The sequence below is a fragment of the Symphalangus syndactylus genome, chromosome 21 (genome assembly GCF_028878055.3).
Source record: "Symphalangus syndactylus isolate Jambi chromosome 21, NHGRI_mSymSyn1-v2.1_pri, whole genome shotgun sequence".
NCBI lineage: Eukaryota > Metazoa > Chordata > Mammalia > Primates > Hylobatidae > Symphalangus > Symphalangus syndactylus.
Window position 1 is genome coordinate 55,712,872 of NC_072443.2, and position 71,040 is coordinate 55,783,911.

At 48.0% G+C, this 71,040-nt stretch overlaps 1 protein-coding gene across 4 annotated transcripts; it reads left to right on the plus strand.

Moving 5' to 3' along the window:
• Nucleotides 1-15,251: 15,251 nt before the first annotated feature.
• TMEM40 (transmembrane protein 40) lies at nt 15,252-44,871 on the plus strand. 4 transcript variants are annotated; one of them, XM_063630345.1, is made up of 14 exons: nt 15,252-15,302; nt 16,595-16,686; nt 25,547-25,675; nt 27,107-27,187; nt 28,161-28,295; nt 34,519-34,608; nt 35,993-36,046; nt 40,926-40,961; nt 41,346-41,378; nt 41,760-41,807; nt 42,673-42,744; nt 42,858-42,932; nt 43,587-43,649; nt 44,715-44,871. In XM_063630345.1, the coding sequence occupies exons 4-14, from the start codon at nt 27,115-27,117 to the stop codon at nt 44,732-44,734; spliced, it is 699 nt and encodes a 232-aa protein (XP_063486415.1). In that variant the 5' UTR covers nt 15,252-15,302; nt 16,595-16,686; nt 25,547-25,675; nt 27,107-27,114; the 3' UTR covers nt 44,735-44,871. The 4 variants fall into 4 exon arrangements, with proteins under 4 accessions (XP_063486415.1, XP_063486416.1, XP_055115407.1 ...); XM_055259432.2 differs by lacking the exons at nt 15,252-15,302; nt 25,547-25,675 and adding an exon at nt 16,007-16,254; XM_063630346.1 differs by lacking the exons at nt 25,547-25,675; nt 34,519-34,608.
• Nucleotides 44,872-71,040: the final 26,169 nt, after the last annotated feature.

Genomic DNA, 71,040 nt, shown 5'->3' on the forward strand with positions numbered 1-71,040 from the left:
AAAGGGCAACTTTGCTGCCTGTGCTTGAGCTGGGACACCCACCTTCCCTTGCCCTCTGATATCAGAGCTCCTGGTACTGGAACTTATACTACTGACTTTCCTGGACCCCCAGCTTGCAGATGGAGGATTATTGAACTTCTCAGCCTTCATAATTGTGGAGATAATCCCTCACAATAAATCTCTTCCTGTACATCTACATAAAGTCTATTGGTTCTGTTTCTCTTGGAACCTTGACTAATACAGGTACACAGAAGAGGGAAGGGGGAGAGGGGACTCATGAGCCAAGCCTTGAGGAGCAGCTGCCTTCTCCAAGTGTAGAAGTGGAAAGGAGTCCCGCCACACATGCTTGCATCTGCACATCCTCAGGCTCCTGTCATTGGGTGGGTGGGACAAATAGTTCTGTGACATCTGCCTGGGCTTGAGTTCAGTTCAGACCACTCAGAGGAGTTACTGCCCAGAGTTCTTGGGAGAATTCCAAGGCTGAAGGCGCTGTCTCCTTCCAACAGAGATGAGCCCATTCCAAACACTTAGGGCTTGGGTCTCAAGATGATCTCAAGAGCCTTCTCTTTATCTTCTTTCCTTCCTCCTGCTCCTTTTCTTCCTTCTGAAAGGGGCCCAAGGATCCCATAGACGGTTGTTTTTGGATAAACATAGAAATTGACCATTCTGCTGTTAAAGATTGAAACTTACATTTGTTTTATCTGAGTTCCTTCCTCAGGAAAGGACCTTCAGCCTTTTCACAAAAAGTATCAAAGAACTGAAACCAGGTGACTGCACTAGGTGCCTGACCCCTCATTCACCATGATTGCTTCCTTGCCTCTCCCAAGTTCCTGTTTTCTTACACATTGTTACATTTCTTGCCTGCTACACCAACCCCTGGTTTTAGTCAGTCAGGAAAATAGATTTGAGACTGAGCTTCCATCTCTTCAGCTGTAGCAGCTGATTAAAGGCTTCTTCCTTGGCAATACTTGTCTCAGTAATTGGCTTTCTGTGCAGCAAGCAGCAGGACCTAGACCAAACCCCTGGTGTTTTGGTAACACTTCCTTCTTTGCTCTCCCCTCCTCTTTTCTTCCTTCCTCCCCTCTTCCCTCTCTCCCTTTCTCCTTCCTCTCTCCCTCTCTCTCTCCTTCCCTGCCTCCCTTTATTTCTTCCCTCCCTTCCTGTATTTGTCATAAAGGTCAACAGCCCCCAGTTATTTATTGCCAGAGACTGTGGAACCCTCCTAAAGAAGAGAACTATATTGGTAGATCAGACAACTCTAGAAAGGAATCACCAGGCCCAAAGGAAATCACAACCGGAGATTCCATAACATTTATAGCAAGGAGTGTCCTGGTGTCCAGTCACTAAATGCTTTCATTCTGGGTTTAAACAAAGATATGGAATTCACAGTCCAGACATTTCTGAAAACAGTACTGCCTCTCTGATGCCATGGAACACGGATCCAGTGATGTACTGCATCCTTGGAAACTTTTATTATGGAAATTTTGATATATACCCAGTTAGACAATAATACAGCAAATCACCCAGCTTCCACTGTTACCAATATTAGCCAATCTTGCTTCGTCTCTCCCTCTTCCACATTTTTCTGCTGCTCAAGTGCTTCAAAACAAATTCCAGACACAAGTAATCACTTCAGCCCACATTGCCAATGGATGACTTTGTTTGTTTTGAGACGAAGTCTCACTCTATCGCCCAGGCTGGAGTGCAGTGGCACAATCTCGGCTCACTGCAACCTCTGCTTGCCAGGTTCAAGTGATTCTCGTGCCTCAGCCTCCCCAGTAACTGGAACCACAGGCGTGCTCCACCACGCCTGGCTAATTTTTGTATTTTTAGTAGAAACGGGGTTTCACCATGTTGGCCAGGCTGGTCTTGAACTCTTGACCTAAGGTGATCTGCCCACCTTGGCCTCTCAAAGTGCTGGGATTATAGGCATGAGCCACCACACCCAGCCTGTTTTTTACATACCACCATGCCATTTTCATACCTAACAAAAATAATTCCTTAAATAACTCAATGCCCCGTATTCAAAGTGTTCAGACTGTGTCAAAGATGTCTATTTGCAATTTGTTTGTAAGATGAGTATTCACAAATTTCCCGAACTTCCCCCTCATTTCTGTCCCTGGCCCCTCTCAGCCCCAGGCAGGACAGAGGACTGTCTGCCTCCTGTCTGTTTTAGAGTATCCTTGGCCCCACTTGAGTCAGGCCTCCTATAGTGCAGCTCTTGTCTGAGTGTTCCTGCTCAAATCTCTCCAGGGATTCTCCAGGATTTCTCTCAACAATGAAGCTTCCAAATTTCATTCATTCACATACCACTTCCAGAACTTTTGCCACATCTATAACCACCTGTATTATTTATTACATATTTTAATATTTAAGGTTTTTGTTTGTTTTGAGACAGAGTCTCACTCTATCACCCAGGCTGGAGTGCAGTGGTATGATCTCGGCTCGCTGCAACCTCCACTTCCCAGGTTCAAGTGATTCTCCTGCCTCAGCCTCCCGAGTAGCTGGGATTACAAGCATGCACCACCATGCCCAGCTAATTTTTGTATTTTTACTAGAGACAGGGTTTCACCATGTTGGCCAGGCTGGTCTCGAACTCCTGACCTCAGGTAATCCATCTGCCTTGGCTTCCCAAAGTGCTGGGATTACAGGCGTGAGCCACTGCACCCAGGAATATTAAAAGTTTTAATATTACATTATAACTTTTTAACTCACATCTTAAAAAAAATTATTTTCTTTCTTAATAATAATTACTATTTTATCTTCAACTTTTATTTTAAGTTCAGGAGTACATGTGCAGGATGCGCAGGTTTGTTACATAAGTAAACGTGTGCCATGGTGGTTTGCTGCACAGATCATCCCATCACCTAGGTATTAAGCCCAGCATCCATTAGCTATTCTTCCTGATGCTCTCCCTCCCCCTGCCAACAAGCAAAATAATTTATTTTTAAAGGAAACTTTGTTACTACCCAAGACAGAAACCCAGTATTATCTGCCGTAAATTGAAAATAACTATTAAAAAAGACAAAAATAACAGGAAAGTGGAACAAGGTTATTATTACATTCTAATCAGATACCACTGTCTGCTGAAAATTAGAGTGTGTCTCCACAGATACATTCTAATACTTTATTAAAAGTGAGCATGGGCTCAAAATGGGCAAGGCGTGTTAAAAACACATTAACAGTACACAGAGACTTTCTCCTAGATGTAATAGTCACCAATATGCAGTTTAAGTGAGCTAAGTTAATATAACAACCCAATAAGGTAGGTATGATTGCTATCCCCGTTCTATGGATGAGGAAACCAGAGCTCAGAGAGGTTAAGTAACTTTCTTGAGGTCAAACAGCTGGTAAGTCACAGTCAGGATTCAAATCCATGCTGTCTGGTTCCAGAGTCATAAATACCATGTTATTCTTAATCAGAAGGGCCCAGAGACGTTGAAAATGGAAATTCTTTCTGATTATGTGATTCAGTATTATTGGTACTAACTATGATTATCTCCTGAACCACCAGGAATTAGAGGGGCTGACTTGGGGACACCCACTCCTATGGAGTAACCTCTAAGTCCCTTTTTTTTTTTTTTGAGACGAAGTCTGGCTCTGTCGCCCAGGCTGGAGTGCAGTGGCACAATCTTGGCTCACTGCAGACTCCACCCCCCGGGGTTCACGCCATTCTCCTGCCTCAGCCTCACGAGTAGCTGGGACTACAGGCACCCACCACCTCGCCCAGCTAATTTTTTGTATTTTTAGTAGAGACGGGGTTTCACCGTGTTAGCCAGGATGCTCTCGATCTCCTGACCTCATGATCCACCCACCTCAGCCTCCCAAAGTGCTGGGATTACAGGCGTGAGCCACCACGCCCGGCTGAGTCCCTTTCATAACCAACTCCTCTTGCCTCAGCTTCCCATCTCAGCTGGGACTACAGGTACATGCCACAATTCCAGGCTAATGTTTTTTGAATTTTTTGTAGAGGCAGGGTCTTGCTATGTTGCCCAGGATGGTCTTGAACTCTTGGCCAGAATCAATCCTTTTGCCTTGGCCCCCAAAGTGTTGGGATTACAGGTGTGAGCCCCTGTACCCTGCCCCAGCCTCAGCCTGTTACTACCCCTCCACACTCACCTCCTGCTCCAGAAGGTGGAGCCTTTTTAACTTGTTTAACTACGGGTGGCTCCTGTTCAGAGGTGACAGCATGCTGGCAGCCCTGGAAGCCCTCACTCGCTCTTGGCGCCTCCTCGGCCTCCGCGTCCACTCTGGCCCCGCTTGAGGAGCCCTTCAGCCCGCCGCTGCACTGTGGGAGCCCGTTCCTGGGATGGCCGAGGCGGGAGCCGGCTCCTTCAGCCTGCGGGGAGGTGTGGCGGGAGAGGAATGGGCGGGAACCGGGGCTGCACGCGGTGCTTGCGGGCCAGCTAGAGTTTCGGATGGGCATGGGCTTGGCGGGCCCCTCACTTGGAGCGGCCCCGCCGGCCCGGGCAGTGAGGGGCTTAGCACCTGGGCCAGCAGCTGTGGAGGGTGCGCCAGGTCCCACAGCAGTGCCGGCCCACCGGCGCTGCGCTCGATATCTCGCTGGGCCTTAGCTGCCTCCCCGCGGGGCAGGGCTCGGGACCTGCAGCGCGCCATGCCTGAGCCTCCCGGCCCCGCCCTGGGCTCCTGTGCCGCCCCAGCCTCCTGGACGAGCGCCACCCCCTGCTCCACGGCGCCTGGTCCCATCGACCGCCCAAGGGCTGAGGAGTGCGGGTGCACAGCGCGGGACTGGCAGGCAGCTCCACCTGTGGCCCCGGTGCGGGAGCCACTGGGTGAAGCTAGCTGGGCTCCCGAGTCTAGTGGGGACTTGGAGAAACTTTATGTCTAGCTAAGGGATTGTAAATACACCAATCAGCACTCTGTATCTAGCTCAAGGTTTGTAAACACACCAATCAACACCCTCTGTCTAGCTCAGGGTTTGTGGATGCACTAATCGGCACTCTGTATCTAGCTAATCTGGTAGGGACTTGGAGACTATGTCTAGCTAAGGGATTGTGAATACACCAATTGGCACTCTGTGTCTAGCTCAGGGTTTGTAAATGCACCAATCTGTGCTCTGTGTCTAGCTGATCTGGTGGGGACTTGGAGAACCTTTATGTCTAGCTAAGGGAGTATGACTACACCAATCAGTACTCTGTATCTAGCTAATCTAGTGGGGACGTGGAGAACTTCTGTGTCTAGCTCAGGGATTATAAAGGCACCAATCAGCACCCTGTCAAAACAGACCAATCGGCTCTCTGTAAAATGGACCAATCAGCAGGATGTGGGTGGGGCCAGGTAAGAGAATAAAAGCAGGCTGCCCAAGCCAGCAGTGGTAAGCTGCTTGGGACGGTTTCATGCTGTGGAAGTGTTGTTGTTTTGCTGTTTGGGTCAAGGCTGTTTATGTAGCTGCAACACTCACCACGAAGGTCTGCAGCCTGGTTCCTGAGGGCAGTATAGACCACGAACCCACCCGGAGAAACGAACAACTCCAGATGCGCCACCTTAAGAGCTATAACACTCACCGCGAAGGTCTGCAGCTTCACTCCTCAGCCAGTGAGACCATAAACCCACCGGAAGGAGCAAACTCCAGATATGCTGCCTTTAAGAACTGTAACACTCACTGCGAGGGTTTGTGGCCTTATTCTTGAAGTCAGTGAGACCAAGAACCCACCAATTCCAGACACACTGTGGTCTCTGGCTGAGGGGCAACGATGGTCTTTAGTGTTCCCTTCTGCTCTTGAGTCCGTAACTCTATTTCCACAAGTTTTGCTTCCGGGACAAGATACAAGGGGTGTGGAGACAGGAGCTGCACCATATTCCTCTCTAAAACCTCCAGCTGTATGCTGGACATAAACTAGCCCCAGTAGGTCCTCAAGGTGAGACCAATCCTTTGACCTTCCTTCCCTCTTTAAGCCCAATAGTGCCGGGTGGTGAATTAGCCCTAGTCGTCCTGTTTTCGCGTCTCCTTGGAGACCACCTTCTGGGGTCCCTAGCTCAGCAGTGGAGTTCAGAGGAGTCTTGCCCCAGGCCTTTGACCCTCCTTGCCTCTTTGTTAAGTCCAATAGTGCTGGGTGGTGAATCAGCCCTAGTCGTCCTGTTTTCCCGTCCCCTTGGAGACCATCTTCTGGGGCCCCTGCTCAGCAGTGGAGTTCAGAGGAGTTTTGTCCATGCTGCTTTTGCCCTGTGAATGGAGAGCATTTCTATCTAGCCAGGCCTGTAGGGAACCAGGGCTCAGATAAACTCCCATCTGATGGGTACGTTACTTCATTTCTCTCTTCACCCAATTCTCTAATCTGCAGGTAAAACAGACCCTAAGGACCTCAGAGCTCATACTTGACGGTAGAGAAGTGGGCCAAAGCTCCTGATCTGCTACTTGCTCTCATCTCTTCTATGGATGCCACAGTCCCCTGGGAAAGAGGACATCTCCCGCCCTCACCGTGATTGTCTCCACTTGCTCTTCTCCAAGGAGAGCCTTTTCCCCACTGCTGTCCTGGAAGCCAAGGTTTTATTCCTGTTACCCATTGAATACATCTGCTGACTCTATTCCTTCCCCTATGAAAGCTAGTATCAGGGCTGACAGGAAGGCGCTGAAAAAATTTGGTAACTGACTCCCCAACTTTTACCACTTAATCACTGTGACCTCAAGCAAGTTACTTAACCTCCCCGGCTTCAAGGTGTCCCACAAAACTCATTCTCTAGTAGCTGCTCCAGGGTAAGATCTTCCCTCACCTGGAGGAAAGTGCATATTTTCTGGACATAGGGTTCTTTCTGGAGACTGGCCCCTCCCCAGGAGCAGACATTTCTCTCCTTTGTCTGGCTTCAGGAAGCTCAACTAGAGCTGTGGCTGTGTGGTGAGCATCCACCCAGGATGAGAGGGGAGGAAAAGGGAGGACTTCTCGTTCCACAAGGTGGTCTGATCACTAGGCCGAGGGTCAGGAGATCGGGGTCCTGGTCCCACCTCTGCCCCCTAAACTCCTTGTGCATTTGTGGGAAAAGTCCTTTTACCCTTTAGATCTGTATTTCTGCATCTGTGAACTGTCCTCAAGAATGCCTGTTCAGCTGGCCTGTCAGAGTCCTGTGAACTAGACAAGAGAATGACTGTTCAGCATTGTCAAAGGGTGGCCCATGGACTGGAGAAAATATTTGCAAACCACATAGCTGACAAAAGGTTACTATCTGCTATATATAAACAACCCTTTTCTTTTTTTTGAGATGGAGTCTCGCTGTGTGGCCCAGGCTGGAGTGCAGTGGCACAATCTCGGCTCACTGCAAGCTCCGCCTCCTGGGTTCACACCATTCTCCTGCCTCAGCCCCCCGAGTAGCTGGGACTACAGGCGCCCGCCACCGCGCCCGGCTAATTTTTTGTATTTTTCGTAGAGACGGGGTTTCACCGTGTTAGCCAGGATGGTCTTGATTTCCTGACCTCGTGATCCGCCCGCCTCAGCCTCTCAAAGTGCTGGGATTACAGGCGTGAGCCACCGCGCCCGGCCCTGTATATGAATATTTATAGCAGTTTTATTAATAATAGACCCAAACTGGAAATAATCAGATGCCCCTCACTGGGTAAGTGGCCAACGAACAGTTGCCTATCCACACCATAGAATCTGAACATCCACACTACTCTGCAATAACAAGGAACAAGCTGGCCGGGCACAGTGGCTCATGCCTGTAATCCCAGCACTTTGGGAGACTGAAGTGGGAGGATTGTTTGAGCCCAGGAGCTTAAGACCAGCCTGAACAACATGGCAAAACCCTCTTTCTACTAAAAATACCAAAAGATTAGGCACAGGTGGTGCACATCTGCAATCCCAGCTACTCAGTAATCTAAGGTGGGAGAATCGCTTGAACCCGGGAGTTGGAGGTTGCAGTGAGCAGAGATGGTGCCCACTGCACTTCCGCCTGGGCAACAGTGCAAGACCATGTCTCAAAAAGAGCGAGGCTGGGCACAGTGGTTCATGCCTATAATCCCAGCACTTTGGGAGGCCGACGTGGGCAGATGACGAGGTCAGGAGTTTGAGACCGTTCTGATTAACATGGTAAACCCAGTCTCTACTAAAAACACAAAAAATTAGCTGGGCGTGGTGGCGGGTGCCTGTAGTCCCAGCTCCTCGGGAGGCCGAGGCAGGAGAATGGCGTGAACCCAGGAGGTGGGGAGCTTGGAGTGAGCCGAGATCGCGCCATTGCACTCCAGCCTGGGCAATAGAGGGAGACTCCGTCTCAAAAAAAAAAAAAACAAAACCAGCCATTTTTCTTTAGAACCCAAAGCGACCATTTAGTGGACCTTCTTGTCTGTCTTCAAACAGATCTCCAGCGATGGTTTGTTTGTATTGCTGCCCTCCAGTGATTGTCAAACTGGGTTCTCTGGCACCCCTGGGCTCTTCGTTGGCACCCCAAGGGCTGCCTGCAAGGCCAAAGTGATGCTGGGCTGGTGTTCCCATCGACAGCCCATGGCTTCTACTTCAACCAGAAAAAAAAAAATCCACTTTGATCAGATAAGATTTCTTAAATTTTATTTGTCAAAAGGATTTTTCTGCTTAAAACAGTAAGATTGTTGAGTACAAATCACTAGTTTTGCACAAATCAGAATGAGCTAGGATTGACTTTTCCTCTACTCCCTCTTTATTTTTTTTAAAAATTTAACTTCAATAATAAAATTAAAAAAAAAAAATTAACTTTAGGCCAGGCATAGTGGCTCATGCCTGTAATCCCAGCACTTTAGGAGGCCAAGGGAGGTGGATTACTTGAGGTCAGGAGTTCAAGACCAGACTGGCCAACATGGCAATACCCTGTCTCTACTAAAAATACAAAAATTAGCCAGGCATGGTGGCAGGTGCCTATAATCCCAGCTACTCAGGAGGCTGAGGCAGGAGAATTGCTTGAACCTGGGAGGCGGAGGTTGCAGTGAGCCGAGATCGTGCCACTGCACTCCACCCTGGGCAATAGAGTGAGACTGTTGCAAAAAAAAAAAAAAAAAAACTTAAAATATGTAAACCTGCCTCCTGGGTTTAACTTTAAATTAATTTTAACTCTAAATTTAACTTTAGTCCTTGCCTTTTAAAGTAGGCGCAGGGACACACGCATCTGAGGGTTAGGAGAGCCCTCAGGATAACCAGATCCAACTTTCTGCCTTCAGCCAAGGCAAGCTTTCATTATGCCCATTTTACAGGTGAAACAACTGAAGCCCGGAGGCCCAGGGTGAGTAAGGCTTAATCTAGTTTAGGAATATTTTAAGCTCCATCTCAAATGGCATCAGCTACAGCCACTGTTTCTCTAAGACCATAGATTGCAAGGATTCCAGCGTGGACCAGAAGCTAACACTTCAAACATGGATTTAAGTGGCACATGCAGGAGCTTCCAAATCTGTGAGTTAACTTGGAGTTTCTCCATGAAGGGATAGAAAGAGTCCCAGGTTTCAAGTCAGGGAGAATCCAGTGAAAATCCTGACTCAGCCACTTCCCAGCCATATGACCTTGAGCACATCATTTAACCTTTCTGAACCTCATTTTTCTCATCCATGAAATGAGCACAATACTCTCCAATTTAGAGTTGATTTAATAGGTGCTTTAAGATGACTAAGACAGGTGCTGCCCTCACAGACATCTTTCTGGTGACTAAATAAAAATTCATGTAGCCGGGCACGGCAGCTCATACCTGTAATACCAACATTTTGGGAGGCTGAGGCGGGTGGATTATTTGAGGTCAGGAGTTCAAGACCAGCCTGGCCAACATAGTGAGACCCCCGTCTCTACTAAAAATACAAAAATTAGCCGGGTATGGTGGGTGCCTGTAATCCCAGCTGCTTGGGAGGCTGAGGCAGGATAATTACTTGAACCCGGGAGACGGAGGCTGCAGTGAGCCGAAGTCACACCACTGTACTTCAGCCTGGGCGACAGAGTGAGACTGTCTCAAAAAAATAAAAATTAAAAAAATAAACCTCATGTAAAGAACCAGGCTCCTGGGTGCTCATAGTAGGTAAACATTCTTTTCTCCATACACCTACAGGGCATCATTCTCAGTCCTAGGAAGTCACTGGGGAGTTCCAATCAGCCTAAAGGATCCCACAGCCTCATCACAAGAACACCAAGGTATAGCAGGGGCTGACGTGTGCCAGGTGCTGCCTTGACCACTTTATACAAATATTCTCACCATGGATAGGGGCTGTGTCTCCCCATTTTTATGGATGGGGAGACTGAGGCTGAGCTGTCTAACTTGTCTCCAGAACACTGATGCCTGCTGAGTCAGGCAGGCCTCCGCTTGCAGTTCTGGAAGCTGGATGCCATGCTCAGCTGCTGAGCTGGCTCCCCTGGGGCTGTCAGCTGTGCTCACAGGACTGTAGGAGGTTGTCCTATGAATTACCCCCTACACACAGGACAATGAGGTCACCTCAGGATGGAGCTGAGCTGGGGCCTGCCTTACACTTCTGGCAGCTCTATCATGTCCCCTGAGATCTGCCCACGGCAAAGAGGTAGGAAACGCCCTGAGGTTCATCCATCCTGTACCAGGTACACACACAACCAGATACTGTAGGAGGTGTAGAGAGGGAAACTAAGGCTCAGGGAGGGAAGTACCTGAACTTGGGAGTAGGAGGCAAACAGAAGGTAGTGAATAGTTTTTTTGGAGCACCTACTATGTGCCAGGCATTTAAACCTTTTTTTTTTTTTTTTTTTTTTTTTTTTTTTTTTTTCTGAGACAGAGTCTCACTGTGTCGCCCAGGCTAGAGTGCAGTGGCGCAATCTCGGCTCCCTGCAAGCTCTGCCTCTCAGGTTCACGCCATTCTCCTACCTCAGCCTCCTGAGTAGCTGGGACTACAGGTGCCCGCCACCACGCCCCGCTAATTTTTTGTATTTTTAATAGAGACAGGGGTTTCACTGTGTTAGCCAAGATGGTCTCTTATCTCCTGACCTCGTGATCCACCTGCCTCAGCCTCCCAAAGTGCTGGGATTACAGGCGCGAGCCACCGCGCCCAGCCACATTTAAACTTTTAAGTGGCAGGAAACATCACCTAGTCCAGTGGGGCTTGTTTAAATACAGATTCTAGGTCCCACTCCTGGAGTTTCTGATTCAGGCCCAGGATGGGGTCTGATAATTTGCATTTCTAAAAGGTTTCCAGGGGATGCTGTAGCAGCTGGTCCAGGGACTATATTTTGAAAATATCTAGTTCAACCTCCTTTCCTCTGCTTAATGGTGGTCCTTAATTTTCTTCTTACATACCTCCAGAGACAGAGAATTCACTGTCTATTCAGTCAGCCTATTTCATGTCTAGATAGATCTTACTTTGAAGATATGAGTGTGTGTGCTTATGCTGAACTGAACACTCACTCTGTAGGCTCTCCCCTGTGGCCTCTGGACCACACTGGTCTCATTAGAAAGGAGCAATTGGAGAAGACAGACTTACAATTAGACCCGGGGTCCCCCTCACCCTCACAGTACTCCAGCTTCTGCCAGTTCTACCTCTAAATCAGCACCATCCAATATAGAAGTTCTGTAGCTACTGAAAACTTAAAATTTAAAAAAATTTTCAGTAACTATGTTAAAAATAGTAAAATGGCCGGGCGCGGTGGCTCACGCTTGTAATCCCAGCACTCTGGGAGGCCGAGGCGGGCGGATCACAAGGTCAGGAGATCGAGAACAACGGTGAAACCCCGTCTCTACTAAAAATACAAAAAAATTAGCCGGGCGTGGTGGTGGGCGCCTTTAGTCCCAGCTACTCAGAGAGGCTGAGGCAGGAGAATGGCGTGAACCCGGGAGGCGGAGCTTGCAGTGAGCCGAGATTGCGCCACTGCACTCCAGCCTGGGCAACAGAGCAAGACTCCATCTCAAAAAAAAAAAAAAAAAAAAAAAGTAAAATGAAGCAGGTGAAACTAATTTTAATAATATATCCAGACCAGGTGCGGTGGCTCATGCCTATAATCCCAGCACTTTGGGAGCCCGGGGCTGGAGAATCACTTGAGCCCAGGAGTTCAAGACCAGCCTGGGCAACACAGCAGACCCTTTCTCTACCAAACATTTTAAAAAATAAAAGTTAGCCGGGCATGGTGGTGCACAGCTGTAGTCCCAGCCACTGGGGAGGCTGAGGTAGGAGGATCACTCGAGCCCATTTCAAGGTTACCATGAGCTATGATTGTACCACTGTACTCCAGCCTGGGCAAGAGAACAAGAACCTGTCTCTACAAAATAATAATAATATATCCAAATATCATTTTAATAGATAATCAATACAAAAATTATTAATGAGCTATTATACATATATGTGTTGTATATATACATATATTTTTCATACCAAGTCTTTAACTCTAGTGTTATTTTACACTCACAGCACATCTCAATCCTGATCAGCCATGTGTCAAGGGCTCCATAACCACATGTGGCTGGTGGCTACTGTTTTGGACAGCAGAGCTGTAAACTTCCCACGACCCTGTCCCTAGTCCCCATCTCCCCTGCATGGCTCATGCTCACCCAGATGCTGGATCCTCACAGCTTCTCCACCAGTCCACAATGCAGCAGCCAAATCCTTATCTTTTTTCTTTTTTTTTGAGATGAGATCTCACTCTGTTGCCATGGTTGGAGTGTAGTGGTGTGATCTCTGCTCACTGAAACCTCCACCTCCCAGGCTCAAGTGATCCTCCCACCTCAGCCTCCCAAGTAGCTGGGACCACAGGCATGCACCACCACACCCAGCTAATTTTTTGTATTTTCAGTAGAGATGGAGTTTCACCATGTTGGCCAGGCTGGTCTTGAACTCCTAGACTCAAGTGATTCGCCTGCCTCGGCCTCCCAAAGTGCTGGGATTATAGGCGTGAGCCACGGTGTGTCTGGAATTGGTGGGTTCTTGGTCTCACTGACTTCAAGAATGAAGCCGAGGACCCTCACGGTGAGTGTTACAACTCTTAAGGTGGCACATCTGGAGTTGTTCATTCCTCCCAGTGGGCTCGTGGTCTCGCTGGCTTCAGGAGTGAAGCTGCAGACCTTCGCGGTGAGTGTTACAGCTCATAAAAGCAGTGTGGACCCAAAGAGTGAGCAGTAGCAAGATTTATTGCAAAGAGTGAAAGAACAAAGCTTCCACAGCGTGGAAGGGGACCCCCAGCGGGTTGCCGCTGCTGGCTCGGGCAGCCTGCTTTTATTCTTTTATGTGGCCCCACCCACGTCCTGCTGATTGGTAGAGCCGAGTGGTCTGTTCTGACAGGGCGCTGATTGGTGCGTTTACCATCCCTGAGCTAGATATAAAAGTCTTCCACCGCCCAATCAGATCAGTTAGATACAGAGTATCGACACAAAGGTTCTCCAAGGCCCCACCAGAGCAGCTAGATACAGAGTGTTGATTGGTGCATTCACAAACCCTGAGCTAGACACAGGGTGCTGATTGGTGTTTCTGCAAACCTTGAGCTAGATATAGAGTGCCGATTGGTGTATTTACAATCCTTGAGCTAGACATAAAGGTTCTCCAAGGCCCCACCAGAGCAGCTAGATACAGAGTGTCAATTGGTGCATTCACAGACCCTGAGCTAGACACAGGGTGCTGACTGGTGTATTTACAATCCCTGAGCTAGACATAAAGGTTCTCCACATCTCCACCAGACTCAGGAACCCAGCTGGCTTCACCCAGTGGATCCTGCACTGGGGCTGCAGGTGGAGCTGCCTGCCAGTCCCGTGCTGCACGCTCGCACTCCTCAGCCCTTGGGTGGTTGATGGGACTGGGCGCTGTGGAGCAGGGAGTGGCGCTCGTCGGGGAGGCTCGGGCTGCACAGGAGCCCATGGAGGGGGTGGGAGGCTCAGGCATGGCAGGCTGCAGGTCCCGAGCCCTGCCCTGCGGGAAGGCAGCTAAGGTCTGGTGAGAAATTGAGGGCAGTGCTAGTGGGTCGGCACTGCTGGGGGACCCAGTACACCCTCCGCAGCTGCTGGCCTGGGTGCTAAGCCCCTCATTGCCCGGGGCCAGCAGGGCCCGCTGGCTGCTCCAAGTGTGGGGCCCGCCAAGCCCACGCCCACCCGGAACTCCAGCTGGCCCGCAAGCACCGCGCGCAGCCCCGGTTCCCGCTCGCACCTCTCCCTCCACACCTCCCTGCAAGCTGAGGGAGCCGGCTCCCACCTTGGCCAGCCCAGAAAGGGGCTCCCACAGTGCAGCGGTGGGCTGAAGGGCTCCTCAAGTGCCACCAAAGTGGGAGCCCAGGCAGAGGAGGCGCCGAGAGCGAGCGAGGACTGCAAGCATGCTGTCACCTCTCAATGGCACCCAGGCAAAATTCTTATCTTAAATGCAGGTTTGGTCATGCCCCTCTCAGGTGGCTCCCCATCCCTCTCAGGATGTCTGGCTGCTGTGGCCCTGCCTCTCTTGCTTCCTCCTCTCACCTCTCCATCCCCAAGGTCCCCACTCTCTGGCTGTGCAGAATTATTTGCAGATCCTCCACACAATAGTGCTCCTGACCTCTAACCCTCACACATGGCTCCCTCTGCATGGAATATCCTTGGAACACTTCTTGGGCTAACCTTTCAGGTCACTCATTCATTCAACAAATGTATTGAGGGCCAGATGCAGTGGCTTACACCTGTAATCCAGAGCTTTAGGGGGCCAAGGCCGGAGGGTCACTTGAGGCTAGGAGTTCAAGACCAGCCTAACATAGCAAGATCTTGTCTCTATAAAAAATATAAAAATCAGCCAGGCGTGGGGGTGCATGCCTGTAGTCCCAGCTACTCAGCAGGCTGAGGTGAGAGGATGGCTTGAGCCCAGGAGTTTGAGGGTGCAGTGAGCGATGATTGTGCCACTGCACTCCAGCCTGGGCAACAGAGCAAGACCCTGACTCAAAAAAAAAAAAAAATTAGTGAGCACCTACTATGTGTCAGACATGATCCTAGGTCCTGCAGCAAAGCAATGCGTAATGAGGAAATAGGCATAACAAGAAAATACACTGGTCGGGTGCGGTGGCTCACACCTGTAATCCCAGCACTTTGGGAGGCCGAGGCGGGTGGATCACGAGGTCAGGAGATCGAGACCATCCTGGCTAACACGGTGAAACCCCGTCTCTACTAAAAAATACAAAAAAAAAATTAGGCGTGGTGGTGGGCGCCTGTAGTCCCGCTACTTGGGAGGCTGAGGCAGGAGAATGGCATGAACCTGGGAGATGAAGCTTGCGGTGAGCCAAGCACCACTGCACTCCAGCCTGGGCAACAGAGCGAGACTCCGTCTCAAAAAAAAAAAAAAAAAGAAAATACGCAGCACAGCAGATGGTGAGCAGTGAAGCAGGCAGAGGGAAAGCTGGTGTGGAGTTACTACTTTAAGCAGGATGGTCAGAGAAGGCTTCGTGGAGAAGGTGACTTTTGAGTAGAGAGCTGAAGTGAGGGAGGGGCCAGGTGGCTTTCTAGGGAGAGAGCACTCCAGGCAGAGGGAATAGCCAGGGCAAAGGCCCTGAGGAGGGAGCCTACCCAGGGGAACTGGGACATGTTCCAGTGTTACTGGAGCAGAGTGAGGGAGGAAGTCATGGGAACGAAGGTCAGAGAGGGCCAGAGGTGTGGGGAAGATCTCGCAGGAGCTTGTAAGACCTTGGGTTTTACCCTGAGTGCAGTGGGAGTGTGGCAGCTGCTGAGCGGGGAGGGACATGAGCTGCCTTGGGTTTGAACAGGACCCCCTGGCTGCCTGGCTGATGAGAATAGTCAGGGGTGGGTGGGGGAGCAGGGAGCCCAGTGATGACACTGGCTGGATCAAGGTGACAGTTGAGGAGTGGAGAGAAGGGGCTGAATTCAGGCTATACTGAAGGCGTCCGACCAACAGGATTTTCCAGATGGGTCAGATACAGAGTGTGAGAAAGCAAAGTGTCAAGTATGACTCTAAGATTTGGGGACTGAGCTTAGGGTATGGATGACCCCTCTTCAGGAAGTCCTCCTCGGGAGCCCACAGCTCCCTGTGCCTTGCCTGTTTCCCTCCAAGGCTGGGGGCTCCCGTGGTAGGACTTGTTTCCTGTCCTGCTGCCACAGTGCTGGGTAAGTGAGAGGTGAGAGGTGGAGGCAAGCTGAGCTGGGGCCACGCCCTCAGCTGTGTGAGGTCTGACACTGCTCCTCTCACCTCTCTAGGGACCTGTGTTTTCCCACTTGCACAAGGCGAGTGGGTGCTCTCCAAAAGTACTTCTAGCTGTAACCCAGTTTCCTCTCTAGGAGCAGGCACTGCCAGTCTCCTGAGCCCCCAGGCCCTCTCTCCTGCTCCCTGGCAACCTCAGCCTCCTGGGAGCATCGGAATACCTTCCTTCCCCTCTGGGACGCACAGGGCAGGTTGGGACACATGGCTGGGGCCTGAGTCAGCCTCACCAATGTGGGTGGAGGGGGTACCTGGGATGCGTCCCCTCCTCCCTTCCCAGAGGTTGGTACAGCCAAGGGTGGCACAGCTGCCCCCATTTCACTGCCTCCTGGAGTCCGAGGGCATGGCTGTGGCCCTGAGGCAGGGCCAGGCACGTAGCTGCCCCACCTGCCCCTCCTGCAGTGTTGTAGGGAAGAGTCAAGTCAGACAGGAAGGCCTGGGGCTGATAGCACCAGCAGGAAGGAATGCCATCTCAGTAAGCGAGTGGGGCCCAGGGGCAACGTCACGGTAGTCCCGCCCTCCTTGCTGTCACAGGTGCAGCCTGTCCTCTCCTTCCCCTGACCAGCCCAGCATCCACAGTCTACACAGAGCTCCCCTTGCTGCCCAGACAAGCTGAAGGACCACAGGTAATGGGACATGGGGCTGGGTGAGCAGTGGGGTGGAGTGTCAGCTTTTAAGGAAATCGGGAGAAAGAGTGTCCGCAATAGGCTTGATATTATGTGGTTCCTTGGTGGACCTGGGTTTGAGTCCCAGCTCTGCATCTTCCTAGCTGGGTGAGAACCTGTCTCTACTTCAGGGGAGGATGACAAATATTCACCTTCCTGGGTTGGGTTGAGGCTTCCACCCGCCTATACTTGGCCGTGGTAGGTGACCAGCTCCCAATTCTGTCACCAACTTGCTGCAAGACTTTCAGAAAAACCCTTGACCTCTCTGAGCCTCAGTTTCCCTACTTGTAAAATGAAGGGTCCAGCTAGATCTCTGAAGGCCCCTCACACCCTCACTGTTATGGAACCTAACAGCTTAGGAGGGGAGGGGTGTTCCCACAAATGTCTCAGCCTCTGCACCACCATCAGTGACTGCAGGCAGCCACCCCTCCCTCTGCCCCTCCTGGAGGAAGCCACCTTGGGCTGCCAGCCAGATTTGGGAGACGGGAGGAAGAAGTCAGCCGTCGCCTGCCTCCAGCTCAAAGGCACCCCCGGGGAGGATATGCCAGAGAGCTGGACCATGGGGAGGGGCCCTGCTGCCTGTCGGGGGCTCAGGCACAGGTGGTGTGGCCAAGGGGAGGGGGGCTTGGCAGACCTCTCAGAGCTCCCCCCACCCACCCCTGTAGGCTGTCATCCTCGTCGTAGAGCCACTCTGCTCAGAGCACCCTGGCTTTTAGGCCTCAAGCCAACCTAGTTTCCTTTTAAGGGGGATGAGAATGATTATGGTCTTGTGCTTATTATTTTCTTCTGTTTTGTTAAGAAACTGCCGGCCGGGCGCGGTGGCTCACGCTTATAATTCCAGCACTTTGGGAGGCCGAGGCGGGCAGATCACGAGGTCAGGAGATCGAGACCACGGTGAAACCCCGTCTCTACTAAAAATACAAAAAATTAGCCGGGCGTGGTGGCGGGCGCCTGTAGTCCCAGCTACTCGGAGAGGCTGAGGCAGGAGAATGGCGTGAACCCCGGAGGCGGAGCTTGCAGTGAGCCGAGATTGCACCACTGCACTCCAGCCTGGCCGACAGAGCGAGACTCTGTCTCAAAAAAAAAAAAAAAAAAAAAAAAAAAGAAACTGCCCAGGAGAATTCAGAGCCCTAACTAAGGAGTCAGGAGTGTGTGTTAGGGGGAGTGGTAGGGAGTGAACTCAGGCTAGTGTAGCCCTAGAGCACCAGGTTACTTTTGCTGGGAAATCCTCCTTGTGAAAAGGATCAGAGAGAGAGAGATCTCAAGTGCTGGCTGCACGTCAGGGACCATGCCATGGGCCTGCCCTGCTCCCTGCCTTATTTCACTTTCAAACAATCCTGTGGGTGGAGTCTTTCCTTTTTCTTTCTTTCTAAATAACAGATTTACTGAGATGTAATTCACCACTATAAAATTCACCCTTTTAAAAGTGTATAATTCAGGGCCAGGTGCCATGGCTCACCTATGTAATCCCAGTACTTTGGGAAGCTGAGGCGGGCGGATCACTTTGAGGTCAGGAGTTCAAGACCAGCCTGGCCAACATGGCAAAACCCCATCTCTACTAAAAATACAAAAATTAGCCAGGCATGGTGGTGCGCACCTGTAATTCCAGCTACTCGGGAGGCTGAGGCATGAGAATCACTTGAACCCAGGAGGCAGAGGTTGCAGTGAGCCAAGATTGCACTACCGCACTCCAGCCTGGGTGAGGGGGAGACTCTATTTCAAAGTAAATGATAGATAGATAGATAGATAAAAATTAAGTGTACAATTCAGTGTTTTTGTGCATTCACAGAGTTGTGCAGCCAGTGCCACTATCTAATTTTTTTTTTTTATCATCTCCAAGGTGAACCCTGTATCCTTTAGCAGTCACTCCCCACTTCCCCTTCCCTCTGGCAACAACAAGCCTGCTTTCCGTCTCTATGGATTTGTGTATTCTGGAAATTTCATCTGAATGGAATCATACAGTGTGTGGTCCTTTCTGAGTGGCTTCTTTCACTAGCCCAGTGTCGTCAAGGCTCATCTGCATTGCAGTGGGTGTCCATCCTTCCTTCCTCCCACTGATTGGATGAGGTTGCGTTGTATGATGATCTCAAACTTTGTGTCTCCATTTACCATGGGATGGACATTTGGGTTGTTTCCGTTTTTGGCTGTTATGTGTAATGCTGCTATAAACATTCATTACAAGTCTTTGTTCGGATATAGGTTGTCAATTCTCTTGCGAATATACTAGGGATTGGAATTGCTGGGTCATGTAGTAAATCTTTTTTAACCTTTTGAGGAGCTGCCAAACTGTTTTCCAAAGTGACCTCCATTTTACAATCTGACCAGCAACGTATGAGGGCTCCAGTTTCTTTGCACCCTCACCAATACTTGTTAGTGTCTGTATGTCTCATCATAAGCCACCCTAGTGGGTGTAAAGGGGTATCTCATGGTGGTTTTGATTTGCACTTCCCTAATGACTAATGATGTGGAGCATCTTTTTTTTTTTTTTTTTTGAGACGGAGTTTCACTCTTGTTGCCCAGGCTGGAGTGCAATGGTGCGATCTCAGCTCACCACAACCTCTGCCTCCAGGGTTCAAGCGATTCTCCTGCCTCAGCCTCCCAGGTAGCTGGGATTACAGGCACCTGCCACCATGCCCAGCTAATTTTGTATTTTTAGAAGAGATGGGGTTTCTCCATGTTGGTCAGGCTGGTCTCGAACTCCCGACCACAGGTGATCCGCCCGCCTCGGCCTCCCAAATTGCTGAGATTACAGGCATGAGCCACCGCACCCAGAGATGTGAAGCATCTTTCTATGTGCTATTGACTATTTCTGTGTCTTCTTTCGAGAAATGTCTATTCGAATCCTCTGTCCATTTTTAAACTGGATTATTTGTCGCTGTATGTTGAGTTTTAGGCATGCCCATTTTTCCAACTAAGGATTCTGAAGCTCTGAGAATGGATGTGACATGCTCCAGGTCTCAGAGTCAGTGAGGGGTAGAGGCGGGAACTGAAGATCTAGGTCTGTCTGATGTTCAAGAGAACTGACAAGCTCTTGTGCTGGATGCCAGCTTTCTGTTTCTTATTGTCAGTTGTGTGTGTGTGTGTGAGACAGAGAGTGTGTATGTGTGTGGTGTGTGTTGTGAGAGAGGGAGAGTGTGTGTGTGTGAGAGAGAAAGAGACACAGAGAGAGGGAGGCGGGTAGAAACACAGAGAGAAAGATGGGAAAGAAAGAAACAGAGACTGAGATTCCAGGCTGTGGAAGAAGGGACCCACCTGGCTCTATCTAGCTGGGCACCCACCTTGGTGCTTTGGTGTTTGACTCAACACTACACCAAGTTAGGACGATGAGAGCCAGGGAAAGACTTTTATGAGTTTTAGGTTTCTTCCTATTAATCTTCAAATGTGTCAGTGGAGCCTCAAAAAAGTTTTATGGAAGGCAAACTCCCCCTCTAGTTTTCCTTGTCCCTAAATCTGGAACAAATTATCTGATTAGACCCAAAAACCCCAAACCAGGACTAGCATCCCCTAGTGTCTAGCTAGGTCTGAAGATCTAGAGCAGCACTCATCTAACTTTTTGGTTGCACAATCTTCTCAAGAAGAATGCTCTGGGCACCCCCAGCATATACATATGCATAGATTTGTACACGTATATACAAGCATGGTGGCCATTAGCTGATGTCTCAGGGCCAGTGTACGCTCAGAATGAATTTCAATCACCAATGATAGTGGGTGGAAATCCACCTTTCAAATCGTTTCTCATTATTATTTCAGGAACTCAAAATACGATTGTATTTGAGTTTGAGTTTGTATTTGTTTCTCGTTATTGTATTTTGAGTTTGTGTTTGTTTCTCATTATTTCAGGAACTCAAATACACAGGAAACAATGGCTTCGTGTGTGAGACTCCTTTCCATTGCTCTTTCCAACGTGGTAATGCAGCTAAACTAAGAGCAAGGACAAGTCTGTCCCGCACTTTTCCTGTTGCTTGTTTGTACTTTCATGATTAGGGTTATCTCCGTCCGCGGTTTCTTTGCAGAGACTCTTCGAAGTCACTTGTCAACAAGAAGGGGGCTGATTCAGTGAAAGCTGTTTCATTTGAGCCTCAAATTAACCCAACTGGGCTCCTGCACACCACAATATATGGCAATAGTCTGGATGTAGAGAAAAGGAAGACGTGGCCACAGTCAACCTGTCTGCCTTGTGGGGCTCCCCACTGGCCTCTGGGAGCCCCACTTAGTGGACATGACATGTGGTGTCTGACATATGAGCCAAGGGTGCACATCAGGGCTAAACTATATACTATTAACTATTTTTAGTTAAAAATTACATAGAAATCGATAAATTAATATTTTCCTCCTGTACTTTGGAGAGAATTGCTTGAGACACTAATAGGTTCTGAGCTAAGAACATCTAAGCCAACCCTTGCCACTCCTCAACTTGCCACCTCACATGGCAGCATGCTCAGGACAACCCCAAAGCTGTTGTCATTTTTAGGATATTATTTTATATATTGAGGCCAGGTGCAGTGGCTCAGCACAACACTTTGGAAGGCCAATCCCAACACTTTGGGAGGCCGAGGCAGGAGAATTGCTCAAGGTCAACAGTTCAAGGCTGCAGTGAGCCATGATTGCTCCACTGCACTTGAGCCTGGGTGACAAAGTGAGACCCTGTCTCTAGAAAAGAAGAAAGAAAGAAAGAAAAAGAAAGAAAGAAAAAGAAGGAAGGGAAGAAAAAAAGGATGGAAGGAAAGAAAGAAGGGAGGGAAGAGAGAGGAAAGAAAGAAAAAAAAGAAAAAAAGAAAAGGAAGGAAGAAAGACAGAAAAAGAGAAAAGAAAGGAAGGAAGGAGGGAAGGAAGGAAAGGAAGGAAGAAAGAAAGGGAGGGAGGGGGAAGGAGAGAGAGGAAGGAAGAGAAAGAAAGAAAAAGAAAAGAACGAACGAAAGAAAGAAAAGAAAAGAAAAAAGAAGAAAATTGTTTTATATATTGAAGTTGGCAACTTCCCTGGTGACTTCCTCAAGGTACTGACCTTTCCTTCTGAGCTCACAGCCCTACCTGCTCCCCATGTCCTGGAGTCCTGCAGTAGTTCTGCAGAGACTTGGGGACAGTGACTAGGCCCATCCATGTGGAGCTCATCCCTAGGTCGAGTGTCCTGCTCCCCAAGCCACTTCTCTTGGGTGTAGTCTCTGTACCCGCTACATCCTCTGGATTCTCTTTGTCTGTCCAGAACTTATTCTATGCAGGACCCAGGAGTAAACCCAGGATGGAGGATTGGGGATGGTGGGATGTGGGCCACCTTCTTCACCATAGACTCTGTGCTTCTGTTAATATCACCTAAGGATATGCTAGCTTTGCTCTGTAGCTATATCACCTTGTTGGCTTATATTGCCACTTTAACAAACATTGGTTGTGCACCTACTATGTGCTAGACATGCTAGACAACAACCTAGATGCTTGCACTATTTTCTTTTCTTCCAGATTATCTTTTTAAAATCTTAGATCTTTCTGTATAAACAGCCTCCACACAGAGCCCAACCATCCTCTTTCTGTACAGCCATTATTTTGTTTTGTTGTTGTTGTTGTTGTTGTTGTTGTTTTAGATGGAATCTTGCTGTGTCACCCAGGCTGGAGTGCAGTGGCGCGGTCTCGGCTTACTGCCAGCTCCGCCTCCTGGGTTCACGCCATTCTCCTTCCTCAGTCTCCCTAGTAGCTGGGACTACAGATGTCCACCACCACGCCCAGCTAATTTTTTGTATTTTTAGTAGAGACAGGGTTTCACTGTGTTAGCCAGGATGGTCTCGATCTCTTGACCTGATGTGATGAAAGAGCCAGCCTTGCCCCTGTGTGGCTGCATGACCTGTGCAAGTTCCTCTCCATTTCAGGGCCTTGGTTTCCTCTTCTGTAAAATACGACAATAATCTCCAGCCTGCCTCTCTCCTGGTTGTATGAGAGTCAAGAGAGCTGGGAGAGGAGAGTGCTGTGAGGCTGTGATGGCTCAGTGTGCTCTGTCAGCCCTCCTGCCCTGGGCCCAGGCCCTGTGACAGCAGGAGCTCAGGAAATCTGGGCTCACCTGAAGGGGAAATCCAGTTGAGCAGGACCCATGGGTACACAGGCCCTGGCACCACCCATGACTCAGCAGGGCTGGGCTTTTTGGAGAAAAGTGCCAGAAAGTCAGGCATTCCATTTCCTTGTAGGATCAGCCTTGGATGTGGGGGCCACCTGAGGTGGCACTAGAGGCCTCTAACCAGGGGGCAGCTGAGGCATGAAGCTTCTCTGTTGGGGTAGGGGTCAGATTTGAGTCCATCTATAAGCTGGGAGACCTTGAACAAGTCTCTTCCTCTACCTGAGCCTCAGTCTCCCCCTATGTTAAATAAGACCTGTATGGAGGCCGGGTGTGGTGGCTCATGCCTGTAATCTCCGCACTTCGGGAGACCAAGGCAGGAGGATCACTTGGCCCAGGAGTTCAAGAGCAGCCTGGGCAACATAGTGAGACCCTATCTCTACAAAAATATAAAAACAAAAATTAGCCGGGTGTGGTGGCAAATGCCTATAGTCCCAGCTACTCGGGAGGTTGAGGTGGGAAGATCACTGGAATCCAGGAGGTTGAAGCTGCAGAGCCGTGATCGTGCCACTGCACTCCAGCCTGGATGATAGAGTGAGACCCTGTCTCAAAAAAAAAAAAAAAAAAAAAAAGAAAAGAAAGAAAGGAAAAAGGCAAAAAAGAAAAATGGGTGGAGGAGGAATAGACAGGGACATTAAAAGGAGAAACAGAGCCACGTGGGGTCTTCCCTCTGTGATGGTTCCATTCCTCCCCAAGGAAGTTCCCTTGGCTATGGTAGCAATTACTCAAGGCTCCATCAGTAGCTAAATGTAAGCCAAGTCAGCATATTTGCATAACACTCTGATGACTGTTAGTGTGTCCTCTTTCCTGGTGCCAATGTCAGGGTCCTGACAAGAGGAGCCAGCATCACTCCTTTAGTCTCCCAACATGGGCTTAGCAATCAACTACCCTTGCTTAACCACTTACTATGTGGTCCTGGACAAGTTTCTTTCTTTTCTTTCCTTTTCTTTTCTTTTCCTTTCTTTTTTTTCTTTTTTTCTTTTCTTTTCTTTTTTTTTTTTTTTTGAGACAGAGTCTCGCCCTGTTGCCCAGGCTGGAGTGCAGTCGCGCGATCTTGGTTCACTGCAACCTCTGCCTCCTGGGTTCAAGTGATTCTCCTGCCTCAGCCTCCTGAGTAGCTGGGATTACAGGCCTGCAACCACCATGCCCAGCTAATTTTTGTATTTTTAGTAGAGACTGTGTTTCACCATGTTGGCCAGGATGATCTCCATCTCCTAACCTCGTGATCCGCCCACCTCGGCCTCCCAAAGTCCTGGGATTACAGGCGTGAACCACCGCGCCCGGCCTGTCCTGGGCAAGTTTCTTATCCTCTCTGTGCCCCAATATTCTGACCTATAAAATGGGCACAGCCCTGGTGAGCCTTCATAGGTTTGTGGTGAGGAATAGATTAGTTAACACGAGTTAACTGTTAGAACCTTGCCTGGCAGATAGTAGGCACTTATAGCTGCTTGTTGTCATCATTTTTCCTTTGTTCCCGGCTCTGTACAGGGTATGGGTGACACAAATGAATCAGCCTTAGTCCCTACTTAGGCTGCATTCATGATCTAGTGAAGGAGACAAACCCTGGATGGTGGTACATGCTTGTAGTCCTACCTATTCAGAAGGTTGAGGCAGGAGGATCACTTGAGTCCAGGAGTTCAAGGCTGCAATGAGCTGTGATTGCACCACTGCACTTTAGCCTGGGTGATAGAGAGAGACCTTGTCAAAGAAAAAAAAGCTAGGGATAGTGGAGGGAGTAAGGTTAGGGGAGTAGGGAATAGAGTTGGTGGGTATTGTTTAGGCAATCGAAAGAGTACTTCATGAGGGAAGTGGGTTTCGACCTGTGCTTGGAAGGTCGGATGCAATTTTGACATTAGGAAAGAATGGACTAAGCCAAAAGTGCTGTGTGTGACCAGGACACAGAGCAGGATGGAGATGAGACTGGAAAAAGAGCTTATCACTTTGTAAACTTCGGTCTATCTGACATCAGCCAACAGCTCTCTTTCCCCCATGTGGCTCTACAACTCTTCCTCCACTCTAGCTGAAATGCCTTCATTAGAAATGATCTCAGCCAATGAATATGTGCTAGTCACCTGTTGCATGCAGAGAACCCTGTTCAAAATAGAAATATGCCCTAGAGGCTTCTGCTGTCAGTCATTCCATCTCGATTCGATGCATTTTAATGGCTAGTGACTTCCTAATGCCTAGCTGAATTCTGCTCTGAGAAATGGGAAGTTTTATTCTAGAAAAGGGTAGGCCGGGCGCGGTGGCTCACGCCTGTAATCCCAGCACTTTGGGAGGTCAAGGCGGGTGGATCACAAGGTCAGGAGTTCAAGACCAGCCTGGCCAATATGGTGAAACCCCATCTCTACTAAACATACAAAAATTAGCCTTAGCCGAGTGTGGGTGTGGCGCCTGTAATCCCAACTACTCTGGAGGCTGAGGCAGAAGAATCACTTGAATCCAGGAGGCAGAGGTTGCAGTGAGCTGAGATTGTGCCACTGCACTCCAGCCTGGGCGACAGAAGTGAGACTCCATCTCAAAACACAAACAAACAAAAAAAACGGGTAATGGAGTCTGGGGCCTATGAGATGGGGGATGAGCAGGGATGGTACTGGACACTGAATGTCCAAGGGTAAGAGGAGGCCTGTAGAGGAGGAAACCCACATTCACAACGGCCCTGCTAAGGACTGTCCTGCCATTTTCACACACTGTGAGGTAAGCACTATTACTGTCTCTGTTTTACAGATGAGAAACCCAGGGCGCAGTGAGGGATTAAGTAACTTGCCCATGCTTCCATCGCTAGAAGAGGCAGAGACAGGATTCCAACCCAGGCAATCTGGCTCTAAGACACAGGGGAGGAGGCTTCCTGACAAGGTCTTGTGGTAGATTCTCTAGACCATTCTCAAATGGGGGGTGATGTTTGCCCCACAACAAGGGTCATTTGGCAATGTCTGGAGACATTTTTATTGTCATAGCTTAACAGGAAAGTGCTACTGGCATCTAGGAGGAGGCTGCTAAACATCTCACAATGTGTTACCCAGTCCCAAATGTCAGTTGTGTTGAGGCTGAGAAACATGGTTTAAATGAGTCAGAGGCTGGCCACAGTGGCACGTGCCTGTAGTCCCAGCTACTCAGGAGGCTGCAGTGGGAGGATTGCTTGAGCCCAGGAGTTCAAGACTAGACTGGGTGATATAGCAAGACCTCTGTCTCAAATAAGAAAGTAAAAAATAAATGAGTCAGAGACTAGTAAATCTACCTCCTCTCAGATTTGAGGTCTCAGCCTCAGAGCTGAGAGAAGAAGAAATAGGGCAAGGAATCAGAAGGAAGCCTGCACTTCCTGGCTCAGCTGCTATAACAGAGACTCATAGCACAGGGGCTCCATTAAAAGAAACTTCTTTCCTGTGCACGTAGCTGTCAAGAGGTGGCAGGTGGCTCTGTGTGTGAGGCCGGCCGGGGCCCAGGACTCCCTTGCCTTTTTTTTTTTTTTTTTTTTTTTTTTTGAGACAGAGTCTCGCTCTGTCGCCCGGGCTGGAGTGCAGTGGCGCAATCTCGGCTCACTGCAAGCTCCGCCTCCCGGGTTCACGCCATTCTCCTGCCTCAGCCTCCGAGTAGCTGGGACTACAGGCGCCCGCCACCGCGCCCGGCTAATTTTTTGTATTTTTTAGTAGAGACGGGGTTTCACCGCGGTCTCGATCTCCTGACCTCGTGATCCACCCGCCTCGGCCTCCCAAAGTGCTGGGATTACAAGCGTGAGCCACCGCGCCCGGCCTCCCTTGCCTTTTTGCTCAATCATTCCTGGATGTTGGCCATGTTTGTGGGATTGGAGTTGGTTCACCAACTTCAAATCTGCATTCCTATCAAAATTGTACCTAGGCTGGACATGGTGGCTCACACTTGAATCCCAGCACTTTGGGAGGCCAAGGTAGGAGAATTGCTTGAGCCCAGGAGTTCAAGACCAGCCTGGGCAACATAGAGACACCCTGTTTCTACACACAAAAAAAAAAGAAAGAAAAAAAGATTGTGCCTGACTTTTCAGGCACAGATAAAAACTGATTTCCTTCATGAAGCCCCCTGCTAGTTGTCTAAACAATACCCACCACCCCGATTCCCCACTCCCTTAACCCTCCTCCCTCCACTACCCCGGCCTTCTTGCTTGCCAACAGAACTACCATTTTTTTGTTAATTATTTTTCTTATTCCTTTGAATGTTGAGTGTTTGTCTTTTTCTTATTTATTTGCCAAGCTCTTTGTATATTAAGATATTAACTAAGGCGATATTAACTACTGATTATTGTTATTCCTCCAGGAAAAGCCATGGAGACTTCAGCAACCTCCTCCCAGCCTCAAGACAACAGTCAAGTCCACAGAGAAACAAAAGATGTAGACTGTACGTTTGCCTTCTCTGACCCTCTGGGCAAAACCGCGTGGGAGGTGGAGTCCAAAAGTAGAAGGGACAGAAGAAGACCCTCCTCAGCTCACATTGCACAGGGCCTCAAATCACAGCTGAAATGGGGAAGCAGTGGTTTTACACACATGCACACACACATTTGCATGGTCCAATCTATCCTCCTGTGCTGCCTAGCTATGGGGACCCTCAGCTGCTTGCCAAATCTCAACAATTCTCTGGGGGCTTGTGTTGGCACTAGGGAGCACCCCTAGAAGGTGGAGAGGGTCCTATGTGACCCCAGAATGGGGAATGGGAAGGTTTAGGGCTTGATCACACCTCATCTTGGCTGTAATTTACAGAGGATCCTAAATTAGCAACTACTCTACAGAGTCTAGCTGTCTCTGGGCAAGGCAGGGGGCTTAGAAACCCCTTTTCTGGCCAGGTGCGGTGGCTCATGCCTGTAATCCCAGCACTTTGAGAGGCCGAGGTGGGCAGATCACAAGGTCAGGAGATCGAGACCATCCTGGCTAACATGGTGAAACCCCGTCTCTACTAAAAATACAAAAAATTAGCCGGGCGTGGTGGTGGGCGCCTGTAGTCCCAGCTTCTCGGGAGGCTGAGGCAGGAGAATGGCGTCAACCCGGGAGGCACAGCTTGCAGTGAGCCGAGATAGCATCACTGCAGTCCAGCCTGGGCGAAAGAGCAAGACTCCGTCTCAAAAAAAAAAAAAAAAAAAAGAAACCCCTGTTCTGAGTCCATATTCAGATAAATTTCTGTACTGAGCCTTCTTTGAGCCCCTGGCATCTCTGAGAGCCTTGGTCTCCTGCATGTTGCATTGGCCCTAGATATTTGGGAAGATAATCCAGTCCTTCCTGGCTCCCCAAGTCCAAGTAGAACCCTGGAGAGGACTGGGTGGTCCCTGGGGTGGGAAGGGTGGGAAACGCTCATCCCCTGGCCTCTGTGTGCCTTGCAGATGGAGAGACAGATTTCCACAAGCAAAATGGGAAGGCTGGACTCTTTTCCCAAGAACAATATGAGAGAAACAAGTCGTCTTCCTCCTCCTCCTCCTCATCCTCCTCATCTTCTTCATCCTCCTCCTCCTCCTCAGGTATAGCAGAGATTTAAATATATGTATATTATTCAAGAAAAAGATTTACATGGGGAAACAATCCCCCATACTTGAAGTCATTGAAGTACTTGAAACTCCAATACTGTTTCTCCACATTCTTTTCTAGAGCTGATCTGTCTACACGTGCTTCTACGTACACAGTTATAATTGGTCGTATTGGCAATTTTGTCCTCCATTTAAAATTTTCCACAGCTTATCCTAAGCTTTTAGCCATGTTGTTCTGTAATATATCTGTAGCTATTTTTAATGTTTACCAAACAGCCCCTCAAGTGGCTGCATCTCATGTAAAGTAACATTTAGGTTTATTAGGGGCACCCCAGTGCGATAGTCAAAGCGTGTGTTACAGGTTCAAATCCTGTCTTTACCACTAAGTAGCTACATGTCCTTGGGTAAACTGCTTAACCCGTGGCTGCCTCAAGTGCCCTCATCTAGAAGATGGGGATGATAGTGTGTCCAGAATTAGTGGGTTCTTGGTCTCACTGACTTCAAGAATGAAGCCGCGGACCCTCGCAGTGAGTGTTACAGTTCTAAAGGCGGCGTGTCCAGAGTTTGTTCCTTCTGATGTTCAGATGTGTTCGGAGTTTGTTCCTTCTGGTGGGTTTGTGGTCTCGCTGGCTCAGGAGTGAAGCTGCAGACCTTCGCGGTGAGTGTTACAGCTCTTAAGGCGGCACGTCTGGAGTTGTTTGTTCCTCTCGGTGGGCTCGTGGTCTTGCTGGCTTCAGGAGCGAAGCTGCAGACCTTTGCGGTGAGTGTCACAGCTCATAAAAGCAGTGTGGACCCAAAGAGTGAGCAGTAGCAAGATTTATTGCAAAGAGCAAAAGAACAAAGCTTCCACAGTGTGGAAGGGGACCTGAGTGGGTTGCCACTGCTGGCTTGGGCAGCCTGCTTTTATTCTCTTATCTGGCCCCACCCACATCCTGCTGATTGGTAGAGCAGAGTGGTCTGTTTTGACAGGGCGCTGATTGGTGCGTTTACCATCCCTGAGCTAGATATAGATTGGTGCGTTTACCATCCCTGAGCTAGATATAAAAGTCTTCCACGTCCCCATCAGATCAGTTAGATACAGAGTATGGACACAAAGGTTCTCCAAGGCCCCACCAGAGCAGCTAGACACAGAGTGTCGATTGGTGCATTCACAAACCCTGAGCTAGACACAGGGTGCTGATTGGTGTTTCTGCAAACCTTGAGCTAGATACAGAGTGCCGATTGGTGTATTTACAATCCTTGAGCTAGACATAAAGGTTCTCCAAGGCCCCACCAGAGTAGCTAGAAACAGAGTGTCGATTAGTGCATTCACAGACCCTGAGCTAGACAGAGTGCTGATTGGTGTATTTACAATCCCTGAGCTAGACATAAAGGCTCTCCACATCTCCACCAGACTCAGGTGCCCAGCTGGCTTCACCCAGTGGATCCTGCACTGGGGCTGCAGGTGGAGCTGCCTGCCAGTCCCATGCTGCACGCTCGCACTCCTCAGCCCTTGGGTGGTTGATGGGACTGGGCGCTGTGGAGCAGGGGGTGGCGCTCATCGGGGAGGCTCAGGCTGCACAGGAGCCCATGGAGGGGGTGGGAGGCTCAGGCATGGCGGGCTGCAGGTCCCGAGCCCTGCCCCGCGGGAAAGCAGCTAAAGTCCGGTGACAGATCGAGCACAGTGCCGGTGAGTCAGCACTGTTGGGGGACCCAGTACACCCTCCGCAGCTGCTGGCCTGGGTGCTAAGCCCCTCATTGCCCAGGGCCGGCAGGGCCGGCCGGCTGCTCCGAGTGGGGGGGCCCGCCAAGCCCATGCCCATCCGGAACTCCAGCCGGCCCACAAGCGCCGTGTGCAGCCCCGGTTCCACTCACACCTCTCCCTCCACACCTCCCTGCAAGCTGAGGGAGCCGGCTCCCGCCTTGGCCAGCCCAGAAAGGGGCTCCCACAGTGCAGCGGTGGGCTGAAGGGCGCCTCAAGTGCCACCAAAGTGGGAGCCCAGGCAGAGGAGGTGCCGAGAGCGAGCGAGGGCTGTGAGGACTGCCAGCACGCTGTCACCTCTCAATAGCAATACAGAATACCTCATGGGATTCTTGTGAGGATTAAATTCGTTATACAGGTAAAGTCTTAGCACGTAGCACATATTAAAAGCTCTAAAAGTAATTGTGTTATGATCTTCCCCTCCCAGGTTTATCATGCTCATGAGCATCCTTGTGCAAAAGCTTTTGCCTTTTGAATTTTTGTACAAATCATTCCTAAGTATTGATTCCTTGCAAGTAGTTTAGTGGGTTTAGAGGAATGACATCTCCAATAGCATCTTTTTTTTTTTTTTTTTTTTTTTTTGAGACAGAATCTTGCTTTGTTGCCCAGGCTAGAGTGCAGTGGCGTGATCTCAGCTCACTGCAACCTCTGCCTCCTGGGCTCAAGCGATTCTCCTGCCTCAGCCTCCCGAGCAGCTGGGATTACAGACATCCGCCATCATGCCTGGCCAAATTTTTGTATTTTTAGTAGAGACAGGGTTTCTTTATGTTGGCCAGGCTGGTCTTGAACTCCTGATCTCAGGTGATCTGCCCGCCTCGGCCTCCCAAAGTGCTGGGATTATAGGGGTGAGCCACTGCACCTGACCTCCAATAACATCCTGATTACAAATAACCACATTATTCTCCAAGAAACAGCAGAATGTTCTTTCATTTGTATTCTTTTAATTCAAAATGTAAGGCTGAATTTATAGTAGTAGCACCAGCAATATTTATTGAATGCTTACTCTGTGCCGGGAGCTGTTGTAAACACTTGCAGGTAATAACTCAATTCTCACAGCAACCCATAAAGGAAGGTACTATTATTATTCCCAGTTTACAAGTGAGAAAACTGAGGCACAGAGAGGCCAACTGACCTGCTCTAAGAGAGCTCAGTAACCAACTTGGGATTCCCCGGAGGTCTTTGTGGGATCCGGGAGGCTAACCCTCCTCAGTCAGAGCTCCTGCACTATGATCTCCTTTATGCCGTGGGCTTGAGCTTAAGACTTTATTTAACGAAAGGTCTCTGGGCTGGAAGGAAAAAAAAAAAAAAAAAAAAAAAAGCTCTGGTCTTATGTCCTCATGTTGCAAATGCTGAGACCAAGGCCCAAAGCCACAAAATCAATGATCATTTCAGCAGGGGAGGGAGAGTGGTCGGTGGGCCCAGTGGGTTTGTTTGTAGCCAGTCTCCTCATGGCACTGAAAAGGAAGCCATCTCCCCATTTAAAAACAAAAAACGAGAAAACACACAAGCCCACCACGTTGGGGTTTGGCTCTGGAAGAAGAGCTTCCAGGTGCAGGGAGGGGGCTGTTTGTTGCCTGTCCATTTGTTTCTCCTCCCTGGGCAGGAAAGAATGTTCTGTCCTCTGGTTCTGGTTGTCCCTCAAGGAGTGCTGCTCCTCTGAAAATGTCCCCCATGTGCCATAATCCCTGGCACCAAGGCACCTCACACATGGGACTGGCTGAAATTAGCCAAGTGGAGTGCTAAGAGAAAGCAGCAGGAGAAAGCCAGAGTCCTAGAAGCATAAAGACAGGCTGACATTCAGGATCCTGGTCCCTGATCCTACTATGACTGACCTGCTGCCAGAATATGACTGCCTGTTTTTCAGGCCCGGACAGGGACCCGTTACCCTAGAGGCCCCAAGCCTGGGTGGCTCACTGCAGCCCTGCCATCCTCATATGCAGGACCCTCACTCATAGTCACATCCACCATCTCTCTCCTACATACCTGTTTTAATCCAGTTATTTTTAGATGAAGTTTTGTTTTCAACTGTAAAAGATTACACACAGGTACACTGTAGAAAATATAGAGCATATAGGGAAACAGAAATATGAGAAAACAAATCACTCTTTGCCCCATTACCCAGAGATAACCACCCAAAACATATTAGTGTATTCCTTACATTTATTTAACAAATATTTACTGAGCACCAAATATGTGCCAGTCTTTGTGATGGGTACGAGGGACACTAGCAATGAACAGTGAATCTTTCTTCTGTGGTCAATTTTTTTTTTTTTAATTTATAAAGAAAAGAGGCTGGGCACAGTGGCTCACTCCTGCAATTCCAGCACTTTGGGAGACCAAGGCGGGCAGATCACCTGAGGTCAGGAGTTCAGGACCAGCCTGGCCAACATGGTGAAACCCCGTCTCTACTAAAAATACAAAAATTAGCCAGGTGTGGTGGTGGGCATCTGTAATCCCAGCTACTAGGGAGACTGAGGCAGGAGAATCACTTAAGCCGGGGAGGCAGAGTTTGCAGTGAGCCGAGATTGCGCCACTGCACTCCAGCCTGGGTGACAGAGTGAGACTCCGTTTCAAAAGAAAAAGAAAAGAGGTGTATTTAACTCACAGTTCTGCAGTTTGGGTAACTTTTTAAATAACTAAATCAAAGAGCATACACAAAAATAGTCTTCATTTTAAACAGCATATATTCCATAATACCTTTTATTTAAAAAATTGTATTAGGCTGGGCACGGTGGCTCATGCCTGTAATTCCAGCACTTTGGGAGGCCAAGGTGAGTGGATCACTTGAGTCCAGGAGTTCGAGACCAGCATGGGCAACATAGTGAAATCCCATCTCTACTGAAATACAAAAAATTAGCTGGGCGTGGTGGCACATACCTGTAATCCCAGCTACTCGGGAGGCTGGGGCGTGAAGATCACTTGAGCCTGGGAGGTCAAGGCTACAGTGAGCCCTGATTGTACCACTGCACTTAAGCCTTGGTGACAGAGACCCTGTCTCCAAAAAAATTGTATTACGAATATATCACAGAGAAAGCTAAAACAATGTTCATTCACACATTGATGGCAGTTGTCTCTAGCTGATAAAATTTGGAGTAATTGCCAGGTGCGGTGATACACACCTGTAATTCCAGAACTTTGGGAGTCCAGGGTGGGTAGATCACCTGAGGTCAGGAATTCACGACCAGCCTGACTAACATGGTGAAACCTCGTCTCTAGAAAAAAAAAAAAAAAAAAAATTAGCCAGGTGTGGTGGTGCATGCCTGTAATCTGAGCTACTTGGTAGGCTGAGACAGGAGAATCGCTTGTACCTGGGAGGTGGAAGTTGCAGTGAGCCGAGATCACGCCATCGCACTCCAGCCTGGGCAACAAGAGCAAAACTCCGTCTCAAAAAAAAAATTGGAATAATTTTTACTGTATTTTCTATATTTCTTTATTTTGCAGCATGCATTATCTTTTTAGCAATAAAAAGTCATTTTTTGCACAGATGAATATTTGTAAAATATAGAAAAGAAGAAAATAGAAGTCACCCAAAATCCTCTCTCCTGAGATAAACACCAGTGTTGTTATTTTGTTGAGCTTCCCAATCCCATTTCCTCCTTATCCAGTTGAGATCACAGATGCACTGATGTTTAAGCACAATTAATTTGGTTTCCTGCAATTTTTTAAATTGACCCATGACTGACCAGGAGGTCCCCACGGTCTTGTCTTGGGATAAAGGAGTCTTCTGGACCTGGAGCCAGAAACTCCTAGACCTGAATTCTTGGAATGCTGACTGGCCAAAGAGCACAATTGACAACCATTTTCAAGTCTTGATCAAGCTCCTGTTCCTAGCTGGGCACCCCTGCAGGGTGGAGAACCCAGGTCATGTCCTTCAGGAGATGAAATGGTTGGAGAGAGGCACATCACGAGACCTCTGGCCCTCGTGTCCACTGAGTCAAGCACAGACAACTGGTGCTATAGAAACCCCAGCAGGGAAACGCGAGACCAGTGTGAACTGGGGCAGTTGGCAAAGGCTTTCTACAGGAGGTGTGACATCAGCTTAAGCTTCTCAATAACACAGACAAACAGGAAGGATATTTCAGGGGGGTGGGAGACACAGCAAACATCCAGAGCCAGCATGATGGGTGGGGAAACAGAGATGACACAGCCCCTGCACTTGGTGGGATGGAAGCCATCTCAGTACTATGATGCCTCATGGGACCTTGTCTTATCTTCATGGAAGTCTTATGAAGTAGGCAAGGCAGAAGCAGAAATATTATGTAGACACGAAATCAACAGAAATATTAAGGGATTTGTGCGAAGTCACACCTAAAATGAGTGGCAGGTCTCCTACCTCCAGTCCCCAAATCAGAGTTCCTCCCACCAAACCACACACTCTTCTCGTAAACCAAATTCTGAGAATGGCCACCAGAATGAATGCATTCCCAGCTGGGTCCGGGCTGAGCTTCTCCTACAGCTTGTGTTTGTTCCCCGCAGAGAGCAATGATGAGGACCAGCACCCCAGAGCAACCGGAAAACGTCGACTGAGCATGGGGGCTGGATACCCCCACGGGAACGGCTCACCCAGTAGGAAATAGGCCTTACCATTTTTCTTTTGCTCACTCACTCACTGTTGAGTTTCTCAGTGGGACTGAACCTGCCTGTGTGATGTTCTTCACAGCACTGTTTATGGCAGGATAAAATAGGAAATAGCCTGACAGCAGCAGAATAGATAAAGGATGCTACTACACTCTGCCCTGATGACAGCTCTGCTCTTCATCTATCACTGAACTGAAAAAGAAAGATGCCAAATCATAGAATTAATTTGATCTCGTATATACTTTATAAAAAATCAGACATATATGGTTATAATCAAGACTAGAAGGAAAAATACCAAAATGTTAATAGTGGTTATCTCAGGATGGTGGAATTATAAGTGATTTTTATTTTCCCTTTTTTGAACTGTCCTATACTATAAATAATTTACAATGAGCATGTTTTATTTTTTATTTTATTTATTTAATTTTTGGAGATAGGGTTTCGCTCTTGTTGCCCAGGCTGGAGTGCAATGGCGTGATCTCAGCTCACCACAACCTCCACCTCCTGGGTTCAAGTGATTCTCCTGCCTCAGCCTCCTGAGTAGCTAGGATTACAGGCATGCACCACCATGCCTGGCTAACTTGGTATTTTTAGTAGAGACAGGGTTTTACCATGTTGCCCAGGCTGGTCTCAAACTCCTGGACTCAAGTGATCTACCCACCTTGGCCTCCCAAGGTGCTGGGATTACAGGGGTGAGCCACCGTGCCTGGCCGAGCATGTTTTACTTTTACAACCAAGAAATAATTTTTGCAAAAGAAATAACAAATTTCATAGGAAGGAAAGAGCACTGGGAAAAGGGCTGAATTATTGCCTAGTACAGAACCTGCCACACAGAAGGTGTTTAATAAATGCTGCCCATGAGGCTAGAGCTGAGCCCTGGGTTCTATTTCTGGATATAAAGCAGGCTTTGGCAACAGACCTGGTAGAGTTGCCAGTTGCTGGCTATATGACTTTGGGAAAATAATTTAACTGTTTGGGCCTCAGTGTCCTTATCTGTATAATGGGTGGGTAGGTACTAATACCTTCCTCATAGGATGTCCATGAGGAGCAAATGAAGTATTAAATATAAATCACTTAGTACAGTGTTGGTGCATGCTGGTGCCCAATATATACCCACTATTAACCTTGAGCAAGGTCCAGGTCCTCTCGGGTCTTGAGTGCTTTCTGAGTGTGGTCACCTCTGGAAGTTCTGGGGGCATCAGAGAGGGCAAAGGGAAGGCACTTGTGCTGCCTTGCCTCCTGAAGACCACCCCCCATCTCACCTCCAGCACAAGGACTGTGGTACTTCTTAAGCTTCAAAGCCATGGGAGATGGAAGTGGCCTGGATCACTGTGTTTGGGGAGTGCTGACTAAGGGGTTTGTCTCCATCCAGGTCCTGGGCATGGGGAGCCTGACGTTTTGAAGGATGAGCTTCAACTCTATGGAGGTAATCAGTTGCCCAGTGGCTTTGGAGAAAACAATTAGATGAAGGAAAAGGGGGCCTTGTTGGGCAGAAACAAGGTCATGAGGGTGATTCATGAGCTGAAAAGTCCCAGCCAAATACAGGAGATGTGGCCAGTTGGGTGGTTATAACATTGGCAGGTGGGGAGGTGGGCATGAGATTGTCTTGAGGAAATCCTGCATTTTCTGGGGTTTTTATTTGTTTGTTTTGTTTGTTTGTTTGTTTTGAGACAGAGTCTCACTCTGTCGCCCAGGCTGGAGTGCAGTGGTGTAATCTCGGCTCACTGCAACTTCCAACTCCCCAATTCAAGTGATTCTCCTGCCTCAGCCTCCCGAGTAGGTGGGACCACAGGCGCCCACCACCACACCCAGCTAATTTTTTGTATTTTTAGTAGAGACGGGGTTTCACTATGTTGGCCAGGATGGTCTCGATCTCCTGACCTCGTGATCCGCCCGCCTTGGCCTCCCGAAGTGCTGGGATTACAGGCGTGAGCCACCATACCCAGCCAATCCTGCATTTTCTTCTGAGCTATAACCTTGACTTATGGGGTGACCATGAAGAGTCAACCACTTTTCTGGGCCTCAGCTCCTAAACCAGCAGAATGGGACATGATTGGTACCCCCTCTCTTGGAATACTGGGCTGTTTCAGCACACAAGGAAAATGAAGGATCTGATCTCCACCATACCCATTTTACAGAATAATTATTTCCAATACCCTGATTACTACAGTGAGGAGGCATGAATAATATGACGCTTTGGTTGGTAGTACTAGGGTGAAATAGAACTTGTAGAATGAGAAACAAAAAAAGAGGAAAAAAAAGAACTTGTAGAATGAACTCTTTTGCCAAATAATATGACAAATGCACTCTACTAGATAAGAAAGCCTTAATATCTGTGTTTAATCCAACATTTCAGAAATCTACATAATCTCCTAATGCCTGGCAATAAGTAAAGCAGTGGAAAACACTTATGTATATGCTAAAGAAAAGATTTCATTTGTTATGTAACAAATACAACCAGTGGCTGCCTCTGGGTCATCTGTATTGTGGGTTTTTGTTTTTTGGGTTTTTTTGCGACAGGGTTTCACTCTGTTGTCCAGGCTGCAGTGCAGTGGTGTGATCATGACTCACTACAGCCTCAACCTCCTGGGCTCAGGTGATACTCCCACCTCAGTCTCCCAGGTAGCTGGGACTTACAGGTGTGTGCCACCACACCCAGCTAATTTTTTGTATTTTTTAGTAGAGACAGAGTTTTGCCATGTTGCCCAGGCTGGTCTCGAACTACTGAGCCCGAGTGATCCTCCCGCCTTGGCCTCCCAAAGTGCTAGAATTACAGGCGTGAGTCACTGCAGCTGGTCCTTCTTTCTTTCTTTCTTTCTTTCTTTTTTTTTGGTTACAAAAACAAGTATAATCTGGTTTAGAAAAATGCATTTAGGCCGGGCGCGGTGGCTCACGCTTGTAATCCCAGCACTTTGGGAGGCCGAGGCGGGCGGATCACGAGGTCAGGAGATCGAGACCACGGTGAAACCCCGTCTCTACTAAAAATACAAAAAAATTAGCCGGGCATGGTGGCGGGCGCCTGTAGTCCCAGCTACTCGGAGAGGCTGAGGCAGGAGAATGGCGTGAACCCAGGAGGCGGAGCTTGCAGTGAGCCGAGATTGTGCCACTGCACTCCAGCCTGGGCGACAGAGCGAGACTCCGTCTCAAAAAAAAAAAAAAGAAAAATGCGTTTAATTACTCAAGTAATTTAAGAAAGGTTTCACTGGGTATAAAATAAGATAAACCTTTATGTTTACGTGTATTTTAAAATATTTTTCTCATTAAGTAATTCATATTCACTGTAGAAAACGTAGATACAGTCACTTATTCATGAATTACTTCTTTCCCCCAGACATCGGAGGTGCTTGGTAAATTACATTGCTCGAGTTCTCATTTCATGTTGTCGTTGGTATGCTCTCTGCACTCTCCGTATTGGCCCCTCTGGTCACTTTGCATATGGTGTTCAGTGTGCTGAGTGCCTGTTGTCACATGCTAAGTGCCCCTTGTGGTGTTTGTGTCCTGGGGCTGCCCTGTGGGACAGGAAACTACAGAAGTAGGGGCCTGATGGTAGGAAGATCATACAAGTGCCTGTCTGCCCTTGAGGGGAAGAAGATGACAGGCTAGGAGCAAGGTCACCAGGGAACTAGAACAGGCACCAAGAACCACATGGTGAATGGTGTGAGAAGGACGCCCAGGACTGGAATAATGCAGAGGTGGCAGCTCAGGTCTATAGGGCTCAACTCACCCTCAGCAGCCCAGACAAGTGGCTCAACAATCAGGGTGGGAGCCAAGGATCGAGGTGTACAAGCCAGCTTGGCTCCCACATGCTCAGAGCCTGGTAGTCTAGAAGCCAGCAAGATGGCATGAGCTTGGAGTTGCCTGTCTAGTCCAGAGTTCTATGGGTAAAAGGCAGCAGGTGTCATCACCTGCATCTGGATAGCCTGGAGCAGCCATGTGCAAATGGGTGGCCCATGTGGGCAGATGCTTTTTATCAGGCTCACAGAATGGTTTTTTGGGGGGCAGGGGAGGGGGAGGTTTTTTATTTTTTGTTTTTTTTTGGGATGCTGTCTCACTCTGTTGTTCAGGCTCGAGTGCAGTGGTACCATCTTGGCTCACGGCAACCTCCACCTCCCGGGCACAAGCGATTCTCCTACCTTAGCCTCCTGAGAAGCTGGGACTACATGCATGTGCCACCATGCCCAGCTAATTTTTGTATTTTTGGTAGAGACAGGGTTTTACCGTATGCCCCAGGCTGGTCTTGAACTCCTGGACTCAAGTGATCTACCCACCTCGGCCTTCCAAAGTGCTGAGATTACAAGTGTGAAGCATCACGCCCAGCCCACGCAGAATGCTTTTTTTTTTTTTTTTTTTTTTTTTGTATTTTTGTATTTTTAGTAGAGATGGGGTTTCACTGTGTTAGCCAGGATGGTCTCGATCTCCTGAACTCGTGATCCACCCGCCTCGGCCTCCCAAAGTGCTGGGATTAGAGGCGTGAGCCACCGCACCCGGCCCAGAATACTTTTTTAAAATTATGATTCTGTGGCCAGGCGCTGTGGCTCACGCCTGTAATCCCAGCACTTTGGGAGGCTGAGGCAGGTGCATCACTTGAGGTTGGGAGTTCAAGACCAGCCTGGCCAACATGGCAAAACCCCGTCTCTACTAAAAATACAAAAATTAGCCAGGTGTGGTGGCACCCATAATCCCAGCTACTCAGGAGCCTGAAGCAGGAGAATTGCTTGAACCCAGGAGGCAGAGGTTGCAGTGAGCTGAGATCATGCCACTGCACTCCAGCCTGGGTGGCAGAGTGAGACTCTGTCTCAAAATAAATAAATAAATAAATAAATATTATAAATATATAATATATATAATTTATATAAGTTATATAATATATATTATATATAAATTTATATAAATTATATATTATATATATATAAAATTATGATTGTGAGAGCCAGACATGGTGGCTCACACCTGTAATTCCAGCTACTTGGGAGGCTGAGGCAGGAAGATTGCTTGAGCCCAAGAGTTTGAGACTGCAGTGAGTCATGATTGCGCCATTGCCCTGCAACCTGGATGACAGAGAGAGAACCTGTCTCCAAATAAATAAATTTTGAAAATAAAATTATGAATGTGAATATATTTCATCAATTCTACACCACATTTTTTTCACATTTGAATATTTCTGAAATCAGGATGCATCTTAAAAATCACTGGCAAAGTTAGGCATGGGAGTTTGTGACTATAATCCCAGCACTTTGGGAGGCCAAGGTGGGAGGATTGCTTGAGCCCAGGAGTTCAAGACCAGCCTGGGCAACATAACAAAACCCTATCTCTATTAAAAAAAATCACTGGCAGCCAGGTGTGGTGGCTCATGCCTGTAATCCCAGCACTTTGGGAGGTTGAGACGGGTAGATCACGAGGTCAGGAGATCCAGACCATCCTGGCTAACATGGTGAAACCCCATCTCTACTAAAAATACAAAAAATTAGCCAGGCGTGGTGGCAGGCACCTGTCGTCCCAGCTACTCGGGAGGCTGAGGCAGGAGAATGGCATGAACCCGGGAGGCGGAGCTTGCAGTGAGCCAAGACTGCACCACTGCCCTCCAGCCTGGGCGACAGAGCAAGACTCTGTCTCAAAAAAAAAAAAAAAAAATCACTGGCAACTTACAATTGTAACTGTCAAGGGCTTTTCTTACATAGTAGTACATAAAATAATGTCATGTCTCACAAGCAATGGCATTTTGATTCATGGAATACAAGAGTTGACAAACTTTTTTTTTTTTTTGAGATGGAGTATCGCTCTGTCGCCAGGCCAGAGTGCAGTGGTGTGATCTTGGCTCACTGCAACCTCTGTCTCCTGGGTTTGAGCAATTATCCTGTCTCAGCCTCCCGAGTAGCTGGGACTACAGGCGCGTGCTACCATGCCCAGCTAATTTTTGTATTTTTAGTGGAGACGGGGTTTCACCATGTTAGCCAGAATGATCTCAATCTCTTGACCTCGTGATCCACCCACCTTGACCTCCCAAAGTGCTGGGATTACAGGCGTGAGCCACCACGTGCGGCCCAAACTTTTTTGTAATCAGGAAGTTTACCTGAAAACCTGGCTTCTCTGGGGAAGTTGACAGACCTGTAAGAGTGGGCAGGCATTTCTACAGCAGCTTTCTGTGGCTGGTGGGTGGTGGCTGCCCCTTTAGTTGGATCAGGAACCCTCCAGCCGGCTCCAGATTAAGTGGAAAGTCTCTGAGCAGGATCCACCTTCCCTGAAGCATGACTTCTCCCTCCCCAGAGGATCATGGGTATATGATCACTGATTTCCTTTCTGTGCAGATGCTCCTGGAGAGGTGGTACCCTCTGGGGAATCAGGTGAGTGTCCAGTTAGAGGAGAGTGGTCGTTGGTGCTGGTATTGAGCCAGGTCTAGGCATCACCTCTCCCCCAAGACGGCGAGCACCTGTTGGGGTACCTGGCTCTGAGAAAAAGGAGCCCCAGGTCCACTGAGCCTAGGCTCATCAAGCAGGCTGGGCCAGCTGTGGCATGAAGCAGGGAGCCTGGGGAGCTTGGAAAGCTGTCCGAACAAGACCCAAGGAGATTACAACCAACCAGCCATCAATAGAGAGAAGGATCCTTTGGGGGCTGCAGAATTCCATGGGGACATTTTTTTAGGTCACCTATAGCCTTCCCCGGGGTGGAGGCACCTGTTAAGCACCCCAAGTTGGGTTGGGCACTAATATTGAGTTTCTCGTTTCCAGGACTCCGAAGGAGAGGCTCTGACCCAGCAAGTGGTAAATACACAAGCCCAAATAGGAGAGCTAGAGAGGGTCTGGATTCCAGACGATGGGTTGGGACCTCAGACAGCCTGAGAGGGTGGGTTAGTCCCAGCAGGGATGCTGTCACCAGCCAGTGTCACTATGATTCAGAAGGGGGATCTCCAGTGCAGGGGAAACGGAACGGAAGGCAGACTCGGGCCTAAGGAAGGAGGAGGAAGTCAGTGGGGGTTCCAAGGACAGCACCCCCATCTTCACAGTTTGACTGGTCCTGCAGTGAGTGCCCTCTGACCCAGAAAGAAGTACCCAGGATATTAATTCTCAATGAGGCAGGGAAGAGAAAATCCCACCTGCCGTCCTGCATCAAAGTTAAATACTCATCTCTCTCTTGTTCTTAAGGAGAAGTGGAGGCCTCTCAGTTAAGAAGACTGAATATAAAGAAAGATGGTAAGGAACTTGGTGTAGCAGAGCTGCTTTTTCCTGTCTGGCTAGATTTCTAGGGGTGAAATGCAGCTGGTGGCCTAGCACAGCAATAATCATAGCCCACCTCTGTCGTGTGCCCTGCAGTTTACACATTACTCAGCTCAGAATCACCTCAACAGGGTGGGACAATGGTTCCCATTTTGCAGATATGAAAACTGAGGTTCAAGGTTGGGGAGTGGCGTTACAGCTTGTGAGTGGCGTGGCCTGAGCTTGAGCCCTGGTCCTCTGCTCTTTCTGCTATGCACAGCCATAGGATGGTAAATGCCTACCAGGCCTTGCGGCCAGGATAGGGAGCTGGAGGTCAGCCGAGCTGAGAGAGTTGTAAGGTTAGATTAGACCAGACTCGGAAAGGAACAGTGAAAATGGGAGCAACCTCCCTGCTCCAGGCCTGGAATCCATTGAGACTTCTAGGAGGAAGGAGAGGGCAAGAGGAAAGACCATGGTGCTCGACACAGAGATTTTTTGTAATTTAAAAAAAAAAAAAGAGGCCAGGCATGGTGGCTCACAGCTGTAATCCCAATACTTTGGGAGGCCGAGATGAGAGGATTGCTTGAAGCCAAGAGTTCGAGACCAGCCTGGGCAACATAGCGAGACCTTGTCTCTACTAAAAATTTAAAAATTTGTTGGATGTGATGGCATGCACCTGTAGGCCTCGCTACTTGTGAGGCTGAAGCAGGAGAATTGCTTAAGCCCAGGACTTCAAGGTTGCAATGAGCTGTGATTGCACAACTGCACTCCACCCTGGGTGACAGAGCAAGACCTTGTCTCCTCTGCCCAAAAAAAGAGAGAGAAAGCAGCAGATAGTGATTGCCTACCCCTGCCTTCACAGATGAGTTTTTCCATTTCGTCCTCCTGTGCTTTGCCATCGGGGCCTTGCTGGTGTGTTATCACTATTACGCAGGTGAGGGGAGGCACCCTGGAGAATGGGCAAGGGGGATGGCATGGGGGGTGGTGCAGGGGGCAGGGGCATCAAGACCTAGAGGCTGACCATTCCCTCCCTCACTGTCCTTCCAGACTGGTTCATGTCTCTTGGGGTCGGCCTGCTCACCTTCGCCTCCCTGGAAACCATTGGCATCTACTTCGGACTAGGTAAGCCCCTCCCCAGCATGCACACACACACAGTCTCTTGGAGGGGTGGTGGGTAGAAATATTCATTTTCATACTCATTCAAGTATGGACCAGAGAGTCACAATCTACACTTTTTAAAAAATTTTCCTTATGCTCATATTTTCTTCCTGACCACTTTCAAGGTCAATGTAAGGTCACTGGCAAAACCCTGTGGGAAAAATGGGCAGCTCCATACAACGCAACAGCAACAGTTTAAAGTGGCAAACAGGCCAGGCCCAGGGCACACGCCTGTAATTCCAGTTACTCAGGAGATTGGAGCAAGAGGATGGCTTGAGCCCAGGAATTCGTTCAGCCTAGGCAACATAGCAAGACTCTGTCTATAAAATAAATAAATGAAAGTGGCAAACAAAATAGAACTAGCCAGATACTGAAGACAAGTTAGTTAATGGATTTGGGAACTGAATTTGGCGAGTGAGTTTCCTGCCACTATTCCTGCTGTTCAGAGTTGTTGTTTTTAGTAATAATAACTCTAGTACCATTCTCTAAGCTTAACCTGCTGCCTGAAGTTCCACCATCAGAGCTTTGTTTGCATGAGTTAGGCCCTTGTCCAATGGTGGCCAGGTATCCCTTGTGGGGGCACAAACTTAACTCACTTTTTTCTTTGCTTCTGAGCAGTGTACCGCATCCACAGCGTCCTCCAAGGCTTCATCCCCCTCTTCCAGAAGTTTAGGCGGACAGGTAACTTTTAAAGTCTTCCTGTGTTCACTCTTTTTGTCCCTAGCAGGATCTTCATTTAGAAAGAGGCTTAGCAGGCCGGGTGCGGTGGCTCAAGCCTGTAATCCCAGCACTTTGGGAGGCCGAGGCGGGCGGATCACGAGGTCAGGAGATTGAGACCATCCTGGCTAACACGGTGAAACCCCGTTTCTACTAAAAATACAAAAAATTAGCTGGGCGTGTTGGTGGGCACCTGTAGTCCCAGCTACTCAGTAAGCTGAGGCAGGAGGATGGCGTGAACCCAGGAGGTGAAAGTTGCGGTAAGCCGAGGTCACGCCACTGCACTCCAGCCTGGGGGGCAGAGAAAGACTCTGTCTCAAAAAAAAAAAAGAGGCTTAGCATACAGGAAAGAACACAGCCTGGAGGCAGAGGACCCAGGTTCGAGTCCTTCCTCTGCCAGTTTACTAACTCTGTGACCCTGGATGAGCCGTGTAGCCTCAGTTTCCTCAACTGGAAAATAGGTGTAATACTTTTCTGCTGCACAAGGGTGTTCTGAAGATCAAGTGAGGAATGGATGCAAAGGCCTGAAGTGTGAAACAGTAGAAAAATGGTCTGGTTAGTCTTCATTCTCTTGTAGAACTTTACAATTCCCCAAACGCTATCTTCTCCACGGCTGTACTTGCCTAATAGCAACTGGGGAGGTAGGCTTTAGCAATGTTACACTTGACCAATAGAAAAATGAGGCTCAGAGAGGTGGAGTGACTCGCCCACAGTCACACAGCTTCAGTGGCTGGGCTGGGCGAAAGCACATCGTCTTTCCTGACTGACAGCTCTGTGACCATCTTATGCCTCAGAATGGAGAGGCCAAGTGGCTGTGTGGCTGTGCTGGGGAAATATCTGTCTCCTTTAATCCATGTAATGAAGGAAAAGAAAACTAGCTATTATGACTATGGGTCATTGAGACCCATGGCTTCTGGTGTGACTACATCATGCCAGCTGTGAGGGGTACTTGGGCATCTGAGGTGATGGTGGGGATGAAGCCTGGCTGCCTTCAGAATCCCATGCCATCCTGTGGCCTTTGCCTTCCAGGGTTCAGGAAGACTGACTGAGGCCACTGCCAGGTGGGCAGCAGAAGCAGGCCCCGGTGTGACCACCACTGTGACCCCTGAGCCCACAAGGACAGAGCAGCATTCTGAGAGACGCACAGGAGACCAAATCAGACTAATAAACAGAACACTTTTCCTTCCATGTGGTCTGAATGTTGGCACCAGCCCAGGCAAGGGCATCATTTGGGCAGTACTGCTGTGCAATCCAGCTGCCAGGATGGAAGGCAGAGGGTGGGTGTGGGGCCTGAGCTTTCACAGTACCTGGACCAGCAGGAAGATTCTGGGGGGTCACTGCTCTCAGAGGACAGCAAGAGACCCTGAGCTCTGCAAGCTGTGATCTGTCTGGGTTCATGGTTTTTCTCAAATCCCAGGCTATCCGCATGCGCTCTCAGGTGCTACCGAGCCATCCTGGGAGAGAGGGATGGTCCACTGCCCTGAGGCAGGGAGCCACCAGGCTGGGGCCCCTTCGTGAACCTGATGCAGGTAAGATGCTGGGGACTAAAACCATTTTTTTTTGCACCCAAAAAAAAAAAGGCAGGAAAATGATCATCAGAAACTAAATGGCAGCCAGGCATGGGGGCTCACAACTGTAATCCTAGCACTTTGGGAGGCTCAGGCTAAGGGTTGCTTGAAGCTAAGAGTTCAAGACCAACCTGGGCAACATAGTGAGACCCCCATCTCTACAATTTTTTTTTTTAATGACCAAATGTGGCGGTACATACCTGTACATACCTGCAGTTCCAGCTACTCCAGAGGCTGAGGCAGGAGGACTGCTTGAGCCCAGGAATTCAGGGCTGCAGTGAGGTATGATCAAGCCACTGCACTCCAGCCTGGGCGACGGAGCAAGACTCTTCCTCTAAAATTAAAAAAAAAAAAAAAGACAAATAAAAATTGCATGTATTTATAGTGTACAACATGTTTTGAAATATGTAGAATGGCTAAATCAAGCTAATTAACATATGTATCACCTCACATACCCTTTTTTTATGATGAGAACAGTAAAAACCTACTGTCAGCAATTTGCAAGTATACAATACATTGTTATTAACTATGGTCACCATGCTATATGATTGATATCCTGAACTTGAACTGAGTTCTTGATGGTCACAGACATGCTGTTCTCAAAACTCAAAAGGGGAACTTCTGAGGTTTTGACTTCAAGTACTTGTATGTAACCTAATTTAACAGGAGCCCAGAGTGCACAGATCAGATATTTATTAAACATATAAATAAAACACAGTTTTCACGATAGATGTATGAACTTACTGACTTGGAAACAACGTGGTTAGCCTCATTTTATAGGAACAATGGGTCCCTGTGGCCAGCTCTGCCACTGCCTGGCTGTGATTTTATTTTTTTTATTTTTTTATTTTTTTTTTCTTGAGACAGAGTTTTGCTCTTTTGCCCAGCCTGGAGTGAAGCGATGTGATCTTAGCTCACTGCAACCTCCACCCCCCACATTCAAGTGATTCTCCTGCCTCAGCCTCCTGAGTAGCTAGGATTATAGGCACCTGCCACCATGCCTGCCTAATTTTTGTATTTTTGGTAGAGATGGGTTTTCACCATATTGGCCAGGCTGGTCTCGAACTCCTGACCTCAGGTGATCCACCTGCCTCGACCTCCCAAAGTGCTAGGATTACAGGCCTGAGCCACCAATGCTGGCCCTGGCTGTGATTTTGGTCAAGTCCTCCCCTCTCCCAGCCTTAATGTTCTCCTCTGTACAATGGGGAACATAACAGTGCCCACCTCACGGTGTTATGTTGAGAACTGCATGAGATAATTACATAAAGTCTTATGCACAGACTCTGGCACATAGGTGATGCTCAGTCAATGGGCATTATTACATTAGACAGGAGCACAAATCAGATCCCCTTAGGGTCAGGCAGACAGAGTCAGCAAGATGTAGAAAAATGGGGGCTGGGTGCAGTGGCTCACACCTATAATCCCAATACTTTGGGAGGCCAAGGTGGGTGGATTGCTTGAGCTCAGGAGTGTGGTAGCGTGTACCTGTGGACCTAGCTATTTGGGAGGCTGGAGTGGGAGAATCGCTGGAGCCCAGGAAGTCAAGGCTGCAGTGAGCCGTGATCACACCACTGCACTCCAGCCTGGGTGACAGAGCGAGACCCTGTATCAAAAAAAAAAAAAAAAATGAAAAAAGTAGGGAGCAGGAAGAGGGGAACAGAAGAGCATATACCTGACCAAAGGGGGCAGCTGTTGTCTAGCAATTCCAGGCGAGAACACCAGCTGAGTGGGATCTGTCAGCCAAGCAAACGAAAACCACACCAGGAGCTTTAACAGAGAGAATTTAATACAGGGACATGTTAACCAGGTGCAGGACTACTAGAAAGGCAAAAAGGGACCGTGGTATCACAAAGTGTAACTGAGGGAACTGCCTAGGGCTGGAGGGAAAAAGGAAAGAGGTTGGAGCTATTAGAAGTGAGAGGCCGGGGCCAGGTGTGGTGGCTCATGCCTGTAATCCCAGCACTTTGGGAGGCCGAGGTGGGCGGATCACAAGGTCAGGAGATCAAGACCATCCTGGCTAATACGGTGAAACCCCGTCTCTACTAAAAATACAAAAAGCCGGGCGTGGTGGCGGGCACCTGTAGTCCCAGCTACTCAGTAAGCTGAGGCAGGAGGATGGCGTGAACCCGGGAGGCGGAGCTTACAGTGAGCCGAGATTGCGCCACTGCACTCCAGCCTGGGCGACAGAGTGAGACTCCGTCTCAAAAGAAAATAAATAAATAAATAAATAAATAAATAAATAAATAAAGTGTGAGAAGATTGAGAGAGGGTCCTCCAGAGCTGGGACCCAGACCTCTGGGGAAAGGGCGCTGCTTAGCTGGGGAGGTGTTTCTGAGGGGCCTGAGGAGGCTAGTTCCGCAAGTGCAAGACCACTGGGGTCAGATCTCCAGTTTCTTAGCAGAAGCCCCAAATCTAGAGTTTGGCAACTATTTTTTTTTTTTAAATTTCCACTTCTGCTATGGAAAAGAGTATAGTGATTCCTCAAAGAACTAAAAATAGAATTACCATATGATCCAGCAGTTCTACTTCTGTGCATACGCTAAAAAGGGACTTGAAGGGATATCTGTACACCCATTTTCAAAGCAGCATTATTTCCAGTAGCCAAAAAGGAGAAGCACAAGTGTCCATCAATGGGTGAATGAATAAACAAAGCATGGTATATTATCAGCTTTTAAAAAAGGAAATTATTTGAGACTTCACAAAAAAATAAAAACCAAAGGGGGAAAAATGGAAATTCTGGCCAGGCATACTGGCTCATGCCAGTAATCTCAGCACTTTGGGAGGCTGAGGTAGGAGGATCACTTGAGCCCAGGAGTTCAAGACCAGGCTGGGCAACACAGCAAAACCCCATCTCTGCAAAACATAAAAACATTAGCCAAGCATGGTGGCACATGCCTGTGGTCCCAGCTACTTAGGTGACTAAGGTGGGAGGATCACTTGAGCCTAGGAGGTGGAGGCTGCAGTGAACCATGATCATGCCACTGCACTCCAGCCTGGGTGGCTGAGTAAGACTCTGCCTCTAAAAAAAAATAAAAATACAGAAATTGTGACACATGCTACCACACAGATAAACCTTGAGAACATTATGTTAAAAGGACAAATACAGTTATGATTCCACATATATGAGGTACCTAGAGTAATCAGATTCATAGAGACAGAAAGTGGAATGGTGGGTGCCAGAGGCTGCGGGATGGGGAATGAGAGTTAGCGTTTAATGGGGACAGAGTGTCAGTTTGGGAAGATGAAAAGAGCCCTAGATATGGATGGTTGTGATAACTGCACAACACTGTGAAAGTGTTTAACGCCACTGAACTGTACACTTAAAAATGGTTATGGTGGTTAATTTTATGTTATGTCTATTTTACCACCTTTTTTTTTTTTTTTTTGAGATGGAGTTTCGCTCTGTCGCCCAGGCTGTAGTGCAATGGCCCCATCTCGGCTCACTGCAACCTCCACCTCCCAGGTTCAAGCGATTCTCCTGCCTCAGCTTCCTGGGTAGCTGGGACTACAGGCACGTGCCACCATGCCTGGCTAATTTTTTGTAGTTTTAGTAGAGATGGGGTTTCACTGTGTTAGCCAGGATGGTCTCGATCTCCTGACCTCGTGATCCACCCGCCTCGGCCTCCCAAAGTGCTGGGATTACAGGCGTGAGCCACTGTGCCCTGCCACTTTTTTTTTTTTGAGATGGAGTCTCACTCTGTTGCCCAGGCTGGAGTGCAGTGGCACGATTGCAACCTCTGCCTCCCAGACTCAAGGGATTCTCCTGCCTCAGCCTCCCGAGTAGCTGGGACTACAGGCACCTGCCACCATGCCTGGCTATTTTTTTTGTTTTTTGTATTTTTAGTAGAGCCAGGATTTCACCATGTTGGCCAGGCTAATCTCGAACTCTTGACCTCAAGTGATCCACCCACCTTGGCCTCTCAAAATGCTGGGATATAGGCGTGAGCCACCGCACCCAGATCACTTTTTTTTTGTTGTTGTTTAATTTCAAATTATTAGTGGTTAGATAAAACTGGATCAGGCCTGCAGCCCACAAGCTTACAGCTGCTTTGTTGAAGGCTTTTTACCGTGTCAAGCTAAAGAAGGGAGCTAAAAGTGGTGCACGCAGGGGTCTGGTTACACCTCAGTCATCAAGTGCATTCCTGGAGCCCCAGTCCAACATGTGGGCTAAAAATAAAGCATTGAATCTTGAGCCCAGGAAGGCAGCGTTGAAAAGTGGAGGGGTGAGGAGGAGGTTATGTGGAAGGGGATGGGCTTTGGTCTTTGGCAATCCTGGATGCTGTGTGTTAGATTTCTGCTTTCATCACAGTGGAGGGAGGGTGAGAGTACAGATTTCAAAACCATACAAGCCAGCTTATGCCAGGAAGATTTCTTTTTATTTAATTTCAACTTCTGCTATGGAAAACAGTATAGTGATTCCTCAAAGAATTAAAAATAGAATTACCATATGATCCAGCAGTTCTACTTCTGCACACATGCCCAAAGGGGACTTGAAGGGATATCTGTACACCCATTTTCACAGCAGCATTATTTCCAGTAGCCAAAAAGGGGAAGCACAAGTGTCCATCAATGGGTTAATGAATAAACAAAACATGGTATATTATCAGCTTTTAAACTGATACTTCTGCACATATGCTTCTGCGCATATGCCCAAAAGGGACTTGAAGGGATATCTGTCCCTTCAAGAGAAGTCCGAGAGGACTGTGGCAGTTGTTTATCCTGTTCTCCCAACACAGCCCCTGGAATCTTCTGTCTACTCCAGAGGTGGGCCTGTACCAGAGATGGAGTGAAGGGACGCTGCTGACTAAATCTAGCAAGCTGAGGAAAGCACTTAACACTGGAGCTGGGAGATGTAGGGAAGGGCTATCCAGGCAGAGGTCACAGCATGGGCAAAGGCGTGGAGGAATAAGAGGATAGCATGGCCGGGCGCGGTGGCTCACACCTGTAATCCCAGCACTTTGAGAGGCCAAGGCGGGTGGATCACTGAGGTCAGGAGTTCAAGACCAGCCTGGCCAACATGATGAAACCCTGTCTCAACTAAAAATAGACAAAAATTAGCTGGACGTGGTGGTGGACGCCTATAATCCCAGCTACTCCGGGAGGCTGAGGCAGGAGAATCGCTTGAACCTGGGAGGCAGAGGTTGCAGTGAGCTGAGATGGCACCACTGCACTCCAGCCTGGACGACAAGAGCGAAACTCTGTCAAAAAAAAAAAAAAAAAGAGGATGGCACATCTCAGAGCAACAAGGGGTTAGCCCAGTGTAGTTGAGGCATCCAAGGTCTGAGTAGGGCCGAGGACAGGTGGGCAACAGAGCACACAGGTAAATTGCTCCCCTCCCCCAGCAGGACCTTGACACCTGAGATAAAGAGCTGAGACATTAGCCTAAGGACCATAAGGACAACGGGGAGCCTTGGAAGGAGTTTGAGCAGAAAAATAGCGTAGTGAGACTGCACTTCAGAAAGATCACTGCACTCCTCCCGTAGCCCTGTGGGGGCTGTGTAGGAACCAGAATGAGCCTCACAGGCCTCCAACTCTAGGGATCCTAATTGACCAAGCACTGCTGTACTCTATTTGCAGCAAGGACACAGTTCCCTTGAGATGCCCCCACCTGATGACTTTGCCATGAGCAGGATGCTAAGGCAGGCCCATTCCTAGAAGACATGGGATTTCTCTGAGCTGACTTTGGTTTAAAGACTCCCCAACACCCTGCCAAACCCTCCTTAGACTGCATGGCCACCTAGGACCCTTCTACCCAACCCTCTCCCTCTCTTCCTCACCTGGGGCTGGACTTACATCCCAACCCTCCCAGCTCCCTCCCCATTTCCCTGCTACACGTGTTTTCTTTAATAAAATCCTTGCACAATTTAATCTCATCCCGGCATTTGCTTCTCAATAACTCAGACTAATGGGGTGAGATTAGAGGCAGGGGGGATCGGTGGCCACAAGAAAAGATAGGAAGGGTAAACTTGAAGACATTCCAAAGGTCTAATCCACAGTATGACTTGAGATGTGTGCTCACCATTGGCCCCCTGGGCTTTCCCAGCAGTTGGAGTTCCTAACACTCAGCAGAGTAATTGCCTATTTCTTTTTTTGTGAGCCAAGTTTCACTCTTGTCTCCCAGGCTGGAGTGCAATGGCACTATCTCGGCTCACTGCAACCTCCGCCTCCCAGGTTCAAGCGATTCTTCTCCCTCAGCCTCCTGAGTAGCCGAGATTATAGGCACATGCCACCACACCCAGCTAATTTTTTTGTATTTTTAGTAGAGACAGGATTTCACCATGTTGGCCAGGCTGGTTTCAAACTCCCGGCCTCAAGTGATCTGCCCGCCTCAGCCTCCCAAAGTGCTGGGATTACAGGCATAAGCCACCACGCCTAGCTAATTTTTGTGTATTTTTAGTAGAGATGGGGTTTCACCATGTTGGCCAGGCCAAAGATCGTGCCACTGCACTCCAGCCTGAGTGACAGAGCAAGACTATGTCAAAAAAAAAAAAAAAAAAAAAATTCAAAGAATTGAAAATAGGGACTCAAAGAGGTACTTGTACACCAATGTTCATAGCATCAGTGTTTACGATAGCCAAAAAGTGGAAACAACCAAAGTGTCCATCAACGGATGAATGGGTAAACAAAATGTGGCCTATCGTATGGAATATGATTTAGCTATAAAAGGGAATACAATCCTGATTTCTGCTACACCACGGATGGACCTCGAAAACATAATGCTAAGTGAAATAAGCCAGACACGCACACACAATATTGTATGATTCCACTTATGAACACCTAGAATAGGCAAATTCATAGAGACAGAAAGAAGACACCAGGAGCTGAGGGAAGGGTGAGATAGAGTTATGCTTACCATGTACAGAGTGCTTTGTTTGCAGTGATTAAAAAGTTCTGGAGATGAATAATGGTAATGATTTCAAGACCTTGTGAATGTACTTAATGTTGCTAAATTGCACACTTAAAAATGGTTATAATTTTACATTTTTTGCCTATTATATCCCAATTTTTTAAAAGGTAAAAATAAATAAAACCTGTACCCAATGAGTTGTGGGAGGGTTGACCCCACCACTAGCCCCAGGGATGGGTCTTGACTGGCATTTTGCCAATCAGCATATTCTAGTCATTGATTTATGGGCACAAGGCAGAGGCACTAGCTGTCTACCAGAGTCTGTTCTTCCTTTTCCCATTTTTGGGTGTCTTTGGCACCGCAGCATAGTCTGTAAACCAACTAATTCAGGCTCAGAACTCAACAGAACCAACAGGTCATCAATTAGCTAGTCTCCAAAGATGAAGCCACCAATCTCCACTCACCTTGTGTGCATGTGTTGCCCCTGCCATCAAGTGGCAGTCAGCTTCCTCTCCCCTTCAATCTCAGATGGAATGGTGACTTGCCTTGACCAACGGACTATAGCACAAGTGACATGTGACTGTCCCAGGACGAGCCTTTAAGAGGCCTGACAGCTCCTGCCTCTCCTCTTTTTTTTTTCTTTTCCCCACTGTCCTGCTTCTTCTTTCCCCTTTCTCCACCTTTTCTCCCCACCTTTTCCTCCACTTTTTGCCACCGTCCTCTTCTTCTTTCCTTTTCCCCACCTTTCCCCCATTGTCCCCCACTTTCCCCCCATTTTTCCCCACCTCTCCCCACCATCCCTCTTCTTCTTTCACCTTCCTCCCCACCTCCCCCTCACATCTCCCCACACCATCCCTCTTCTTTCCCCTTCCCCTACCTTCCCCCACCTTTCCCCTTCTTTCCTTTTTCCCCACCTTTCTCCCCATTTTTCCCCACTGTTCCCCTTCATTCCCCTTTTCCACTTTTCCCCTTTCCCCACCCACCCCTTCCCCCACTTTTCCCCATTCCACCATCCCTGTTCTTCTGTCCCCTTTCCCCACTGTCCCTCTTGTCCTTTCCCCACCCTTGCTCTTCAGCCACACAGCTGAGCTCAGACCCCATTGAAGAATCATGAAAAACAGCAAATTGCTGTGTTTTAAGCCACTACGCTTTGCAATGGTTTATTACACTGCAATAGATCATTGAAACAGAGACTTTTGCTGGGGCTTCTAAGAGAAGCAACTACTTGTCTGTTGCATTTCATGATGTGAGGCTGTGAACTTTGGAATCATGGCCACCATCTTGCTCTATATAGGGGCCAGTCTGAGAATGAGTCTACAGGAAGTGGAGTAGAACCCAGAGAAGCTGAGAAACCAAGCCCTGATGACAATGTTACCTTCTGGATCAAGCTGCCCATGAAGTTAACCCTATTTTATGAAGCAAGAAACTTCCCTCTTTCTTTTTTTTTTTTTTTTTTTTTTTTTGAGACGGAGTCTCGCTCTGTCACCCAGGCTGGAGTGCAGTGGCGCAATCTAGGCTCACTGAAAGCTCCGCCTCCCGGGTTCACGCCATTCTCCTGCCTCAGCCTCTCCGAGTAGCTGGGACTACAGGCGCCTGCCACCACGCCCGGCTAATTTTTTTGTATTTTTAGTAGAGACGGGGTTTCACCGTGGTCTCGATCTCCTGACCTCGTGATCCGCCCGCCTCGGCCTCCCAAAGTGCTGGGATTACAAGCGTGAGCCACCGCGCCCGGCACTTCCCTCTTTCTTTCACCCAATTTGAGTTGGAATTTCTGTTCCTTACAGCCTAAGAAGCTTGTCATACAGCAATGACAGTATGCTGTTTTCTAAATGTGAATGGGAAAGCAGGTTTGTGTGTAGATTAGGTAGGAATAGAACTTTCAGTTTTATGACAAAGAGATACAAAAATACAGTGGCTTAAATAAATTAGGACTTTGTTTTTCTTCCAGTAGCATTCCAGAATTGAGCAGTCGAGACTGGTGGGATAACTCTGCTCCACATAGTCACTCAGGGACCCATCTGTGGCTCAGTTGTGTCTTAGAGTGTTATCTTAGTCTGTACGATCAAAGCTAAGTGGTCACTCTGTCTGTGTTCCAGTCTATGGGCAGGGAGATGGGAGGATGTAGAAGACAAGACACAGAAATTGTGTACATCATTTTAATTCCCATTCTACCGTAAGAACTTAGTCACTAACCACGCTTAACTGCAAAGGAGGCTGGGAAATGTAGTCTCTAGTGGGGCGCCTGTGCTTCCAACCTGCCTCCAGTATCATGAAAGAACAGAATGTATTTGGGGAGGAACATCTGGAGCACATGACACATTCTATCTTGGATGTGATGATTTTGAGGTATCTAAGGGACATGTAAGAGGATGCACGTCTCATGCAGTTGGATATATGGGGCTGGGAAACAGGTGAAAACTTCACAACACTCTGGGAGTTGTGAGCACCTATCTGAACAACAGGCAATCAATACATATTTGAGTTCCTAGTATGTGGCGGTCATTATGTGAGGTGCTGGGGACCAAATGTGGAATAGCAAGAGAATAGAGGTGAAGATCAAACTTTGAAGACCCTCAGCATTTAAAACTCAGGTTGAGGAAAAGAAAACCCAGAAGGTGTGGACAGGAAAACAAGAAAAAAAAAAAAAACAGGAAGGGGTTCACAGAAGCCAAGGGGAAGAAATGCTTTAAGAAGGAGAGGTGGCCGGGTGTGGTGGCTCATGCCTGTAATCCCAACACTTTGGGAGGCCCAGGTAGATGGATCACCTGAGGTCAGAAGTTCGAGACCATCCTGGCCAATATGGTGAAACCCTGTCTCTACTAAAAATACAAACAAACAAACAAAAAAAAAAAATTAGCAAGGCGTGGTGGCACATGCCTGTAATCCCAGCTACTTGGGAGGCTGAGGCAGGAGAATCACTTGAACCCAGGAAGCAGAGGTTGCAGTGAGCCGAGATTGCACCATTGCACTCCATCCTGGGTGACAAGAGCAAAACTTAGTCTCAAAAAAAAAAAAAGAAAGAAAAAGAATTAGCTGGGTCTGGTGGCGCATGGCCTATAATCCCAGCTACTCAGGAGGCTGATGTGGGAGAATCGCTTGCACCCAGGAGGTGGAGGTTGCAGTGAGCTGAGATAGCACCAATGCCCTCCAGCCTGGTCAACAGAGTAAGACTCCATCTCAAAAAAAAAAGAAGAGGTAAGTCAGTTGTGTCAAGAACTTCTGAGGAATAAAGTAAGTGAAGGATGAAAAATGTTGCTGAGTCTTGTCTCATGCATGCATTGATCAGTACTCAGCTGAAGACATGAGCAGGACCCTCTGGAGATGTCCAGGGATCGCTCTCTCTCTGCAGCAGTCTCTGCTGTGGTGGTCAGCCCTGAGAACTTCAGTGGCCTTCACCTCCCCAGACCCCCATCTCTTCAATCCAGTAAGATCATCAGACCATGCCTGGGCTACTCTTCTTAGTCTTCTCAGGCTGCCATAACAAAATACCATAAATTGGGAAGCTGGATGTGCTGGCACATGCCTGTGGTCCCAGCTACTTGAGAGGCTGAGGTGGGAGGATCACTTGAGCCCAGGAATTTGAGGCTGCAGTGAGCTATGATTATGCCACTATATTCCAGCTTGGGTGACACAGCACGATTCTGTCTCTAAAACAAACAAAAAACAAAATACCACATACTGGGTGGTGGCTTAAACAACAGAAATTTATTACTCATGGTTCTGAAGGCTGGCAAGTCCAAGACCAAGGTGTCAGCATGGTTAGTTTCTGGGCAGAGCTCTCTTCCTGGCCTGTAGATGGTTCCCTTCTCACTGTGTCCTCACATGACAAAGAAAGAGAGACAGAAATAGAGACAGAGAGAATGTCTTTCATCTTCTTTTTTTCTTAGAGACAGGATCTTACTCTGTTGCTCAGGCTGGAGTGTAGTGGTGCAATCATAGCTCACTTTAGCCTCAAACTCTTGGGTTCAAGCAATCTTCCCACCTCAGCCTCCTGAGTAGCTAGGACTGCAGGCACGTGCCACCACATTCTGCTAATTTTGTTATTTTTTGTAGAGACGGGAACTCACTATGTTGCCCAGGCTTAGAGTCTCTTCTTTTAAGGGCACCAGCCCTATCAGTTTAGGGCCCACTTTTTTTTTTTTTTTTTTTTTTTTTGAGACACAGCCTTGCTCTGTTGCCCAGACTGGAGTGCAGTGGTGCAATCTCGGCTCACTGCAAGCTCTGCCTCCCAGGTTCATGCCATTCTCCTGCCTCAACCTTCTGAGTAGTTGGGACTACAGGCGCCCGCCACCATGCCTGGCTAATTTTTTGTATTTTTAGTAGAGACGGGGTTTCACCGTGTTAGCCAGGATGGTCTCGATCTCCTGACCTCGTGATCTGCCCCCCTTGGCCTCCCAAAGTGCTGGGATTACAGGCGTGAGCCACCGCACCTAGCCTAGGGCCCACTTTTATAACCTCGTTTAACCTTTATCTCCTAATAGGCCCCATCTCCGAATACAGCTACATTGGGAGTTAGGGCTTCAGGGTATGAATGTGGGGGATACATTTCAGTCTGTAGCACCCTCTCTGCACTGCAGCCTGTAGACCAGGGCAACTGTGGAACTCACGTCGTTTGCTTCCCCTCACTGGGGGTCACAGCCTTCCACTGTCTGATGTCCAATGTCTAAAAATGGTTATTTCACACATGTTGTCCGGTTTTTGGTTGTTTCCAGTGGGAGGCAAATCCAGTCTCTGTTACTCCATCTTCGCAGTGCTGATGGGATTCATAACAAGGGAGCCACTGGTGACTTGATCCAGAGCAGTTTCAGGGGAGTGCTGAGGGCAGAGTTCAGGTTGGAGTCAAGTGAGTGAGTGTAGACGGTGAGGGAGTAGAGACATGGAGACATTGAGTGTAGAAAACTTTTTCAAGTTATTTGGCTAAGAAAGGTGTCCCAGGGGAACCTTGACAAGATCCCTTTCTTTCTTTTTCTTTTCTTTTCTTTTTTTTGAAACAGTCTTGTTCTGTTGTCCAGGCTGAAGTGCAGTGGTGTGATCTTGGCTCACTGCAACCTCCGCCTCCTGGGTTCAAGCGAGTCTCCTGTCTCAGCCTCCCGAGTAACTGGGATTACAGGCACACACCATCATGCCTAGCTAATTTTTGTATTTTTAGTAGAGATGGGGTTTCACCATGTTGGCCAGGCTGGTCTCGAACTCCTGACCTCAGTTGATCCGCCTGCCTCAGCCTCCCAAAGTGCTGGGATTATAGGAAAGATTCCTTTCAATTGACCTCAAGCCTATATTCTTGATGAATTTCCCACATCAACACTCTTTGGTTGGAGTAAAAACTAAAGGAAATAATTCGGTAAGATTCAAACGCAGCTGTCAACCCTTGAGGTCACTGTATCACTCATTCAGTGAGTCATTTAGTCACTCATTCAATCAGTCACTTATTCATTCAGTCAGTCATTTAGTCATTCATCAAACTTTTTTTTGAGACAGAGTCTCACTCTGTCACCCAGGCTGGAGTGCAGTGGCGCGATCTCGGCTCACTGCAACCTCCGCCTCCCGGGTTCAAGCGATTCTCCTACCTCAGCCTCTTGAGTAGCTTGGACTACAGGCACGCACCACCATGCCTGGCTAATTTTTTGTATTTTAGTAGAGATGGTGTTTCACCATGTTGCCCAGGCTGGTCTCAAACTCCTGAGCTCAGGCAATCCACCTCAGCCTCCCAAAGTGCTAGGATTATAGGCATGAACCACAGCACCCGGCCTCATTCATCAAACTTCTATTGAGACTTCACTCTGTGTGCCAGGCTCTGCTGAGACTGAGATGAGTAAACACTTACTGGCTACCTGACTGTGTTTTAGACAAGGGGTAAACAAAGCCAGCCCAAAGTCTCAGCAGTTCTCACTAAGGTGATTTTTGCCCTGGCCACCATCCTGCTGCACCACCAACCAAGGGAACATTTCGCAATGCCTGGAGACACTTTTAATTGTCACAACCATGGTGAGGAGGGTGCAACTGGCATCTGGTTTGTAAAGGCCAGGGATACTCCCAAATGCCCTGCAGTGCCCGGGCCAGGCCTCCATAACAATGAATTCTCCAGCCTCAGATGGCAATAGTGCTGAAGCCGAGAAACTCTGATGTAGCTTCAACTCTAGTGGAGGAAGATGGAGGTAAGAAAAATGTGTCAGAGTGTGCTAAGTGCTATGTAAGAAGTGGAGGGCTGGGCACAGTGGCTCAAGCCTGTAATCCCAGGACTTTGAGAGGCCGAGGAGGGTGGATCACCTGAGGTCAAGAGTTTAAGACCAGCCTGGCCAACACGGTGAAACCCTGTCTCTACTAAAACTACAATAATTGGCCGGGCGCGGTGGCTCACGCTTGTAATCCCAGCACTTTGGGAGGCGGAGGCGGGCGGATCACGAGGTCAGGAGATCGAGACCACGGTGAAACCCCGTCTCTACTAAAAATACAAAAAATTAGCCGGGCGTGGTGGCGGGCGCCTGTAGACCCAGCTACTCGGAGAGGCTGAGGCAGGAGAATGGCGTGAACCCGGGAGGCGGAGCTTGCAGTGAGCCGAGATTGCGCCACTGCACTCCAGCCTGGGCGACAGAGCAAGACTCCGTCTCAAAAAAAAAAAAAAAAAAAAAAAAAAAGCCGGGCGCGGTGGCTCACGCTTGTAATCCCAGCACTTTGGGAGGCCGAGGCGGGCGGATCACGAGGTCAGGAGATCGAGACCACGGTGAAACCCCGTCTCTACTAAAAATACAAAAAAATTAGCCGGGCGTAGTGGCGGGCGCCTGTAGTCCCAGCTACTCGGAGAGGCTGAGGCAGGAGAATGGCGTGAACCCGGGAGGCGGAGCTTGCAGTGAGCCGAGAGGGCGCCACTGCACTCCAGCCTGGGCGACAGAGCGAGACTCCGTCTCAAAAAAAAAAAAAAAAAAAAAAAAAAACTACAATAATTAGGTGGGCATGGTGGTGGGCGGCTGTAATCCCAGCTACTTGAAAGGCTGAGGCAGGAGAATCGCTTGAACCCGGGAGGCAGAGGTTGCAGTGAGCGCTCCAGCCTGGGCGACAAGAGTGAAACTCAGTGTCAAAACAAACAAACAAAAAAAAGCAGGGGACAGGGAGTGCTGGGGAAGCGCTCACTGAAAAGATGACGTTGGGCAAAGGAAGTGAAGGACTAGCCATGCGGCTGTCTGGAGGAAAAGTGTTTCAGGCAGAAGGAATAGCAAGTACGAAGCCCCTGAGGCAGGAGCAAGCATGGCAAGTTGGAGGAGCAGCCAGAAAACAACGAAAAATAAAATATTAAAAAAGGATACATACATACAGGTAATAAAACTGTAAGGAAAGTGAAAAAGATAAACACCTGCTGGGGAGAAGGCGGGAGAGAAGCAGGGCCAGTGTCTAATGCGCTGGCAATGCTTTGTTTTTGTAGGTGGTGGTTACACAATAGATACACAATATCTATTTTCCAAGCTGTGTGTATATCCTAGATACTTTTCTGTGTGTTATATTCACAATAAAGACGATTTAAATCATGTGTTAAATAGTCTTTACTGTTTGCTCAACTGTGGGTGCTATTACAAGGCATAGACACAAGAGGGGGCGCTAACCAATGAGCGGCGGCGAAGCAGTGTTTCCTAGCAACGGAGAAAACGTTGAAGCAGAAACTTCCTTCAGAGTGGTTAACTGATGGATTCTGGCTCCTGCCCCTGACAGGTCGGCCAGAGTCCACTTCGCACCCTGGAGGCGTCTCTGCAGGGTCTGGAGTGTCACTGACTTTTGTGGGGAGTGGAGCTCTTCTCCCAAATGCGAAATCGGGTCTGCAGAACACGGGAGGCTGCTCCTTTGTGCCGCGGAGCTTTCTTCTCCTGCCAATGTTAGATAATAACGACGTCCTCTTTAACGGATGCCATTATTAATATCATTAGCAATGGAGGGCTCTTATCCGTAAGACTCCAAACAAGTCGTAGTGTTTCCCTCGAAAAACGGAGGAAATAAAGGATGGAAAGGAGGGACCTTGCCTTCAGCCTTCTAAGACTTCAGGTCTCTCTCTCTCTCTCTCTCTCCCCCCCTCCCCCCCTCTTTCTCTGTCTCTCTCGTTTCTCTCTTTCTCCTTTCTCTCTCTCCCTCCTTCCCTCCCTCTCTCTCCTCTCTCTCTCTCCTCTCTCCTTCTCTCTCTCTCACTCCTCTCTCCTCTCTCCTTTCTCCTCTCTCCTTTCTCCTCTCTGTCTCATACACACACAAAGAGAGAGAGAAGTTTTTCAAGATTTGGGATGCGGTGGAAGTTTTCAAGATTACTAGCCGGGCATGGTGGCTCACATCTGTAATCCCAGTATTTTAGGAGGACGAGGCTGGCAGATCACCTGAGGTAAGGAATTCCAGACCAGCCAGGCCAACATGGCAAAACCCCGTCTCTACTAAAAATACAAAAATTAGCTGGGCGTGGTGGTGCGCGCCTATAATCCCAGCTACTCTCAGAAGGCTGAGGCAGGAGAATCACTTGAACCCGGGAGGTGGAGGTTGAAGTGAGCCAAGATCATGCCACTGAACTCCAGCATGGGTGACAAAGTGAGACCCCATTTCAAAAGGAAAAAAAAAAGATTATTGACAAAGCAGAAGGTTTTATGATACATAGGTAAATATTAGGTAAATCTGAGGCTGAGTGGGATTATGATAATGTATACCTACACTGTTAAAAGAAGTTATCCCAGACTTTATCTCACTTGACTTCAAAATGACTTTGGTACCACTCCATTTTGCAGATGAAGAAACTGAGGCTCAGAGAGGTTAAACTGAGAAGGCCAGAGCTTTCCTCCCAATCCAATTTACTAAAGAAGAAGTATTAACTAGCTTATGTTTAAGTGGGGGAAGCTGTTGTCTCTCATGCCTGTAATCCCAGGACTTTGGGAGGCTGAGGCAGGTGGATCATGAGGTCAGGAGTTCAAGACCAGCCTGGCCAACATAGTGAAACCCCGTCTCTACTAAAAATAAAAAAATTAGCTGGGTGTGGTGGCTGGCACCTGTAGTCCCAGCTACTTGGGAGGCTGAGGCAGGAGAATCGCTTGAACCCGGGAGGTGGAGGTTGCAGTGAGCTGAGATCGTGCCATTGCACATCAGCCTGGGTGACACAGCAAGACTCTGTCTCAAAAAAAAAAAAAATTGTCTCTCATAACCAAAGAAAGTTAAAACAATGGAGAGGTAGTTTATTTTCTCATTAAAATAGAAAAACTATTTTCAATCATAATACCTCACACTAGGAAGGCCTAGTGGAAACTGGCAGTCTTGCACGACGCTAACAGCAGCATAAACCGGTAGCCACTCATCGGGAGAGCAGTCTGGCAACACCCAGCAGAAGCCATAAAAATGTTCCTACCCTTTGATCCAGCAACCCAGCTTCTGGGAATCTATCCTAAGGACATAATTTGAAATTTAGGAAAAGGTGTATGTGCAAATATTGGTGGTAGCATTATTTATGATGGTGAAAAATTGGAAACAACCAAGGGAAATGGGTGATCAAGGGCACAACTCTATTAAGTAACATGAATGTCTCCTTTTTAAAAAAATGATGACTACAAAAATTTTGAAAATTAGCTGGGTGTGGCTGGGCGCAGTGGCTCAAGCCTATAATCCCAATACTTTGGGAGGCTGAAGTGGGTGGATCACTTGAGGTCAGGAGTTCAAGACCAGCCTTGGTAACATGGCCAAACCCTGTCTTTACAAAAAATACAAAAAAAAAAAATTAGCTGGGTGTGGTGATGCACACCAGTAGTCGAAGCTACTCCAGAGGCTGAGATGGGAGGATTACTTGCGCCCAGGAGTTCAAGGCTGCAATGAGCTATGATCCTGCCACTGCAACTTCAGCCTAGGTGACAGAATGAGACTTGTCTTCCAAAAAAAAAAAAATATATATATATACATATATATACACACACACACACACACACATATATACACACATATATATACATACATATATACACATATATACATATGTACACATATATATACACATATATGTATATCTTATTCTGAAGACTGTGACATCATGGGAAATGCTGCTATGTAATGTTTTTTAAAGTTTAGCTAGACTTCCCTCATGCAGGAATGCTGTGCAATATTAAATGAAAAAAAAAAAGCAGCTACAAAATAACTGGGATATCAATCAACCTCGTAAGTACATACCATTCCATTCATGTATGGGGAGAAAGCTAAGGCAGGAGAAGAAACTGTGTTGAGGAGATAAGAATGGTTTTTTTCTTTTGTTTTTTTGTTTGTTTTCATAACTTTTTTCTCCCCTTTCACTTCTACGCGGGATCTTCTTCCTTCTTCCTTCTTGCTTCTTCTTCTTTCTTCTTTTTCTTTTTTTTTTTAGATAGGATCTTGCTCTGTCACCCAGGCTCCAGTGCCTCTGCCCAGTCACAGCTCACTGCAGCCTCAACCTCCTGGGTTCAAGCAAATCTCAGCATCCCAGGTAGCCAGGACTAAAGACACAGGCCACCAGACCAAGCTTTATTTTGAGACGGGATTTCACTATGTTCCTCAGGCTGGTTTCAAACTCCTGGTTTCAAAAAATCCTCCCACCTCAGCCTCCCAAAGAGTTGAGATTACAGGTGTGAGGCACTGTGCCTGGCCTATTTTTTCTTCTTTTCAAAATAAAATTTTAGTAGGTATTTCTTTTTTTTTTTTTTTTTTTTTTTTTGAGATGGCGTCTCGCTCTGTCGCCCAGGCTGGAGTGCAGTGGTACGATCTCGGCTCACTGCAAGCTCCGCCTCCCGGGTTCACGCCATTCTCCTGCCTCAGCCTCCTGAGTAGCTGGAAGTACAGGCGCCCGCCACCACGCCCGGCTAATTTCTTGTATTTTTAGTAGAGACGGGGTTTCACCGTGATCTCGATCTCCTGACCTCGTGATCCGCCCACCTCGGCCTCCCAAAGTGCTGGGATTACAAGCATGAGCCACCGCGCCCGGCCTAGTAGATATTTCTTATATCAGTTGGTAATGTAATCTTACTCCAGGAAAGCCAGGAAATATAAGAATATTAAGGCCAGGCACAGTGGCTCACAACTATAATCCCAGAACTTTAGGAGGCTGAAGCAGAAGATTGCTTGAGCCCAGGAGTTTGAGACCAGCCTGAGCAACATAGCAAGACTCCATCTCCACAAAAATCTTTAAAATTGCTAGGCACAGTGGTACACACCTATAGTCCTAGCTGTTTGGGAAGCTGAGGTGGGAAGATAATTTGAGCCCAGAAGTTGGAGGCTCCAGTGAGCTGTGATTGTACCATTGCCCTCCAGCCAGGGTGACAGAGAGAGACTCTGTCTCTAAAACGTATGTATTAATATATTCATACTCTCACTCATAAACAACTTCTAGTAACAGTGGTTAGAGCAGTGATTCCCAAACTTGAATGTGTATCAGTATCACCTTGTTAAAGGACCTGTTAAAACCCAGATGGGGCCAAGTGCGGTGACCCATGTCTGAAATCCCAGCACTTAAGAGGCCTAGGTGGGCGGATCACTTGAGCCCAGGAGTTTGAGATCAACCTAGGCAACATGGTGAAATCCTATCTCTACAAAAAATGGGCCGGGCACGGTGGCTCATGCCTGTAATCCCAGTATGTTGGGAGGCCGAGGTGGGCGATCACGAGGTCAGGAGTTCAAGACCAGCCTGGACAACGTGGTGAAATCCCATCTCTACTAAAAATACAAAAATTAGCCGGGCATGGGTGGTGTGTGCCTGTAGTCCCAGCTACTTGGGAGGCTGAGGTGAGAGGATCCACCTGAGCCTGGGAAGTTGAGGCTACAGTGAGTCATGACTGACTGTACCACTGTACTCCAGCCTGGGTGACAGAGCAAGACTTTGTCTCAAAAAAAAAAAAAAAAACCAAACAAACAACAATAACCCAGATGTCTGTGTCCCACCCTGGAATTTCTGATTCAGTAGATGTGGGATGGGGCCCAAGAATTTACATTTTTTGACAAGTTTTCAAATGACACTGATGCTGCCAGTCCCTGGGCCACACTTTGAGAACCACCACCTTAACGTATAGTCTTATCAAATCTTTCTGTATGTCACATATGTAGATTCTTCACCAGAAAAATGATGGACATTTAGATTGTTTTTCCAAGAGCCTTCTTGTACCTAAATCTCTGGTGCATTCTTAATTATCTGAATAGCTAAGTTTTGTTTTTTTTTTTTTTTTTGAGATGGAGTCTCGCTCTGTTGCCCAGGCTGGAGTACAGTGGTGAGATCTCGGCTCACTGCAAACTCTGCTTCCCAGGTTCACGCCATTCTCCTGCCTCAGCCTCTCGAGTAGCTGGGACTACAGGTGCCCGCCACCATGCCTGGCTAATTTTTTGTATTTTTAGTAGAGACGGGGTTTCACTGTGTTAGCCAGGATGGTCTCGATCTCCTGACCTCATGATCCTCCTGCCTCGGCCTCCCAAAGTGCTGGGATTACAGACATGAGCCACTGCGCCTGGCCCTGAATAACTAAGATTATCATAATCATTAATTTACTCTTAATTACTAAAATTATTAGGATTAAGTTTCCATTTTCAGAAATGGAATTGCTGGATCAATAGACATGCATGTTTTTCAAGCTTTCTATATATATCATCAAATTGCTACCATAGAATCTTTTTTTTTTGAGACAGGAGTGCAGTGGTGTGATCTCAGCTCACCACAACCTCTGCCTCCCAGGCTCAAGTGATTCTCCTGCCTCAGCCTCCCGAGTAGCTGGGATTACAGGCGTGCACCACCACTGCCCAGTCAATTTTTATATTTTTAGTAGAGATGGGGTTTTATCATGTTGGCGAGGCTGGTCTGACCTCAAATAATCCACCCACCTCGGCCTCCCAAATTGCTGGGATTACAGGCGTGGGCCACTGCACCTGGCTTATAGAATCTAATATTTACCATACACCATGTAAGTACGTCATCTCATTTAATCTTCAAAATTCATTCATTCATTCATTCATTCAGCATATATTCTTTGAATGCTATTTTGTGCCACATATTTTAGGGACTCAGAGATGAGCGAGACATAGCAACCCTCTGAGGTAGATACTATTATTATTCAGATAATTATTATTCAGATAAATTATAAAATAATTATAATAATAAAAAAATATATAAATATATATAATATATATATAATATAATTATTATTCAGATATTATTATTCAGATAAAGAAACTGAGATCCAGGCCAGTCATGGTGGCTCACACCTGTAATCCCAGCACTTTGGGAGGCTGAAGCTGAAGCAGGTGGATCGCTTGAGCTCAGGCGTTTGAGACCACCCAGGGCAACATGATGAAACCCCGTCTTTACTAACAATACAAAAAAATTAACCGGGTGTGGTGGTGCACGCCTCTAGTCCCAGCTACTTGGGAGGCTGAGGCAGGAGAACCGCTTGAGCCCCAGAGGCAAAGATTGCAGTGAGCCGACATCACGCCACTGCACTCCAGCTTGGGCTACAGAGTGCGGCTCCATCTCAAGAAAAAAACAAAACAAAAAACAAAAAACTGAGATCCATGAGATGACTTGCCTAAGGACCCACAGAGAGCCATTCCTTGCACTGCTTCATTTGCACAAAGTTGATCCTCTGGCTCTCAACAGCCTCATGCTGCTTTGCTCCATATGGAAAGGGATATTTTAATTTTGGGTGGCAACTCTTTTTCCTCTTTCTTTTTCCATTACAATTCTGGAAAAATTAAATGAGAAAACATCCTGGCATATAGTTTAGGAAATACAGTTTGTCTGAAAGCTGCCAGGAATAAAAGCTAACACTTTCTCCACTGAGTTTTATCTCCCACTTTTTTTTTTTTTTTTTGAGACAGGGTCTCGCTCTGTCTCCCAGGCTAGAGTGCAGTGGTACGATCACAGATCGCAGCCTTGACCTTCTGAGCTCAAGTGATCCTCCCACCTCAGCCTCCCAAGTAGCTGGGACTACAGGCATGTGCCATCATGCCTGGCTAATTTTTTTGTATGTTTTGTAGAAATGGGGTTTTGCTTTGTTGCCCAGGCTGGTCTCTAACTCCTAGGCTCAAACGATCCTCCCACCTTAGCCTTCCAAAGTGCTGAGATTACAGTCATAAGCAACTGTGCCCAGCATTATCTCCCACTTTTAATAAGTTAGGCAGAATTGGCCCCTTTTGATCGGAAAATTAGACTTGTTAATAACATTTTTAACAAAAAGCATGATGGAGTTTTATGGACATGTAGCAATTTAGTCATCTCTTTTTCAGTTTCCTAAATTAACTCTAATTACAATTATTGGCTGGGTAGCTTAGTGATTAAGTAAAAAGCTTGCAAGTCAAACAGATTTGACAAAACAAAGTTTTACAATAAATATTTGTAAAACTCTCTAAACTTCAGTTTCCTTGTCTGTAAAATGCAGCTGAAACTACTTCCTTCATAGAATTCTCTAGAAGATCTCAAAGATTCAGGGGTCGTGGTCACCATCTACCCCCCATTTAATTCACTAAACTGACTCCTGCAAGAGCTGAATGGATCCTGGGGGATGATGGAGGACTACTGCAAACTCAGCCAAATAGTAATTGTGATATGGTTTGGCTGTGTCCCCACCCAAATCTCATTTTGAACTGTAGCTCCCATAATTCCCACGTGTTGTGGGAGGGACCTGGTGGGAGATTATTGAATCATGGGGGCGGTTTCCCCCATATTGTGCTCATGGTAGTGAATAAGTCTCACGAGATCTGATGGTTTTATAAGGGGTTTTCCCTTTCACTTGGCTCTCATTCTTTCTTGTCTGTTGCCATGTAAGACGTGCCTTTTGCCTTCCACCATGATTGTGAGGCTTCCCCAGCCACATAGAACTGTGAGTAAAATCATTTTTTCTTTATAAATTACCCAGTCTCGGGTATGTCTTTATTAGCAGTGTGAAAACGGACTAACATAAGCCCCAGCTGGAGTTGCTGTGTGGAGATGGTGTCTTCCTAGATCCGATTAACATTGCTTCAAGTCTGTGGTGTCCAACCATTGATTTGGTTTTCCCATCCCTAACAAGAAAAAGACAAAAAATAGCTCAATATATGTGGGGACAGACAACAATATACATTTACAATCCACCTCAAGGCTATGTTAAGTCTTGCCCTCTGTCATAACATGGTGTAAAGGGACTGGGCCATCTGGGCATCCTGCAAAACATCATATTGATCCAGTCTATGGGTGAGATAGTGTTAATAGGACTGGATGAACAGGACATGGCTCCAGAGAGTTGGAGATAAACCCTGTAAGAATTCAATCCTGGCCAGGCATGGTGGCTCACGGCTGTAATCCCAGCACTTTGGGAGGCCGAGGCAGGCAGATCATGAGGTCAGGAGATCCAGACCATCCTGGCTAACACAGTGAAACCCCATCTCTACTAAAAAAATACAAAAAATCAGCCAGGTGTGGGGGTGCACGCCTGTAGTCCCAGCTACTCGGGAGGCTGAGGCAGGAGAATGGTGTGAACCCAGGAGGCAGAGCTTGCAATGAGCTGAGATCACGCCACTGCACTCCAGCCTGGTCGACAGAGCGAGAATCCGTCTCGGAAAAAAAGAAAAAAGAATTTAATCCTAAGCAAATTAACAAAAGAGCAGAAAACCAAATACCACATGTTCTTATAAGTGGGAGCTAAACATTAGGGGCTGATGGACGCAAAGACAGCAAAAATAGACACTGGAGACTATTAGAGCGGGGAGGAGAGGAGAGGGGCAAGGGTTGAAAAACTTGGATTCTATGCTCAGTACTTTGGTGACTGGATCATTTGTATCCCAAATCTCAGCATCACAGCATCACCCAATGTATCCAGGTAACAAATCTGTACATGTACCCCTTGAATCTAAAAGTTGGAAAAAATAGCAAATAAACCAGGAAAAAAGAAAAAGAAGAATTAGAAGGACTCCAGAAGTTTAAGAGGCTCACCACATCATGAGGTTTTTAGGGATTCAATGGTCTGGGGCCTGCTAGGACATCCTCTCCAAGGTAAAGGACAAGTAATTACATCTTGTTCCTCCTTAAGAAGATAGCAACACTCAGCCGGGTGCAGTGGCTCATGCCTGTAATCCCAGCACTCTGGGAGGCCGAGGTGGGTGGATCACCTGAGGTTAGGAGTTCAAGACCAGCCTCACCATCATGAAACCCCGTCTCTACTAAAAATACAAAAAATAAAAAATAAAAACATAAAAAAAAAAAAATAAGCTGGGCTTGTGGTGCATGCCTGTAATCCCAGCTACCCAGGAAGCTGAGGCAAGAGAATCACTTGAACCCAGGAGGCGGAGGTTGCAATGAGCCGAGATCATGCCATTGCACTCCGGCCTGGGCAACAAGAATGAAACTCCGTCTCAAAAAAAAAAAAAAAAGAAAAGAAGACAGCAACACTTTGTAGACATCTGCAGCATATTTTACTTTATTTATTTATTTATTTATTTATTTATTTTTGAGATGGTGTTTCGCTCTTTTTGCCCAGGCTGGAGTACAATGGCACGATCTCGATTCACTGCAACCTCTGCCTCCCACGTTCAAGTGATTCTCCTGCCGCAGCCTCCTGAGTAGATGGGACTACAGGCACTCACCACCACACCCAGATAATTTTGTATTTTTAGTAAAGATAGGGTTTCACCACGTTTGCCAGGCTGGTCTCAAACTCCTGACCTCAGGTGATCCACCTGCCTCGGCCTCCCAAAGTGCTGATATTACAGGTGTGAGCCACCGTGCCCAGTCTGTGGCATATTTTATACTTTGGAATACTGCTCCAACCCATTTTCTTAGGAACATGGAAGGCTGCCAACTTTGAACAGATCTCAAGGCAGAAAAGAGCTCTCTGGCACAGTCAGGCTGTAGTACAAGCAGCTCAGCCTCTGGGTCCACATAACCTGGAAGAACCCATGCTATTAGAGGTATCTGTGGTGGGAAGAGATGCCACATATTTATGGCAAGCCCCAGTGAGAGAATCACCACGTAGAGCCCTCAAGTTCCAGAGCAAAGCCATTCAGTCTGCAGCAGAGAATTATTGCCATTTGAGAAATTGCCTGTGGGTGGCCCTCATAGAGATAGAGAGCTTGACCATGGGACATTAAGTGACCCTTGCAGCCAGAACTGTCCATCCCAAGCTGGGATCTGTCAGAGCTACCAAATGACAAGGTCAGATGGGCTTGACAGCAATCCATAGTAAGGTGGGACATCTGGGATCAGGCACAAGCAGGGCCAGAGAGCACGGGTAAGCTGCACAAGATCCCTGTGGTGGCCAAGACCCCCATGTCATCCCCCAGTGTGACACCAGCACACCTCCTTCAGCTCACCCTGGCAGCTGCTTTTGAGTTCCCTTATGACCAGCCAGCAAAGAGGAAAAAGGCCAAGCTGGATCCACAGGTGGGTGCGTTCAGCATGGGAGTGCAAGTTGAAAACAGAGAACGGCTGCACTGCAGCCTCACTCAGCAGGGACCCTTAAAGACACGAATGAGGAGGAATCTTCCCAATGGGCAGAGCTTTGGGCAGTGCACCTGCTCATCCACTTTGTGGCCAAGAGAAATAGCCTGAGGTAAGTTACAGACATATGGGCAGTGGCAAAATTAGGAAGGATAAATATAGGAAGATTAGAGACAAGGAGGTCTGGGAAACAGAGATGTGTGGACCCACGGGAACTGGCACAAAGTGTGAAAGTCTTTGCATCTTATGCTCCTGTCCCCCCAGACAGCATCTACCGTGGAGGAGGTACCATGTAACAAAATAGGCAGAGAGACTCAGGCCATTCAGCAGTCAGCCTCTGTCACTGGCCACCCCAGTTCTGGCACAATGGGTTTACAAATGGAGAAGCTATGTGGCAGGGTTAGAGGTTCTGCATTCACTAAGAATGCTCTAGCTACTGTCACTGTTGAATGTCCAATCTTCCAGCAACAAAAATTAACATACAGCCCTCTTCATCCTTCATGTGATGTATGAGAAAAAAAAATAATTTTTTTTAAAAAAAGAACATAGAACCCTCAACATGACAACCATCCTTCAAAGGGTCCCATCAGCCCCTTGGTGGCAAGCTAATTACATCAGACTTCTTTTACCTGGAAGGGGAAGCAATTCATGTTGACTACAACTGACACATGTTTTGGGTGTGGGTTACCTTTCCTGGCTACAACGCCTCGGCCGATCTAAGGACTTGCAAAGCATTGATCCACTGACATTTGGTCTCAGATAATATCACATTAGACCAAGAGTCTCAGATAACTCCCATTAGACCAAGAGACAGCAAAGGTGGTACAGCCTTGCTTATGACTGTGACATCCACTGGACTTACCACATACCACCTTGCCCAGAAGCAGCTGACCTCAATGACCCTGGAGGACTTTGGTGCTGTTGCCTACATCCAAACAGTCAAACTGGGCCCCAGAGGAACAATAGACTGGGTCTTTCCCACCCCAAACTGGAAATATCATTTCACGTCTCCCTATAGACCTGTAAAAAGCAGGCACTTGAGCTCTTAATTCTTTCCCATTTGGGTCCTTTCTCTCTTCCACATCTGCAATAAGTTCTGCCTAAAAGCTATTGTACCACAGCACTCCCTGGAGTACGGTTCACCCAATGCTGCTTCCCACAGGAGTCGCTGATCTGCCTTGAGGCTTTTTTGGTCAGTGTCTGGCAAGGCTCCAGCCCCACTGGACCAAAGATTCTGTCATCCCTTCCCCTTCCCAACTCTGAGCAGATCCACTCCAGCTTTCTAGAGTCATGGGCAAGGAATTCTGGCAGAAGGCAAACTAACGTTCAACTTCTATTCTTCTCCCAGGTGCATTTTTAACTCTTTTCTATCTCCAAAGACATGATCAGCAGAATGCAGATGAATGATGTCTCCTGTCAGTAACAATCACCTTCCTATTGTCTCCTAGCTGGATTTGGCTTTCTCTAGAGGTTGCAGTGATGTCATGTTGGAGGGGACTACAGCACTTGGGCCACCCTAGAGTG

Excerpts from the sequence above, each read along its gene's own strand:
- TMEM40 (XM_063630345.1), top strand. The coding sequence starts at position 27,115 with ATGGAGACTTCAGCAACCTCCTCCCAGCCTCAAGACAACAGTCAAGTC. Across the intron at positions 41,808-42,672 it reads ACTGAATATAAAGAAAGATG|ATGAGTTTTTCCATTTCGTC; the intron begins GTAAGGAACTTG and ends CTGCCTTCACAG. Across the intron at positions 42,933-43,586 it reads TGGCATCTACTTCGGACTAG|TGTACCGCATCCACAGCGTC; the intron begins GTAAGCCCCTCC and ends GCTTCTGAGCAG.